General features: G+C 41.0%; 2 protein-coding genes across 3 annotated transcripts; one reads left to right on the top strand and one right to left on the bottom strand.

The window, feature by feature from the left end:
• Positions 1–36,983: 36,983 nt before the first annotated feature.
• Positions 36,984–43,931, top strand: LOC129768896 (protein suppressor of sable-like). Of its 2 annotated transcripts, none has more exons than XM_055770836.1 (6): positions 36,984–37,195; positions 39,432–39,789; positions 39,850–39,998; positions 40,057–40,371; positions 40,431–42,230; positions 42,298–43,931. In XM_055770836.1, the coding sequence occupies exons 2-6, from the start codon at positions 39,510–39,512 to the stop codon at positions 43,357–43,359; spliced, it is 3,606 nt and encodes a 1,201-aa protein (XP_055626811.1). In that variant the 5' UTR covers positions 36,984–37,195; positions 39,432–39,509; the 3' UTR covers positions 43,360–43,931. The 2 variants fall into 2 exon arrangements, with proteins under 2 accessions (XP_055626811.1, XP_055626812.1); XM_055770837.1 differs by lacking the exon at positions 36,984–37,195 and adding an exon at positions 37,267–37,410.
• Positions 43,932–48,015: 4,084 nt separating this feature from the next.
• LOC129766288 (uncharacterized) lies at positions 48,016–48,831 on the bottom strand. The gene has a single exon (XM_055766809.1). The coding sequence runs from the start codon at positions 48,829–48,831 to the stop codon at positions 48,016–48,018; it is 816 nt and encodes a 271-aa protein (XP_055622784.1).
• Positions 48,832–72,089: the final 23,258 nt, after the last annotated feature.

Raw genomic sequence — 72,089 nt, 5'->3', positions numbered from 1 at the left:
GATCAGAACGTTGTCTTGTAGAGCACAATAAGGTTGAGCAACCAAAGCATTCGCAGCATCCGAAAAACAGATAGTTTATTTGCTCAGATAATAAAATCATATTGAAATCCCTGCCTATGTACAGAACAGCTCATTTTGGTTCTGATTTATTCCACACATCTCTCGGATCATCTTGCAGGCGAATTTTAGAACCCAAATTCAATGTTCGATACACAGAACTGAGGAATGATGAATACTCTCGAAGATCTCATTTAAATTGAACGCAACTCCAATATTAACGGATAAAAACAAAACCAACATGCAAATGACGAGAACGAATAATAAAACATCATTCGGTAGTAGCGTAATCATTAACTGACAGTTTTTCACACCATGCAGAATTGCGATGATTTAATGTAACCCCTGGAAGCACGTTGTCATCGAAGCATCAGCAACGCTTTGTCAAGTAACGAGTTGATGCTTTTAGTGGAGATTCAAACCACACTGATGGGTAAGAAAAAGCTCTAACATAATGTTAACTTCATAGCCCCGTATGAAAATAACAAATGTATTATATTTACAAATGTAAATAAATATTCTGATGTGCATATCAGAAATGCAAATTGTGATAACATTTCTTCATATTGAAGACATTTGAAAATACAGTAATTTACATTTAATGCGACATGCCGAGGCACCACTCAGTGTCGCATTGGAGGCGATTTTTACCTGTAATTGGATATTTTCGATGAGAGTGAAACAGTGTCGATGACTGCTGATGACCTTAAGGGCCTGATCACGAACATCACTGTCACGTACGCTTTCACGTCACTTACACTTCACTTAATCTTTTTGTGTCTATCATCATTGTCACGGACAGTTGCGTGTGAAAATGAACTCCGTGAAGTGAAAGTGTTCATTCCCGTTTATAAGAGACATGTTGTTTGCATAATGTCGGGTGTTTGAAAGTTGTGTTGGTTGCATAATTTCGGACGTTTGAACGTTATGCAGGTAAAATTAATACAGCGTATGAGAGAATATTCCATTTAATTAATCAGTTATTTTAGAACGACAAGTTTGCGATAATACCTCGATAATTAGTTTGCTGAATCAAATGCTGGCTCAAAGATGAGGAGGAATAGGGTAAATGATCTTGGTTTGTCCAGTCGAAAATATGATCATGGTATGCCCACTTTTTTGAATGCTCTAATTCAACGCTCCTGTGTTAACCTTCAGACCTTTTCTGGATTACAACACATATAAATATTGTAAACATCATGCTTGCTCACCATTTGTATCGGATTTACATAGCTAAACCATTAAATTAACGCATTTTGAACTCATTCTTGATCATGAGTTGTCCAATTCAATAATGTTGTTTTGTCCACATGATTTCTATGGCAACCGCTTGGCGCGCTGCAGTTTGTTTATGTTTGTTTATGGTGTGCTTCGCGCATAGCAGAAGTATGGTTTTTCTGTGTTGATTGTGTTGAGGTGAACACTTCTAAAATGCCCAAGAAAAGGCAATATTCTGATGACAGTAAACTCAAGCAATGATAAATGCAACATCTAATTGTGAATTCGAATGTTTTCATTCAAAAATGGAGATTTCTAAAACCGGACAAACCATGATCATTTTTTTGGGCAAACCATGATCAGAGGTGGTCAAACCATGATCATAATTCTTCTTTAAGGAAAATCGTTAAAAACATAAAAATTTGAATAATTTCAACACCTTATGGTAGTATTAGCAACTAGAGACTTGGGGCTTTTCAACAAATCCAAACTCGTATCGATTATGTGTGATTTCCATGAAGAAAAATCGATTTGCATTTACTAGTTGCGTAAAAACACCCCAAATTGGACAAACCAAGATCATTTACCCTACTTGGTTGCTCGGGAATAATGTAGTTGTTGAACATATGGGAATGTAATTCTACGCTAGAGATAAAACATGACCATAATGTTCAATAATCGAAATCTCGCATACTCTTGTACTTAGCTCTGTCTTACTCGTTTTAATAGTGAGAAATATTTAGAATCATTTTTTATGAACCTTTTCTACAATTTAGATAAATAATAGTATTTTCTATATCACATAACAAACCCGAATTTATCCGCCTCACGATCAGTATAATCTGAGCTACTCCCATTTGGGATTCTGAAGTTTATTCATCTTATACTTCCCATTCTCGTGTAATTTGATATAAGGGACATGAGGTTTGATTTAATTATTTAAACAGAAACTGGTCAGCAGCGTCATTCAGAAGCATAAAGCGTGTGTCACATCAAATTGCATCACGGAAAAAACGCTGTAGAAATTTAATTTTTAGGAATTATATCTTCAGCTTTCGCTTATAATCAGATAAGAGTGGATAGATCACGTTGGCCATGCTTCACTGTCAATTTTTCGTAAATTTGGAAAAATTTCGTCGAACGAAAAAGAGCGTCGTGAAATGATCCTGTGCACTAATTTCGACAATCCGGAGTTGTCACATCGGGACATCGGTAAGATGCTGGGAATCGTCCAATCCACCGTCAGCAGAGTACTAAAACGATACTTCGAGAACCTAACCATCGACCGGAAGGTGAAGAACGGCAAAAATGGATGCTCCGTCAGTGAAAAAGATCACAAGCGCGTAGTTAAGCAGTTTAGACGTGATCCGATAAGTTCGGTCCGGGATGTCGCCAATAAGCTGAATATGTCAAGTTCATTCGTCCAGCGAACCAAGCAGCGGGTGGGCCTGCGTACATACAAGGTTCAGAAGGCTCCTAACCGCGACGAAAGGCAAAACATGGTGGGGAAGACGCGAGCCCGGAAACTGTACACCGAAATGCTGACGAAGCCGCATTGCCTGGTAATGGACGACGAAACCTACGTCAAAGCGGACTTTCGTCAGCTGCCGGACCTGTTGTTCTTCTCCGCAGAGGACAAATTCAGCGTTCCGGAGGTGATTCGCAAGCAGAAACTATCCAAGTCTGCCAAAAAGTACATGGTGTGGCAAGCGATCTGCTCTTGCGGAAAGCGGAGCGCCCCCTTCGTGATGACCGGCACGCTAAACAGGCAGGTTTACCTTAAGGAGTGCCTACAGAAGCGCTTACTACCACTATTGAAGCAGCACGAGGGCCCGACCATCTTCTGGCCGGATCTCGCTTCGTGCCACTATTCAAAGGACGTGTTGGAGTGGTACGAAGCCAACAAGGTCACCTTCGTGCTTCGGAGCTTCGCCCAATAGAGAAATATTGGGCGATTATGAAGCAGGCCCTCCGGAAGAGCCCAAAAGTTGTCAAATCGGAGGCGGACTTCAAGAGAAAATGGATTTCTGTTAAAAAAAAACTACAACCTGACGTTGTACAGAACCTTATGGACGGGGTAAAGAGGAAGGTGCGAGCATACGGGCTTGGGCTCGAAGTATGAATAAAAAGAAAATGCCAAAAGTTGTTTAATAGTTTTTATTTTACTGTCTAAAATTTTCAAAATGATCGGTCTACTGGGCGAATTTCTACAGCGTTTTTTCCGTGATGCAATTTGATGTGACACACCCTTTAATCCTTATAGAAAACATCTGATGGGTTTCAAGAAATTTGAAAAAAGCGGAAAGTGATTCAGACGGACGGAGACGGATTAGACGGATATCAAAATTATAGAAAAAGAACTAGAGAAGAATTTAAAAACAGTATCTTGTGAATGCTTTGACTCACTTTTCCTTGTTTGAAACTTATTATCACTTTTTTAATATTCTTTCATTCAAAGTATGTTATCAAAACAATACCGTTGAAAATTTCTATAACGTAAAAAGTTATAACTATCGTCCTGATTCTGGTCTGGGCCGCCAATTGTGAATGTTCGAATTACAAAAAACTAGCTCTTCAATGTTGGAAAAACTTTACAGTTTTTATTTTATATTTTTATTTTTATTTTTAAAATATCAACAAATCAACATTATACATAATCAATCATGATCGTATTTGGACCAGTGGCCTCCATTGCCATTTTATGGTGTTGCAACTCTCTCTTAGTCTAATCCTAAAAATAGAAACAAAAAATTTCTGTTCATTCAAGACAATCGGAAGTAGACCTCTGCCATGTTTCAATGGGCCTACGGGAACTACATTTTTAATCCTTAATTACATCCCATAGCGCATTTCTTCTTCTTCTTCTTCTTCTTCTTCAATGGCACTAACGTTCCTAGAGGAACTTCGCCGTCTCAACGTAGTATTACTTGCGTCATTTTTATTAGTACTTAGTTGAGATTTCTATGCCGAATAACACGCCTTGAATGCATTCTGATTGGCAAGCTCTAGAATACGCGTGATCACAGTGCAAGTCGGAGGAAATTTCTTTGACGAAAAATTCCCCCGACCAGAACGGGAATCGAACCCGAACACCCGGCATGTTAGTTATGACGCTAACCACTCGGCCACGGGAGCACACCATAGCGCATTTACCGAATCCAAATAAACAAATTTACGTCCTCTGGATACGTCAGAATTTCGTTTGCTGTTTGTTTATCTTTTGTTTCTTAAACAAGACAAGACAAGACCCAAAATGTTAGCAAAAAAAGCTAAATAAATACGAAATTAAACTTAGTCCATTCCTCGTGACTAGCTTTCACCATCTAAAACACAAGTGACAAATATACCTGTTTTCTCCGTGACATGACAGTATCGTGATATTCATAATAACACCGAGTTCATCAAAGTTGTCACGACGGATGAACTCTTCTGGATTCTACACACACGGTAACAGCCGTAATAAGGTTGTATACAATTCACTTCGTTTTCACCGTGAAGTGACATTCGTGATCAGGCCCTAAATGTGGGGCCCCGAACGCGATGTTTACAAAAATGTCCAATTAAACGTGTCGCATTACAGGTCTGTCCTATTAGGCGATGGTGACACTGGATGCAGAAAAGTGGTCGTACGAATTGTATGCAATAGTGAAAGTAAACAACCATATTTAGTTGTATTGGTGTGGTTACATTGCTTCCCCCTTGCTTCGTTCGAATTCGTCAGCTTCTATCGAACAAAATTGTTTGTTTCTATTCGTACAATCAAATTTTCGTGCGTACTCCTAGCCAATGTCACCTTACCCTTAGCTAAATGTCGCATTAAATGCTGTATGTGAAGACATATGGGGGATGTGAGGGCAAAGTGGTCACCCTAAGGAATATATCCATTTCCTGCGTCCACATACCGCGACAATCACCGTTTTTCGAAGAATATTTAGCTCAACTTATTGTTGTTCAAGGTAGCAAACGATTTTTATTCAAAAAATTGAAAATAGTACAAAAAAAATTTCTAAATTTCTATTTTCTAAAAATAGAAAAAACTTGAAAAATTGAATATTTTTTTTAGTGTGGAGTGATGAAATTAGGAATACAATCTGTCCTGATTTGGTAGGACATGTCCTGATTTTGAGATGCCTTTGGAGCATCCTGATTTATTATTCTAATTCTAGCATTTATCCTGATTTATATAAGAAATTATGTTTTGTTGGTGAATCATAATTCTTTTATTTTTTTTTGTATTATGTTTTTTAGTAAAAGCAATCTGTGCTCTCCCTGTTGCTCATTCAATATAAATACGGGATTGTGCAACGAATTATGCACTCATTTCATTCCCCTTCGACATCTTTTACCGTGCACCATCCATCGACTAATCACCAATCACTCGATTGTACCACTGATGGAGTGAACAACCCAACAATCAAACTAAACGCTCCTTTTCATGCCTTTAATAACTCTCTTTTAACTCTCTTTAACTATCCTATACTCGCGCATACGGTCTCACAAACCAAGAATCAAGAATTTTGTTTGGAGGAGGCTTATATATATATTTTTTTTTTTTTTTTTTTGGCAGACTTATCTCACTTCTTAACTAGGCGAACCTAGCCAGAATTTTCACCTGCCCCCGGGCTTCTGAATGCCAAAGGGGGACTAGGCTCTGCGGAATGCACGTATCTGCATGCTCGTGCTGTTTTAGTCCTGACCGAGGAATTGTCGGACAATCGCGCAGGTGCTAAGGATGACCGACTTTTGGATGCCGGCCAATTCCTTCTCGATGTTCAACACCTTTAGCGCTTCCAGAAGTGTCTTCGGGATAATTCCAGTTCCAGAGAGAACGACTGGAACAATTCTTGGGACCTCCCTTAGCCCCCACAGTTCCTTGAGCTCCACGGCCAATGGTCGGTACTTGCAGATTTTGCGACCGTGGGTCTCCTCCAGATTCTGGTTCAGTGGAATAGCGACATCGATGATGGTGACTTTGCGGTCGCTCTTGTCGTAAACCATTATATCTGGGCGGTTGTGGTGGATCGAGAGGTCGGTCAGAACAGTGCGATCCCAGTACAGCTTGAAACGGTCATTTTCCAGGACAGGTGCAGGCAGGTACCGGTAGTTTGGTACGTTGTCTTCCAGTAGAGCACATTGGAGCGCCAGTTGTCGATGAACAATACGGGCCACGTTGTTGTGGCGCTCGGTGTAGGCTGCGTTGGCCAAAACGGGACAGCCTCCCATAATGTGCTCTATGTTTTCACCTGGTTGATGGCACATCCGGCAAATGTCATCAACGTCTTGATGCCAGACGTACCGCCTGCAGTTTCTCGTCGGCATTATCCTGTCCTGGATGGCTATCATGTCGGCTTCTACTACTGAAGAGAGTTCACCACGCGTTAGCCACAGATTAGATGCGGCCTTGTCGACGTGTGGCCGGTCCAGTTGATGGGGGTGGGCACCATGCACTGCCTTCTGCTTCCAAGCTGCAATCTTCTCCTCCACTGTCTGCAGATTGCAGTTGAGTTGGTACTCCGCTTGCGCCAAGTGCAGAGCGCTGTATCCTCTGTCGGCGGCGCAGACAGCCCGGTATAGCGCGTTTTGGTTGGCGCGTTCTGCGAAGTACTCGCGCAGTTGTCGTACCTGGGCAACACACAGTGCAGAAATGTCGACGATTCCAAGTCCCCCTTCTTTGCGTGGTAGTGAAACTCTCTCCAGTGCCGATTGAGGATGGTGCATTCCGGCCTCTTTGAATGCTTTCCTCATCCTCCTCTCAAGGTCCTCTAGGTTAGTTTTGCTCCATTTGACTACACCAAAACTGAAGGTCAGCAGGGGAACCGCGAATGTGTTGATCGCGCGTACCTTGTTCCCCGCGTTGAGGAAAGTCCTCAGGACACAGTTCACTCGACTCAAGAACTTGTCTCGCAGCTCCGTCTTGATGTCGGAGTGGCGAATCCCGGTGAGCTGTCGGAATCCAAGATATTTATAGGATTCGCCACGAACCATGTCTCTTATAAACTCGCCGTCATAGACCTCGTAGCCTCCGGATTCGGTAAGTTGTCCTTTCAGCAGGTGGACACAGCGACACTTGTCGAGGCCGAACTCCATACAGATGTCCCTGCTTATGTCTTCGACAACCCGGATAGCTACACCTAGACGCTGACGTGAATCAGCGTAGACCTTGAGATCGTCCATGTAAAAGGTATGGGTCACTTCTTCGTGGGCGCCGTCGCCATACCTTATTTTATAGCCATGACCGTTTCTATTGAGCGTCCTACTGAGGGGGTTCAGTGCCAGACAAAACCAAAGCGGGCTGAAAGAGTCGCCTTGGAATATCCCCCTCTTTATCTGCAGCGTTCTAGACTGCAACACATTTTCCCCATCACTGAGGTGCAGAGACGTACTCCACTGCCTCATCGCATGCTGCAGGAACCTAACGACGACGGGATCAATTTTGTAGAGCTCCAATACCCGGACGAGAAACGAGTGAGGTATGGAGTCATAAGCCTTCCTGTAATCGATGTAGGCCATACTTAGGTTCCGCTGGTTATATACCGCCTGGCCGACTATGGCTGCGTCGATGATGGCCTGGTCTTTGCAGCCATGCGTATTTTTCCTGCATCCTTTCTGCTCTTCTGCGATGATGTGATGCTGTTCGCATTGAGCAGAAACTTTGGCGGTAATTATGCTGCTCAGTATTTTGTACAGACTCGATAGGCACGTTATCGGTCTGTACTTTGATGGGTTCAATGTGTTGCTGTCTTTCGGGAGGAGGAAGGTGACGCCACGGGTGGCGAATTCAGGAAGGTTGTGTGGGTCACGTAGCACCTTGTTGAAGCACTCAGCTATCTTTGGATGTGCGACGGTCAGCTTCTTGTGCCAAAAGTTCTGGACACCATCGGGGCCCGGTGCTGCCCTGTTCCTCAGGTACCGCGAGGCTTCGCGGACATCGTTCTCTCCGACGATGATAGCTGGCATCTCTCCAATTTCACCACAACTCTCCTCCTCCCGTCTTAACCACATTTGCCCGTCGCGATGTTCTACTGGGGTCTCCCAAATACCAGCCCAGAAGTTCGTCACATCGCTAATATCTGGCAAACCTTCGCGGTAGTCGGGCTTCTCGTCGCTAATGTGGTCGTAGAACGCTTTTTCGTTATCTCTGAACATCCGATTTTGTTCCTGGCGCTTTGCAGAGTCAGAGTAACGTTTCAGCCGTTTAGTTAGGACGCTCAATTGCTGTACCAGTGTGTCGAGTTTTTCCGTCAGCTGGTGAGCTCCCAGCTGGCGAAGTTCAGTAGGCCGCACGATCACAGCAACTTGGCGACATAATTTCGCCGATCTGCTGCCTCTTTTGTACGCCATCAGTCTTCCAATTGCGGCGCGCTTGTTTAGGATCCGTTGCTCCAATCTCCTTCGCCATGGAGGCTCACGCCTTTCACGGAGATGTTGGAGCAGTCCGCCTCTTGGCCTAATACGGTATCCTAAACTTTTGGCGGTCGCCACAGCAGCACAGTAAACTTTCAGTTGCAGCTCCTCCATGTTCTCAGCATCAACCAAGTGCAGCGGAAGAACGTGCTCGTTCATGAGCTTTACTGCACTTGTCAGCCTGCGAGAATGCTGCAACTTCGGGATCCTGGGGCGCGACAAAGGGTCCGTGTCGCGGAACTGTGAGATCGCCTCGTCGTAATGGAAGACCAGATCGCGTAGTAGTTGTTGATCTGGCTGTGGATCTTCCGGCTCAGGGGGTTGTTGTACTGTGGCCTCCACTGGTGCTGATTCGCGTGCCCCACTCGCGAATGAATTGCTCAGCCGTACTGAACTTCGTCTCGACACATCGCTTGCTCTGCTTGTTCTGGAGCTTAGTTCTCTCTGCACCTGCTGCTTGATCTCGTCGACTTGCGTTTGGGAGAGCATATTGTTGCGTACAATCGCTCTACGCCTCGCGTTCATCGCGTTTTGGTCAAGCCTCCCGACGAACTCTGGATACGCTTCCTCGAACATTGCGAGTATTTGAGGGCGACCGCTCATGTCCGTCTCCAAAGCAGTGCAGATGTAATAGGCGCGGATCACGAATTCATTCATTTCATGTGTCCACATGATCCGTCGCCTAGTAGTACCCACAAGTGTGGACGACTGTCGTCTGACAGTCGCAACACGCCTCGTAGGCGCAGCGTTTCGTTGGTGATGTCGATGGCTGCTGTTTCCGTGTGGCGGTAGCTCTTCGGGTTGAACCCGGCTGGTGGCCCGCTCTTGCACATCGCCCTCCAGCCGCTGGCCGCTCGCTCTTACGCCCGTTCCAGGACCAGCTCCAGTTCGGGGACCCTCCTCGGGCGATCGCATTCTGAGTATTCTTCGTGAACGTAGCTCCATTTTCTGGGTGTATCTCCTTTGCCCGGGAGACAGCGGGTTGGCAAGGCCTCCATGACCCGGGAGGCCTTCCCCGGGAGAGATATAGCGCTCTGACTCGCTCGCACCCCCTCACTTAGCCACTTTCGACACCCGATCTCGGAGCCAAGACCAGGTGTGTGTTTCCAGTTCACGCCCGATCTAAAAATGTCGTCATATGATCTTCGTGGAGGCGTGAGATAGGAACATTTGAGACCAACGGGCAGGCTCCTACCCTAGTGTTGATCCCCATTTGAGAACCAAATGTCAAATGTTTTTCCTTTTAGCAGACTTATCTCACTTCTTAACTAGGCGAACCTAGCCAGAATTTTCACCTGCCCCCGGGCTTCTGAATGCCAAAGGGGGACTAGGCTCTGCGGAATGCACGTATCTGCATGCTCGTGCTGTTTTAGTCCTGACCGAGGAATTGTCGGACAATCGCGCAGGTGCTAAGGATGACCGACTTTTGGATGCCGGCCAATTCCTTCTCGATGTTCAACACCTTTAGCGCTTCCAGAAGTGTCTTCGGGATAATTCCAGTTCCAGAGAGAACGACTGGAACAATTCTTGGGACCTCATTCCTCGCTAACAACTTGATGGAGCTGGATGTGCTATTCATCACTCCTCAAGCATTGTTCTCGAAGTTTTTTTTTCTCTTCTCCCCAACGAGTTGGTTTTTTTTTCTCGTGTGTTCTGTGGTGAATTAGTGCCCAAAGTGCCCAAAGCAGCCAGAACCGAGGAAGCAGCGCCTCTGCAGTGGTCTGGATCGGCGTCTGTAGTGGATCAATAACCATAACGGCATCGTCAACACGTGGTTGACAACAATAACAACAATCAGTTGAGTACAACAATAACTTCTGCTATTGTGTTGTCTCCGTAGCGCGTGACTTTTGTGTCTCCCTTAATAGGGTAACAGAGCGCATATCGGAACAACAAATTTATGTGATTATTTTTATTTTATTTAAGTTTTTTTTTTTTTACAAGTGAGATAAAAAAATTGTAAAGATAATAATCGTTCGTTCTAAGAATGGAGGAGGGTGGGGGTCTAGACATGGACATTTCAGACTCCCCCTCGCTTGCTCAAGCAGGGTGTAGTAAGTCCCTTAAACGGACTCCTATGCCCGAAGATTCTTCTTCTGGGGACGAGTCAACTCACACTACCAAGCCCCCCTCCAAAAAAAAGATTGCAAACCTTTCCCCTGATTCCTCCAATACTTCCACCCAATCATCGACATCCCTTCCCCCCTCTGATGTTACTGTCCCCACTCAAACCTTGTCCTCGAATTCCTCTCCTATTGTTTCCGCTCCCCGTGTCAGGGTTTATCCGGACGATGCGCCTGACGCTGGTCCTTGGGTTGTTTTTTTCCGGCCCAAACCTAATGGTAAAGCCTTGAGGGTCGTACAGATTATGACAGATCTGAAAAGATACACCTCTGTTTCGGAAATTTGCAAAGTAAGACCGAACAAACTGCGAGTTGTCGTGACTAACCGAAAGGACGCGAACGATATTGTTGCTGATAAGCATTTCATCCTCGAATATCGAGTTTTTATTCCCTCCCATAACGTAGAAATTGGGGGCGTTATATCTGAAACGGGTCTGACGTGCAAAACTATAGAAAGTATGGGAGTTGGCAGGTTCAAGAGGCTTCCTTCGATGGAAGTCAAAATCTTGGAATGTCGCCAACTTGGAAAAGTTACCCAGGAAGGAGTAGAAAAGAAATTTACGCCGTACGACTCGTTTCGAGTCACTTTTGCTGGTGCCGCCCTCCCTGACTACGTTATGGTGGACAAATTGAGGCTGCCGGTGCGACTCTTCGTGCCAAAGCCCATGACTTGCAACAAATGCAAGTCAGTTGGTCATACAGCAGCTTATTGCGCCAACAAGGAGCGCTGTGCCACATGCGGAGAGCAACATGAGGGGAAATCCTGCAGTGCGACTGAGCATAAGTGTCCATATTGCGGGGGATCCCCACACGTGCTCTCAGCTTGTGAAACTTACAAGAGTCGCTGGGATAAACAAAAGCGCTCTTTGAAGGAACGCTCGAAACGCACTTTCGCGGATATCTTAAAGGGCGCTTCCCCACTGGCTCAACAACAACCATTACCAACAAACAATGTCTTTGCTTCACTGCCAGTTGACGAATTGGAAGCGGATACAGCTAACGAGGGCACACCGTTTATTTTCAAAGGGAATTCCCGGCGCAAAAATGTGTCCACTCCCAAAGTTCAACGACAAGTCCCATCGGTGGTACCCCATGTTAGCTTGCCTAAAATATCGAGTGCAGCGGACAAGCAAAATCAGGTTCCTCCTGGCTTCCGTGGGAATAGTTCACCTTCGAACGACCCAGCACTCGAGGGGACATCAAAAACCCCAACTGTCCCTTTTTTTGCGTCCAGCTCAACTTCCCAATCGGGATTTATAAAGTTGACTGACCTTGTGGATCAAATCTTCACGTGTTTTAATGTTTCCGATTCCATCAGAACCATTGTCATCTCAATGCTTCCAGTACTAAAGACAATTTTGCAACAATTGATGCAAACATGGCCCCTCCTTGCAATGATTATCTCTCTTGATGTCTAATTTGAATAGAGAGGTCGGAGATATCACTGTTTTACAGTGGAATTGTCGTAGTCTTATCCCTAAATTGGATGCATTCAAATTTTTAATTCATAAGTTCAATTGTGATGTTTTTGCTCTGTCCGAAACTTGGCTTTCTTCGCGAGATGATCTCTCTTTCCACGATTTTAATATTATACGCTTGGACCGTGATGACAGATACGGAGGGGTGCTATTGGGGATCAATAAGTGCCACTCATTTTTCCGAATTGACCTTCCACCTATTGGAGGGATCGAAGCTGTTGCTTGTCATGCAAACATTAAAGGCAAAGACCTCTGTATTGTCAGCTTGTATTGGCCTCCGAGAGCTGCGGTTAGCCGCAAACAACTTGTTGACATGTGCTCACTCCTTCCTGAGCCACGATTGATCTTGGGAGACTTCAACTCTCACGGAACTGCCTGGGGGGAACAGTACGACGACAATCGTTCATTGTTGATATATGACCTTTGTAACAGCTTCAATATGACCGTTTTGAACACTGGGGAAACAACACGTGTGCCTAAACCTCCTGCTAACCCAAGTGCTCTTGACCTCTCGCTTTGCTCGAATTCACTATCGTTAGATTGCAAGTGGAATGTAATCCAGGATCCCAACGGTAGTGATCACTTGCCAATCAAAATTTCCATCACCATTGGGTCGAATTCTTCTGAATCTATAAACATGGCATATGACCTCACAAGACACATTGACTGGAAAAAATATGCGGACGCGATTACTCTAGCCATCAATTCCAGAGATGGTTTACCTCCATTGGAGGAGTATAACTTCCTTTCTCGTTTGATCCATGACAGCGCGGTTCGCGCTCAAACGAAACCCATCCCAGGTTCCACCATTCACCGAAGGCCTCCCAATCCATGGTGGGATAGCCAATGTTCAAAGCTTTATGTAGAAAAATCGAATGCATTTAAAGCTTTTCGGAAACGAGGAACCATTGACAATTTTCAAACGTATTTAGACCTTGAAAATCAATTTAAAAACTTGATCAAAGGTAAAAAACGTGCTTATTGGCGAAATTTCGTGGGAGGTTTGTCACGAGAAACGTCAATGAAAAAATTATGGAAAGTGGCTCGAAACATGAGAAATCGCTCTTCATCGAATGAAAGCGAGGAACATTCACATCGATGGATTTTTAATTTTGCGCGAAAGGTTTGTCCCGATTTCGCTCCCGTGCAAAGAATTGTTCGAGATATACCACAAGATAGGTGCGATCTTGATTCCGAGTTTTCGATGGTAGAATTCTCTCTTGCTCTCCTTTCAAGTAACAATTCGGCTCCAGGATCGGATAGAATTAAGTTCAACTTGTTAAAAAACCTCCCCGATGTGGCCAAACATCGCTTGTTGAATTTATTCAATAAGTTTCTGGAGCATAATGTTGTTCCGGATGATTGGAGACAAGTACGAGTTATAGCTATTCAAAAACCCGGAAAACCCGCGTCCGACTTCAATTCGTACCGCCCAATAGCAATGCTGTCTTGTATACGGAAATTGTTGGAGAAAATGATCTTGTTTCGCCTTGATCGTTGGGTTGAAACGAATGCCTTACTCTCAGATACACAATATGGGTTCCGCAGGGGCAAGGGGACGAATGATTGTCTTGCGTTGCTTTCTTCAGAAATTCAAATGGCTTACGCCGAAAAAAAACAAATGGCTTCAGTATTCTTGGACATAAAGGGGGCCTTTGATTCTGTTTCAATAGAGGTTTTGTCAGACAAATTACACTCTCGGGGTCTGCCGCCTCTATTGAATAATATGTTATATAACTTGCTTTGTGAGAAACATTTGAACTTTTCTCACGGAGATTCGGCAGTAAGTCGGTTCTCTTACATGGGCCTCCCCCAGGGCTCATGTTTAAGCCCCCTTTTGTACAACTTCTATGTAAGCGACATCGACAATTGCCTTACACAAAATTGCAGCCTAAGACAACTTGCAGATGATGGAGTGGTGTCTGTCGTAGGATCAAACGAATCCGACCTGCAAGGACCCTTACAAGATACTTTGAACAATTTTTCAACCTGGGCCATTGGGCTAGGGATCGAATTCTCCACGGAGAAAACAGAGATGGTGGTTTTTTCTAGGAAGCATAGACCAGCAAAACCAAAGCTTCAACTTTTGGGTAAACCGATCACTCATGCTATGTCATTCAAGTATCTTGGGGTCTGGTTCGACTCCAAATGTACTTGGGGGGTCCATATTAGGTATCTGAGTAAAAAATGTCAACAAAGAATAAACTTTCTCCGTACAATTACCGGCACCTGGTGGGGAGCCCATCCCGAAGATCTTATAATGTTGTATCGAACAACTATTCTCTCAGTGATGGAGTATGGCAGTTTCTGTTTTCAATCAGCTGCCAAAACACACCTCATTAAACTCGAGCGAATTCAGTATCTTTGTCTCCGTATTGCGTTGGGATGTATGCCCTCAACGCATACCATGAGTCTCGAGGTTTTGGCAGGCCTACTCCCACTAAAAGATCGCTTCAATTTATTATCTCTTCGGTTCCTCATCCGGTGTAAGGTTATGAACCCATTGGTGATCGGGAATTTTGAGCAGCTGATCGAGCTAAATTTTCACTCCGGATTCATGAGTTCATATCATGAATTCATCTCCATGCAGGTTGATCCTTCTTCGTATATTCCCAACCGTGTTTGTTTTCCTGACTACATCAATTCCTCTGTGCATTTTGATCTGTCCATGAAACAGGATATCCATGGATATTCAGATTATCAACGATCGAGGATCGCTCCAACGATCTTCGATTCAAAGTATGGGGGTATCAATTGTGATAATATGTACTTTACTGATGGGTCCTCTATGAATGAGTCCACAGGATTTGGAGTGTTCAACGAAATTTTTAGCACCTCCCACAGTCTTCAGAATCCTTGCTCAGTGTATATTGCTGAATTGGCAGCGATATACTGGGCGCTGGACAGCGTCGCCTCACGACCTGTTGAACACTATTACATTGTAACGGATAGTCTTAGCTCTGTCGAAGCTATCCGTTCAGTGAGGCCGGAAAAGCACTCGCCGTACTTCCTTGAGAGAATACGAGAAATTTTGAGTGCTTTATCCAGACGCTGTTATGTCATTACCTTTGTCTGGGTCCCTTCACATTGCTCAATTCCGGGTAATGAGAGGGCTGACTCATTAGCAAAGGTAGGTGCGATTGAAGGCGACATTTACCAGCGTCAAATCGCCTTCAATGAATTTTTTTCGTTAGTCCGTAAAAATACCATCGCTAACTGGCAACGCAAATGGAACGAAGATGAATTGGGCCGGTGGTTTCACTCGATTATCCCTAAGGTTAGCCTCAAACCGTGGTTCAAAAGTCTGGACTTGAGTCGGGACTTTATTCGCACCTTCTCCCGACTCATGTCCAATCACTGTTCGTTAGATGCGCTTCTCTTTCGTTTCAATCTTTCCAGCAACAATCTCTGCGTCTGTGGTCAAGGTTATCACGACATCGAGCATGTTGTTTGGTCGTGCGAGATGTATCTTGTCGCCAGATCGAATTTAGAAAACTCCCTTCGGGCCCGAGGAAGACAGCCCAATGTGCCGGTGAGAGATGTGTTGGCTCGGTTAGACCTTGATTACATGACCCAAATATATGTTTTCCTTAAAGCTATCGATCTTCGTGTGTGATTGTACCTATGTCCTTATACCCTCCTTTTCATCCATTGCGAGCGATTGGCCCCCATGGTATAAACAGTAAAATAAGTTGAAATGTAAATATACAATAGATTTAAGAATCGAGTGTGATCATCAACATTGTAACAATTCCCTTATATCCCATCCCTTTCCTGAAAGATGTCACCCTCTAAACTCGAGTAAACCGCGAGTAATCGGTTTTCCACCTTACTAACCATAGTGTTAGGAAAATTATTTATGTATAGTTTTAAAACATATACTTAAGAATTCGGCTCCTTTAAACTAATGTAACTGAGCCTGTAAAAATAAACGATTTATATAAAAAAAAAAAATTCTTGGGACCTCCCTTAGCCCCCACAGTTCCTTGAGCTCCACGGCCAATGGTCGGTACTTGCAGATTTTGCGACCGTGGGTCTCCTCCAGATTCTGGTTCAGTGGAATAGCGACATCGATGATGGTGACTTTGCGGTCGCTCTTGTCGTAAACCATTATATCTGGGCGGTTGTGGTGGATCGAGAGGTCGGTCAGAACAGTGCGATCCCAGTACAGCTTGAAACGGTCATTTTCCAGGACAGGTGCAGGCAGGTACCGGTAGTTTGGTACGTTGTCTTCCAGTAGAGCACATTGGAGCGCCAGTTGTCGATGAACAATACGGGCCACGTTGTTGTGGCGCTCGGTGTAGGCTGCGTTGGCCAAAACGGGACAGCCTCCCATAATGTGCTCTATGTTTTCACCTGGTTGATGGCACATCCGGCAAATGTCATCAACGTCTTGATGCCAGACGTACCGCCTGCAGTTTCTCGTCGGCATTATCCTGTCCTGGATGGCTATCATGTCGGCTTCTACTACTGAAGAGAGTTCACCACGCGTTAGCCACAGATTAGATGCGGCCTTGTCGACGTGTGGCCGGTCCAGTTGATGGGGGTGGGCACCATGCACTGCCTTCTGCTTCCAAGCTGCAATCTTCTCCTCCACTGTCTGCAGATTGCAGTTGAGTTGGTACTCCGCTTGCGCCAAGTGCAGAGCGCTGTATCCTCTGTCGGCGGCGCAGACAGCCCGGTATAGCGCGTTTTGGTTGGCGCGTTCTGCGAAGTACTCGCGCAGTTGTCGTACCTGGGCAACACACAGTGCAGAAATGTCGACGATTCCAAGTCCCCCTTCTTTGCGTGGTAGTGAAACTCTCTCCAGTGCCGATTGAGGATGGTGCATTCCGGCCTCTTTGAATGCTTTCCTCATCCTCCTCTCAAGGTCCTCTAGGTTAGTTTTGCTCCATTTGACTACACCAAAACTGAAGGTCAGCAGGGGAACCGCGAATGTGTTGATCGCGCGTACCTTGTTCCCCGCGTTGAGGAAAGTCCTCAGGACACAGTTCACTCGACTCAAGAACTTGTCTCGCAGCTCCGTCTTGATGTCGGAGTGGCGAATCCCGGTGAGCTGTCGGAATCCAAGATATTTATAGGATTCGCCACGAACCATGTCTCTTATAAACTCGCCGTCATAGACCTCGTAGCCTCCGGATTCGGTAAGTTGTCCTTTCAGCAGGTGGACACAGCGACACTTGTCGAGGCCGAACTCCATACAGATGTCCCTGCTTATGTCTTCGACAACCCGGATAGCTACACCTAGACGCTGACGTGAATCAGCGTAGACCTTGAGATCGTCCATGTAAAAGGTATGGGTCACTTCTTCGTGGGCGCCGTCGCCATACCTTATTTTATAGCCATGACCGTTTCTATTGAGCGTCCTACTGAGGGGGTTCAGTGCCAGACAAAACCAAAGCGGGCTGAAAGAGTCGCCTTGGAATATCCCCCTCTTTATCTGCAGCGTTCTAGACTGCAACACATTTTCCCCATCACTAAGGTGCAGAGACGTGCTCCACTGCCTCATCGCATGCTGCAGGAACCTAACGACGACGGGATCAATTTTGTAGAGCTCCAATACCCGGACGAGAAACGAGTGAGGTATGGAGTCATAAGCCTTCCTGTAATCGATATAGGCCATGCTTAGGTTCCGCTGATTATAAACCGCCTGGCCAACTATGGTTGCGTCGATGATGGCCTGGTCTTTGCAGCCATGCGTATTTTTTCTGCATCCTTTCTGCTCTTCTGCGATGATATGGTGTTGTTCGCAGTGGGCAGAAACTTTGGCGGTTATGATGCTGCTTAATATCTTGTACAGACTCGATAGGCACGTTATCGGCCTGTACTTTGATGGGTTCAATGTGTTGCTGTCTTTCGGGAGGAGGAATGTGACGCCACGGGTGGCGAATTCAGGGAGGTTGTGTGGGTCACGTAGCACCTTGTTGAAGCACTCAGCTATCTTTTGATGTGCGACGGTCAGCTTCTTGTGCCAGAAGTTCTGAACACCATCGGGGCCCGGTGCTGCCCAGTTCCTCAGGTACCGCGAGGCTTCGCGGACATCGTTCTCTTCGACGATGATAGCTGGCATCTCTCCAATTTCACCACAACTCTCCTCCTCCCGTCTTAACCACATTTGCCCGTCGCGATGTTGTACTGGGGTCTCCCAAATACCAGCCCAGAAGTTCGTCACATCGCTAATATCTGGCAAACCTTCGCGGTAGTCGGGCTTCTCGTCGCTAATGTGGTCGTAGAACGCTTTTTCGTTATCTCTGAACATCCGATTTTGTTCCTGGCGCTTTGCAGAGTCAGAGTAACGTTTCAGCCGTTTAGTTAGGACGCTCAATTGCTGTACCAGTGTGTCGAGTTTTTCCGTCAGCTGGTGAGCTCCCAGCTGGCGAAGTTCAGTAGGCCGCACGATCACAGCAACTTGGCGACATAATTTCGCCGATCTGCTGCCTCTTTTGTACGCCATCAGTCTTCCAATTGCGGCGCGCTTGTTTAGGATCCGTTGCTCCAATCTCCTTCGCCATGGAGGCTCACGCCTTTCACGGAGATGTTGGAGCAGTCCGCCTCTTGGCCTAATACGGTATCCTAAACTTTTGGCGGTCGCCACAGCAGCACAGTAAACTTTCAGTTGCAGCTCCTCCATGTTCTCAGCATCAACCAAGTGCAGCGGAAGAACGTGCTCGTTCATGAGCTTTACTGCACTTGTCAGCCTGCGGGAATGCTGCAACTTCGGGATCCTGGGGCGCGACAAAGGGTCCGTGTCGCGGAACTGTGAGATCGCCTCGTCGTAATGGAAGACCAGATCGCGTAGTAGTTGTTGATCTGGCTGTGGATCTTCCGGCTCAGGGGGTTGTTGTACTGTGGCCTCCACTGGTGCTGATTCGCGTGCCCCACTCGCGAATGAATTGCTCAGCCGTACTGAACTTCGTCTCGACACATCGCTTGCTCTGCTTGTTCTGGAGCTTAGTTCTCTCTGCACCTGCTGCTTGATCTCGTCGACTTGCGTTTGGGAGAGCATATTGTTGCGTACAATCGCTCTACGCCTCGCGTTCATCGCGTTTTGGTCAAGCCTCCCGACGAACTCTGGATACGCTTCCTCGAACATTGCGAGTATTCGAGGGCGACCGCTCATGTCCGTCTCCAAAGCAGTGCAGATGTAATAGGCGCGGATCACGAATTCATTCATTTCATGTGTCCACATGATCCGTCGCCTAGTAGTACCCACAAGTGTGGACGACTGTCGTCTGACAGTCGCAACACGCCTCGTAGGCGCAGCGTTTCGTTGGTGATGTCGATGGCTGCTGTTTCCGTGTGGCGGTAGCTCTTCGGGTTGAACCCGGCTGGTGGCCCGCTCTTGCACATCGCCCTCCAGCCGCTGGCCGCTCGCTCTTACGCCCGTTCCAGGACCAGCTCCAGTTCGGGGACCCTCCTCGGGCGATCGCATTCTGAGTATTCTTCGTGAACGTAGCTCCATTTTCTGGGTGTATCTCCTTTGCCCGGGAGACAGCGGGTTGGCAAGGCCTCCATGACCCGGGAGGCCTTCCCCGGGAGAGATATAGCGCTCTGACTCGCTCGCACCCCCTCACTTAGCCACTTTCGACACCCGTTCTCGGAGCCAAGACCAGGTGTGTGTTTCCAGTTCACGCCCGATCTAAAAATGTCGTCATATGATCTTCGTGGAGGCGTGAGATAGGAACATTTGAGACCAACAGGTAGGCTCCTACCCTAGTGTTGATCCCCATTTGAGATTTTTTTTTTTTTTTTTTTTTTTTTTTTTTTTTTTTTTTTATAGAGGTGAGGAACGCTCTACCAGCCTTATCTGGGAAGGGTTAACCCAGACGTCGAGTGGGGATCGCACCCACAAAAACCAAGCCCTCTACTCGTTGCCTTATTCCCCCTGGGACCACATCTAGGCGACTACTTCAGGGGGCGGCTGTGATCATGCACTCTTCGAGTTTTCAACGCTGACTAGCGTTGTCCTTCCCTTTTTCTCAACATTTTTTCTCTTTATTCGCTTTTCATTCCACTGCGCTTATGTCCTCTTCGCAGGCATCCATTTACCCGTCGAGACGTGTACCGATTCGGAATTGCCCTCCAACTTGACGCGCAACCCGTCACAGTCACCCTCGCGGGATTTCTCACCTGTCAAGACGTGCACCGATTAGGAAGCGCCCTCCAACTTGACGCGCGCCCCGTCACAATCACCCTCGCAGGATTTCTCTTCCCAGCGGAGTGCCGATTAGGTAGTGCCCTCCTACATGACGCGCACTCCGTCACAGCTACTCTCGTGGGGTATACACCATTTTGATCACGGCTTCATCCTTCGCGGTGTTTCTCCATCCAGGCCACGATCAGGCGTTGCCAGGCAGGCATTTTTGCTGTTCTCCGCGGCAGTATCCGGTTACCTGTCGAGACGTGCACCGATTAGGAAGCGCCCTCCAACTTGACGCGCGCCCCGTCACAGTCACCCTCGCAGGATTTCTCTCCCAGCGGAGCGCCGATTAGGTAGTGCCCTCCAACATGACGCGCACTCCGTCACAGCTACTCTCGTGGGGTATGCACCATTTTGATCATGGTTTCATCCTTGATGCTCGCTCCTTCGAAACGTTCGCAGTGTTTCTCCATCCAGGCCACGATCAGGCGTTGCCAGGCAGGCATTTTTGCTCTTCTCCGTGGCAGTATCCGGTTACCTGTCGAGACGTGCACCGATTAGGAAGCGCCCTCCAACTTGACGCGCGCCCCGTCACAGTCACCCTCGCAGGATTTCTCTTCCCAGCGGAGCGCCGATTAGGTAGTGCCCTCCAACATGACGCGCACTCCGTCACGGCGGCTCTCGGGGGGGGGGGGACTATCCGGTACTACAGCCGTCTCGATTATTCATCTCTTATGGTCAGGCGTTATCCGCATGCTGGTCGGTCCTCCACTTCCGCTGTAGCTCGGACATGATATGTACGATTGCACTGTTTACTGCGTTCCAGGTGCCCTCGTCACGACACATTTCCTCCACGATGTTCCCAGCATGAAGGGTAGGCAGCCCCTCGCGCACTGTGGTGAATCTGGGACATTCGAATACGATGTGTTCCGGTGTTTCCTCCACATTTCCACACTCCGGACAAAGAGGCGATCTTGCGTGTCCGAACCGGTGCAGATACTGCCTGAAGCAGCCATGACCAAACAAAAACTGCGTTAGATGGAAATTTACCTCTCCGTGTTTCCTGTTCACCCAGCCCATTAGTGTCGGTATGAGCCTGTGCGTCCACCTGCCGTTTTGCGCGGCACTCCACTCTTGCTGCCACCTAGCCATCGACTCCGCCCTCATTAGATTCCGGATTCCTCTGGTTCCCCTCCTCCTATAGCACTCGCTGTCCTCCGCCAAGATGATGTCTATGGGGACCAACCTGGCTATGACGTAGACCGCTTCTGTTGACACGGTTCTGTACGCACTCGCGACTCGCATCGCCATGAGCCGGTACGTACTATTCAGCCTCTTCGTGTTCCGCTGAGTTTCTAACGCCGCGATCCAGGCTGGACCACCGTAACGTAGTGTCGATGAGGAGACACTAGCCAAGAGGTGCCTCTTGCTGCTGCTTGGGCCAAAGTTGTTGGGCATGATTCGTGTCAGTGCATTGTTTGCCTTCGTTGCTTTTTTACAAGCGTAGTCGACGTGACTGTTGAAGTTCAGTCGATCGTCGATCTGCACCCCCAGGTATTTTAGGTCTCGCTTCGAGGTTATCGAGTGCTCTCCAATTGTGATTTCTGCACGTTGCACCGCCCTGCGGTTGCTGACAATCAGCATTTCCGTCTTGTGGTGGGCTATCTGCAGTTTCACACTTTGCATCCACCTTCCGATCATGTCTATCGACTCGGTCGCGAGCATTTCGACCCGTTCCAAAGATTCCCCTGTCGCGAGAATAACGATGTCATCCGCGAAGCCAATGATCTCCACACCTCTGGGCAGATTCAGTTTTAGTACACCATCGTACATACTGTTCCAGAGCGATGGGCCCAGGATAGAGCCCTGCGGAACTCCCGCCGTAGTTTTAATCTGCGCCTGGCCCGTGTTTGTCTCGTACACCAGCACACGGTTCTCGAAGTAGCTTCTCAGTATTCTACACAGGTAGTCTGGGACTTTCATCGTGTGGAGCGCAGTCGCGATGGCCTCCCAGCTGGCACTATTGAACGCGTTCTTAACGTCGATCGTTATCACTGCGCAGTATCGATTTCCTCTGAGCTTCTGTTTGGATGCTCTGTTGGCTCTTTCGACCACTATGCGAATGGCATCTACCGTGGATCTCCCTTTCCGAAATCCGAATTGATTATCGGACAGTCCACGAACTCCCTCCGTGCATTCCGTCAGCCTATTAAGGATGATTCTCTCCAAAAGTTTCCCAAGAGTGTCCAACAGGCATATGGGTCTATACGATGCTGGACCACCCGGCGTCTTTCCTGGCTTGGGCAGTAGTACTAGCTGTTGTACCTTCCATCGATCCGGAAAGTAGCATTCGTCTAGACACTTCTGCATGGCTGTCCTGAACAAGGCTTATATATATATATATATATATATATATATATATATATATATATATATATATATATATATATATATATATATATATATATATAATATTCTTTTAGTTTGTATACGCGTCAAAAACTCCAAAGTAATAAAAAATTGAAAAATTCACTCAACCATGCAACCACAATGTGCCACAGCAAAGCGTGGCAGGTACAGCTAGTTGATTATAAAATTTGACTGAAATTGAAAAAATAATATGATTTCGGTCATTCAATTATATATTTTTTTCTTTAAATAAATACCAATAACAGAATCAATATGCAATAATAGCTCAACGTAATCCTACGTCATATGCGGTCGTTTCTCGGACACAACCCTCCTATAACTTTTTGTTAAAATTTTCCAAGCGTATAGTGAGTGACAGTTGCCACTTTCACGAGATCTTTCATCTGTTTTCATTTGGAGTTTACGTTTCACCGAATTGTTTTTTTGTTTTGTCTCAATATTCCAAGTTGATTTTAAAATTTCTAAACGTCAGTGTCATTTCACCGACGAATTGCGTCAGAGTTACCTTTGTCTCACAGAAAGAATTAATGATTGTGGGACTATGTGCTGCAAATGTGATTTATAAATGTTGGTTGCCAATAGCGGTATAAGCATTTTGTCATTTTGTTGTAACAGAACTTTGGAAAATCCAAATTAAACCATTACAGGCAGGGATGCCAGGTGATTATTTCAGATGTCTTCACATGGTGCGAAAAAATATCTTCAAATGTATTTACAATCATATTGAAGGGAACTAATATTCATAACATACTTTTGAAGAAAGTTTGATAGCTTATTCAATGTTTATGCTGGTTAATATTGTTATATACTGCATTTCATTCAATTCACCTTAAGGTTGTGAAGTTTATTATATGAACAAAGAATATATTACGCAACTGCGACTTGAATTTCATGAATTAGAAATAATTAGCTTGATAAACCGATGATTGAACCGGAACCGGAACTATGATAACTCATTTTTTTCAGTTCTACTTTTGTTGCAACTCAAACCATATCCGTAAAACTTAATATTGAAACGGTATGTAACCAGAGAACCTTCGATTTCTCCAGTGGTTGTTTAAAAGAACTAGGTTAATGTCTTCAAAAATGAAGACATGTCTTCAAATCTGGCGAATCTGATTACAGGTAAATCTGATGCATATCCAAACACCGAAATATTGCAAGAATATTCAATCGAAATTCTCTTCCGAATCCATGATGTATTATGTAGTGTAAAATCACATCGCTCAGAAGATTTGAACTGCCGAAGGAACTGTCGCGTTTCATATATCACGAAAATTTAAAATTCATGATTTGTCTCCGGTACTATTGCGCATGATGTTTGATGACTCGGAAACCGCCCAAAAAAAGGATTGATTTGTGCGTTGTTTATGGCCCAAATTTGCTTAAATCATTTTTGAAATAGTAGATACATGTATGAAATAAACTTGACCAATCAACTAAAGTCCTAATAGAATTTTTTTCATACGTACAAAAACGATGGAAGAAACACATGCATTTCGAATAATGAGGCTTGGTTCTTGTTGGGGTGGCATATTTTTCCAGAGTCAAAGCCACAAAAGGTACCCCTTCAAGAGCAAAAGGTGATATAGTATATCAGCTTTAGTTAATAAAACTGGAGGTGATCTGGCGTAGTGGCCATACCTCTCACGTTAAAGGTCACGAGTTCAATTCTCACTCCCGACATTCTTCCAAAAATGGAAGGAAAAGTGACGAACCAGTCGAAAGTCACTATAATACAGGAAAAAAAGTAAACAAAACTGTTATCAGAGCATACATACAAAATTTGCGAAGAAATCATATCTCGACCGAAATGTTACACACAGTCCAAATGGTCAGTGGAGTAGTGGTCAATAGATATGGATGGGAATGATGAAAAGGAAAAAGGAGAAGAAATTGAAAAATGGGAAAATAGAAGAAGAACAACGGTCACAGTTGAAGTTTTTGAAATTAAAAGTGAAATAGAAAAAAAAGAAAGGAAGTCTGAGAGAGTTTATTTGAGCCTAAAGTTTATTCTTACATCTATTGAAATTTACACGAAGCTTTTTTTTATGATGATGATGGTCCCACCTCTTTCCCCTACAAAGGCTTGAGCGGGACGAGTTATCTTATTGATAATAATTGAGTTACTGAGTTTATTAAATCATACTAACCAGTGAGCACATTAAATTGAAAAGAAAACGGACTGGTTATCCCGCAGACATAGATTACTAATCGATAGAACAATTTAAGCCTTTGTCTAAAGTATTCATTCCATGGCATGTCGAGAGAATTTCCAACCCGGGAAGACCCTAGACCGATCGGGAATTGAACCCAATGCCTATGTCAGTATTAGCCATGAATTTTCAAGGGAAATCCCGCTTTATCAGATCCCCGGCCACGGCCTGCGATTGCGATCGTTTCCGAGTTCTAGTAGCTGAGTAAACCCAAGCCTAATTCTAGCCGACACTTCAGGCCCATCACTTCACATATCCCAAGGCATGTCAAGAAAATTTCCAACCCGAAAAAATTCTTGACCGATCAGGAATTGAACCCAATACCTATGTCAGCATTAGCCTAGAATTTACAAAGGAATTCCCGCTTCACTGGATACCCGACAACGGTCTGTTAATCGTTTTCGAGACCAGACAGCTGAGCAAACCTAAGCCTAATTCCAGCCGATACTTCAGGCCCTACATTCAACCTGAGGTATAAACGTGTCAACCTGAATCTGCAATGAGATCCGCCACAACACAGAAAAATCTTGATATAATTATCTGTTGAGAAGATGAATTTACAAGTATTCCGATTGAGCTATCCCTAGCTTACCTCAGGTTTCCACATTAAACCCCTTGGAATGACTTTGTTTTATTCGATCAAAAATTCTTTTGCTTTTGTTCAATCTCACGTTTCTCTATGTTTGCCAACGCGCGCGGGCTCAAACAATTGCAGACTTCACAATTATTTTTTAAATTTAATTGAATAACTAAGATATATATAAAAGCAAAAAAAAAAAAATACCATCATCACCATAGTATTGACAAGAAAAATACACGGACACACATACACTCAAAAGACAATAATTTCCTCGTTTTATGAAATAATGAAATAATGATGATGATCACCTCAAAAAGTTTGAGCTGTACGAGTTCTCTTGTTGATCTTTATGTAACAATTATTAAAATAACCAGTAAGCACATTGAAGTAAAAAACAAAACAAACGGACTGGTTATATTACAAACATAGATTCCTAATTGAAGAACAATTTATGTTATCAACTTGACGTATTTAACCCATGGCATGTCGAGAGAATTTCCAACCCGGGAAGATCCTGGGCCGATCGGGAATTGAACCCCATGCCTATGTCAATATTAGCCATGAACTTACAAGGGAAATCCCACTTTATCAGATCCCCGGCCACGGCCTGCATTTGCGATCGTTTCCGAGTTCTGGTAGCTGAGCAAACCCAAGCCTAATTCTAGCCAATACTTCAGGCCCATTACTTTACATATCCCAAGGCATGTCAAGAAAATTTCCAACCCGAAAAAATCCTTGACCGATCAGGAATTGAACCCAATACCTATGTCAGCATTAGCCTAAAATTTACAAAGGAATTCCCGCTTCACTGGATACTCGACAACGGTCTGTTAATCGTTTTCGAAACCAGACAGCTGAGCAAACCTAAGCCTAATTCCAGCCGATACTTCAGGCCCTACATTCAATATGGGGTATAAACGTGTCAACCTAAAACTGCAATAAGATCTGCCACAACACAGAAAAATCTTGTTATAATTATCTATTGAGAAGATGAATTTACAAGTATTCCGATTGAGCTATCCCTAGCTTACCTCTGGTTTCCACATTAAACCCATTTGAATGCTTTCATTAAAAAGAATTGTTTTTGCATATGTTCTATCTCAAGTTGTCTATGTGTGCTAACGCGCGCGGGCTCAAGCTATTGAAGATTTCACAAATATTGTTTAAGTTAACCATCATCATTATCGTCTAAAGATAAGAAAATACAAATATCCGTTAAACTTCGTCATCTTACACACTAACATTAATTATATGCAGGATCAAAAATCTAAATCATGCTTCAAAAACTCTTTACAAATACTACGGAATATTCGAAGGCTTGTTGCTGTCTTTGCTTCATTTGGTAATGTGTTATACAGGCGATATCCTTTATAAAAAAGTGAGTTTTGGGTACATGACATTCGAAAGTTCATGGTTCTGAGGTCACTTGCTTGCCTTGTGTTATATCGGTGCATATCTCTTCCATACGTTATCGTGTTTTGTAAATAGTTCGGTGTCATGCCACTAACCATCTTATATATAAACGTAAGAGTGCAATATTTGATACGCTGTCCCACTGACATCCATTGTAGGCATTCAAGCATAAATCTTCGTGGAGTAAGTCGATCGCATCTCAATATCAAGCGCATGGCCTTGTTTTGAACAATTTGCATTCTATTCATTTGCCTCTTATTTGCGAGAAATAGCACAGATGCACAATAATCGAAATGTGGAGCGATCAATGCTTTGTAGATGGTAATTTTACTTTCAAAGGTCAAGAATCGATTAATTCTACAAAGCACTCCATATTTTTGAGCTGCCTTCTTTATAGTATAGTTTATATGTTCGTCGAAGCGCAGCGTTTCGTCAAGAATAACGCCAAGATATTTGATTGAAGTCGTTCTTTCCACAGTTTGCCCATCGATAGTTATACTAAGACTATCACTGTCAAGATTGCGTGTCGATACTACCATATACTTTGTTTTGCTAATGTTTAACTTAAGTTTTTTCCATCTCAACCATTCGTCTAAGTTTTGCAGTTCACGGTTCATCTTGACGAAGCAATCTTGCAATGTCTCAGCAACAATGAATATCACTGTGTCGTCAGCAAACAAGTTTACGTCACTGTCATTTAACACCTGTTTAATGTCATTAATATAAAGCAAGAAAAGCAGCGGCCCCAGAACACTTCCTTGAGGTACACCCAGATTCACTGGTCCCGCCGATGATTCACTGTCCCTGTAAATAGTGATTTGTGTTCGCCCGTTCAGGTAACTTTCAAACCAGTTCAATACAGGTCCAGTTACATTATAATTGGAAAGCAAATCAAGTAATTTCATTCGATCTACTGTTTCAAAAGCCCTCTTCAAGTCAATAAATACAGCCAATACTATTTTTTTCGTTTCGATAGCCTGTTTCCATTTCAGGAGTAATTCTTAAAGCTTATAGTTTATCTGAAACGGTAAAAGTACGCTTAAATTAGCAAATTATTGTCTAATTAAAATTATTCAAACTACGCCTCAATTTACAGCCGGCTTCAAAGCGACAATCCTCATGCTACTTAATCATATATATTAAAACACTTAGCCTATGAGCTAGAATTTGGCACGGTTCGTAAATGACAATCTATATTATTATATATACGTAGATGGTACCCGAGAAAACATTCGTCAGTTTTACCTGATCGAGTGAATATAGTAAACGTGAGTTTATTACAAATTATGTTCATCAAGAAGATAATTAATTATATTATTATCATAGGAATTTTATAATTTCTTCGTCCATTTGAATAAAAAGAATTTATAAAAACGGAAAATATATTTGTATCGGTGCGCCAACCAAAACATTGTAAGTCGTTATGCACTACTGACCTCTTTGCTCCCAAACAACAAAGTAATTTCTATGCGAATTAATCGCTAACGTTAGACTATCTCTTCACTTCTCCTCGAATATGTAGAAGGTAGAATAAAATAAATTTCACGTATGGCTACAGATAGAGCAATTTCTGTTTTTATATACTTTTTGACATTCGACAGTAGATCTACTGAAGTACATGATGACTCAAATACATAAAACTCTTCAAACATAAGTCATCAATACTATCAATACGGCATATAGTTATAGTACTAAACAAACAGGTGACCACTTTGCTCCCACTACCCCAACAGACAAAATTGTGTGGAAAACAACTGAAAGCATATTTCTTTCTTTTTTTGTGGTATTTCGATTATTGGTCTGTGTTGACCCATTAACCTACAACGTCGAACCACACTCGTGGTGATTGGGCTGTGTCAAAACCTACAACATCCAACCTCAAACGTAAATCGATGTGAAATGTTTACATAACTTCAGACACATGATGTTCGTGGGAATGCCTCGAACGTTATCATACAACTGAAGGTTATCAATTTTCTATTATTTTTTTCGAAAATCTTGAATGAACTTTGAAAAAATGAATTGTTATTGATTCAATAAATTGGGACGTAGCAATGAATCGTTTTGTTTTTATGTTTAAAGTGGATAACAAAACTAGTAAACAACGTGTATTTACACATCATCCATGTCAGGTACACACGTTCAGCAGATCCGTGGAACGACTCGGTTTGCTTGTGTTTGGTCCATGATGTTGGAAATTTGATCGTACGGCAAGGGGCTAACTACCGTACCATCCGTAGGTAAAAACATATGAAGACATTTGCAAAAAAATACCTGAAAAAGGGGATTCAAACAGGTTTATTGCCCCTATTTCTCCAAAATGTGACTTTCTTTGGCTATGTATCATCATATCTCTTTATAATAAAGGGTGTGTCACATCAAATTGCATCACGGAAAAAACGCTGTAGAAATTTAATTTTTAGGAATTATATCTTCAGCTTTCGCTTATAATCAGGTAAGAGTGTATAGATCACGTTGGCCATGCTTCACTGTCAATTTTTCGTAAATTTGGAAAAATGTCGTCGAACGAAAAAGAGCGTCGTGAATTAATCCTGTGCACTCATTTCGAGAATCCGGAGTTGTCACATCGGGACATCGGTAAGATGCTGGGAATCGTCCAATCCACCGTCAGCAGAGTACTAAAACGATACTTCGAGAACCTAACCATCGACCGGAAGGTGAAGAACGGCAAAAATGGATGCTCCGTCAGTGAATAGGATCACAAGCGCGTAGTTAAGCAGTTTAGACGTGATCCGAGAAGTTCGGTCCGGGATGTCGCCAATAAGCTGAATTTGTCAAATTCATTCGTCCAGCGGACCAAGCAGCGGGAGGGCCTGCGTATATACAAGGTTCAGAAGGCTCCTAACCGCGACGAAAGGCAAAACATGGTGGGGAAGACGCGAGCCCGGAAACTGTACACCGAAATGCTGACGAAGCCGCATTGCCTGGTAATGGACGACGAAACCTAGGTCAAAGCGGACTTTCGTCAGCTGCCGGGCCTGTTGTTCTTCTCCGCAGAGGACAAATTCAGCGTTCCGGAGGAGATTCGCAAGCAGAAACTATTCAAGTTTGCCAAAAAGTGCATGGTGTGGCAAGCGATCTGCTCTTGCGGAAAGCGGAGGGCCCCCTTCATGATGACCGGCACGGTAAACGGGCAGGTTTACCTTAAGGAGTGCCTACAGAAGCGCTTACTACCACTATTGAAGCAGCACGAGGGCCCGACCATCTTCTGGCCGGATCTCGCTTCGTGCCACTATTCGAAGGACGTGTTGGAGTGGTACGAAGCCAACGGGGTCACCTTCGTGCCAAAGGAAATGAACCCGCCCAACGCGAGCTTCGCCCAATAGAGAAATATTGGGCGATTATGAAGCAGGCCCTCCGGAAGAACCCAAAAGTTGTCAAATCGGAGGCGGACTTCAAGAGAAAATGGATTTCTGTTCAAAAAAAACTACAACCTGACGTTGTACAGAACCTTATGGGCGGGGTAAAGAGGAAGGTGCGAGCATACGGGCTTGGGCTCGAAGTATGAATAAAAAGAAAATGCCAAAAGTTGTTTAATAGTTTTTATTTTACTGTCTAAAATTTTCAAAAGGATCGGTCTACTGGGCGAATTTCTACAGCGTTTTTTCCGTGATGCAATTTGATGTGACACACCTATTATTTACAACACTAAATTGTTGTATAAGAACTACATAGATAACAAATGGGCATTTAAATCAGCATGTGATCAGCTCTTTCAATTATGTATCTTTTGGAGGGAGGTGTATAAGTTTGTATAGATGAGTTTTCGATTACGGCACACATAAGCTTTCAGTGTTGCTCCACCTCATCTCAATGTCACAAAATTATTTCAAATATTTTCTTTATCAATGCAAAGTGGAATGAATAAAAAGTTTGCAAATTATTTAGCATCGATCTGAAAGCTTGAGATTTGTGGCAATAAAGGAAAACCTGTTTTTTGGGCGTTTTTTTGTGCAATTTTTTGTACGGTATATGAAAAGAAGTGGAACGAAGAGTTGCTAGATGATTTTTGAAAAAAATCTGTAAAAATATGTAAAAGTCTGTTAAAAATGTGGAAATGTCTGTAAAAGTGTGCGGTTCTGTAGAAATGTCTTTTAACGTTAATTTTCATAAATTCATTAATATTTTGTACATCGCGATGTGCGTAAGATTGTCTTTTGTATATTATTGTATATTTTGTATATATACAGCCGTTCAATTATAAACCGATATAGTAATTCTCAGATTTCGATGAAAAGTGGTAGATTGTCTTTTATCGCAAAACATTAGACCCGTATTTTTTATTTTTTCGTTAGGGTGATCATTTCTATTTTAGGGTGGTCCGAAAAATAATGTTTTTCCCAAAACTGACTTTTTTCAAAAAATCATAATTTCAGAACCACTGAACCGGTTTAGATTATCGACATATCTAAATGAAGCCTATGCTTTTATTAATAAATATTTAACTTGCAAAAAAGAATGGAATTTATTTTCGTAATTATCGATTGTATTTGTTTTTTATTGTATTGCTTTGAACTAGAGGGCGCTATAGTTTTTTTCTCGGTCATAACTTCACGAATGTTGTCTTTCAAATGTTCAAGAGTTTGCGGAGAGTTGGCATAGACACGGTCTTTCGCATAACCCCACAAAAAAAAGTCTAGCGGGTTAAAATCGCATGATCTGGACGGCCAATTGACATCACCAAAACGCGAAATTATGCGTTCCTCAAATTTCGTTCGCAATATGGCAATGTTCGGTCGTGTTGTGTAGCACGTGGCGCCGTACTGCTGAAACCACATGTCATCCGTATCCATATCTTCAATTTGTGGCAAAAAAAAATCGGTTAACATGCGGCCATAGCGCTCACCATTTACAGTTACCGTCTCGCCGTCCTCATTTTCAAAGAAATACGGCCCGATGACTCCACCAGACCATAATGCGCACCAAACAGTGACTTTTGGCGGATGCAATGGCCTCTCAACAATCACGTGTGGATTTTCTGAGCCCCATATACGGAAATTTTGGGTGTTCACATAGCCACCGAGCTCGAAATGTGCCTCATCGCTGAAGAAAATTTGATGCGAAAATTCAGCATTTTGCTGCTGTTGTTCGTTCACCCAATCGACGTATGCCCGACGCATTCCATGGTCACCACGCTCTAATTTTTGTACCAGTTGGACTTTATATGGATGTAGGTGCAAGTCCAAATGCAAAATTCGCCACAATGATGTGTTTGACAAGCCCAATTGCTGAGCACGCCATGGAATCGAAACATTCGGGTCATCCTTCATACTGGCACACAGCAGCAATATTTTCGGCCGAACGCACATTACGATAATGCACAGGTTTCACAATATCCGCTACGGATCCAGTTTGTTCGAATTTACGCATTAGCGATTGTGTGCTCTGTAGGCCGTCCATGACGACCAAAATCCGTCCGTAATGCTCGAAAAACATTTGCCGGTTTTTCATCATTTTACAAACAAACAGCAAATTACAAATTACCCGCCTGGTGTCACTTTTAGAACGAAATTCTGACGTATCCAGAGGACGTATATTTGTTTATTTGGATTCGGTTAATGCGCTATGGGGTGTAATTAAGGATTAAAAATAAAGTTCCCGTAGGCCCATTGAAACATGACGAAAGTCTACTTCCGATTGTTCTTAATGAACAGATTTTTTTTGTTTTTTGTAGGATTAGACTAAGAGAGGGTTGCAACACCATAAAATGGCAATGGAGACCACAGGCCCAAATACGATCATTATGGTTGATTATGTATAATTTTTATTTGTTGATATTTTGAATATAAAATAATAACGGTTAAGTTTTTCCAACATTGCAGAGCTAGTTTTTTGTAATTCAAACATTCGCAATTGGCGGACCAGACCAGAATTAGGACGATAGTTATAATATTTTACGTTATAGATATTTTCAACGGTATTGTTTTGAAGACACACTTTGAACGAAAGAATATTAAAAAAGTGATATTTAGTTTCAAACAAGGAAAGAATGAGTCAATCATTGCAAAGCATTCACAAGATACTGTTTTAAAATTCTTCTCTAATTCTTTTTCCATAATTTTGATATGCGTCTTAAGAAAATCTGAATCACTTTTCGCTTTTGTCAAATTCCTTGAAACCCATCAGATGTTTTCTATGAGGATTATGCTTCTGATGGTGCTGACCAGTTTCTGTTTAAATAATTAAATCAAATCTCATGTCCCGTATATCAAATTACACGAGAATGGGAAGTTTAAGAGGATTAAACTTCAGAATCCCAAATGGGAGTAGCTCAGATTATACTGATCGTGAGGTGGATGAATTTGGGTTTGTACTGAGATATAGAAGATATTATTATTCATCAAAATAGTAGAAACGGTTCATAAAAAATGGCTCTAAATATTTCTCACTATTCAAACGATTAAGACAGAGCTAAGTACAAGAGTATGCGATATTCCAATTATTGAACATAATAGTCATGTTTTATCTCTAGCGTAAAATTACATTCCCATATGTTCAACAACTACATTATTCCCGAGCAATTCCTCCTCATCTTCAGCAAACTAATCGCCGAGGTGTAATCGCAAACTTGTCATTCTAAAATATACGATTAATTAAATGGAATATTCTCTCATACGCTGTATTAATTTTACCTACATAACGTTCAAACGACCAAAATTATGCAACCGACTCAAACACCCGACATTATGCAACCAACATGTCTCTTATAAACGGGAATGAACACTTTCACTTCACGGAGTTCATTTTTATACGCAACTGTCCGTGACAACGATGATAGACACAAAAAGTCACAGAAGGGGTCTGAGACACGACCGCATAGTTGACGTAGGATTCCGTTAGGCTATCTGTTGATTTTGGATATGTTTTAAGAATTTAACTCTTTGATAATGATTTGGTGGCCCCGAAAAGGGCCGTTTTGTTTGGTTGTTGGGTATTGTTTGTTCACTCCACCAGTGTTTACAACCGAGTGATGACAGAAGGTTGGTAATTAGTATTAGATAGTGCGTATCAGTATCAGCAGGGGCCGGAATGGAATTGAATAAGATTTGATGAAAACCGCCCTCTGTGACCCTAGACGAGATGTCTCCAGTGTTATGTATGGATGAAAATAGAAAAAAAAACTCATCAATGTTATATAAGATAATTATGAATACCGAATAAAATTATCAATTTTTATCATCAGTAAAAACATGTTACTTTAATATAGAGAAAACATATTTGAAATGGAAAAGGTAATTTTATTTTATAACTTTTAGTTCCTGAGTGTTTATTCAACCCAATGCGAATTTTAATTGGACTAACAACACCTAATACTATATGTAGAGCATATGGGAAATCACTTTTTCGAATATTTCTTAATTTTTCCAACTTTTCTCGCCGTATGAACTTTCCTTGGGTGAAAATGAACAAAACAAACAGACAGCTTGAACCGAACGACCAGTTCTCAAGCGGAAACACACCTTGGTTTTTATTTATGAAAATTTAAATAAACCGTTTCATATATTAAGTCATTTTTAACACAACTGCTACCATATACGATTTTACACTTACACTTGTGCTAAATTTTTCACAATACACGATCAGTCATTGATATGAAATTTCACGAAGCAACCAACATTAAAGTTCCAAATTTAAATTTAATTTGCTAGAATTAATCGTATCACTCACCTTACTTGCAATATAAAAATGCCCCTGACTTGCATATATTTGTAATGCCGATTTCCCCTGACCACCTTGGTTTTGATGTCTTTGTTAGGGAACACACTTCGGTGGGAACAAAAGATCCCCCTAATTTCATGTATTTGCAATGTCGATTTCCCCCAGGCAGCTTGGTTTTGATGTCTCTGTTAGGGAGCACATTTCGGTAGGAACAAAAGCTCCCCCTACTTTAATGTATTTGCAATATCGGTTTCCCCCAGGCAGCTTGGTTTTGATGTCTCTGTTAGGAAACCGCCGCATGTGTCGTCAATTTTGACCACTCAGAAGTTGGTATTTCCGTTAGGATAGGGGTTAAGATTTTTTAATTGTTCGATGGTTAGTTTTATAACATATATAATTTTATTCAATATAAAAAATTGTTATGGAGTTCCGAAATCGATTGACGCAAAAATTTCATCAATCCATCATGAAATGACTAAGCAATAAGTGTTTGAAATTGGACAATTTTCACGATGTGCTCGATTTGCGATTTTAAATTTGTACCCCAATATGTTCCCGAAAGACGTAATCCTACGATTAAGTGAAGTGTAAGTGACGTGAAATCGTACGTGGCAGTGATGTTCGTAATCAGGCCCAATATTTATGATCATAAAGAGCAGCGGCGGCTTACAAACAATATGGGAGTGTTTAGAACCTTAGACGGGTAGTGGAGCGAGTTTCGAATTCATTGAAAACTAAGAGCTCCCGCAGACTGCAGACTTTTGTCGACCAATAGATTGGTTGGACGACTTAATCAGTATGAAGCGATATGCATATGCGCATACTACACCGATTCAGTACCGACCGATAAAAAAGTTTGATAGGCATCCCGATCGCATTCAAACTATTCAGTCGGTCAACTATCGGCTGTCCGTTTAATCAGTATTGACTAGCATCGATCTACGCACAAACGACGATTGTTTATCTGATGATAGTTCAATTTGCTCTCAATTTTGGCATCCGACATACGTGCCGTGTGAATCACTGAGAAACAATTTCCCAATTCAATTAAATGTGAAAACATTTTGCCTAATCATCAAATGGTGTACGTAGAAATTCTGTGAGCAGAACATATGAAGGCATATCCTTCAATGCAATCTTGAATAACCCGCTATGCAAAACAAAAATGTGGGTGCCCCCGGCTTGCATGAATCAACAACTTCAACTTCTATAGAACAAAAATATCCCCGACCTGCATGAATTTGCCATGCCAATTTCCCCAGGCACATTAGTTTTGAAATCTCTGTTAGGGAACAAAAGCTTTCATGTATTTTCAATGCCGATTTCCACAAGTCTGCTTGGTTTTGATGGTCGTGTTGGGGAAACCGTAAATCGGGCCAATCAAAACAAGGCAGTTAGGGCGTTCAGATAAAGCTCAACATTTCACAGTTATTTAATTGTTTATCTAATGAAACATAACATTCTATTCATTGCGATAGATGCGTAGAAATATTCCCTATCAATTGATGCAAACATCTCTTCGATCCAGTAAGAAATGTTCGAGTTATAAGCATTCGAAATCTTCTATATATATGGGACGAAATATTCCGGTTAGACGTAGTCCCACGTCAAAAAAAAATATGAGTTAAGGTGGCCGTACACTGTTTGCCCGGAGGTCATATATTTGATATTTTTTGACAGATAAGGTTTGATTTGATATTTGTACAAACACTATTTTGTTTGCCACTCTTCAATTTTCAACAGTAGTAAACAATATCAAACACCGAACATGGAAAAAATCAACTGAAATATTCAAGGTAACCTAACCATGTACTGACAGGTTCGAAGAACAGACTGAAAAAATATTTTAGGCATCCAATAATTGAATATTTGCTTGTCGTGTTTTGTGTAGAATATATTTGATCAGTACACGTTGACCAAATTTTATCTGTCAAAAAGAGTCAAATATTTGGCTTCGGTCAAACAGTGTATGAGCACCCTTAGTCTAACGTCCCGAAACATAGCGTATAAAAAAGATTGCATTACTTCTACGCTATATTATGAACACGATATAATCAATTGATCAAACATCACGGGTGTGAAATGAATAAAAACAACGTTACATTTGAATCCGGTTGCGGTAAAAACTAGTCGGTAAAATTTCCTATGCCGCCTGCTATTTATGAAAGTCTTGCTTGTGTGTGTGCGTGTGCAAATATTCTCCGTTGGCCAACACTTTATGTACAAAGTGCGGCAGTGAATCACTTTAGTTCTGTACGCGGAAGAATGCAGTCGTATTTTATAAATTCTCTGTCCAAAAACTAATCCAATTTTGATCTTGATAAATGACATGAGAGAAATGTTAATGATCATCGAATCAAACCATATTCAGTGTTTATTAATAGAAACGGAGCGCACCCTGTTTATGAGATCATCAGTAAGCAGAAAATTAACGGAAAGAAACAAAACTCAACATCGTTAGTATGCCCGATATTTTGCCATTTTTATCAATTTTCAAAAAATATTCACTCTTGGAGAGTTACGTCGAAATATGCAGTAAACAAATCGGAGGGGCTTAAGACGGCCTTCGTTAAGACAAAAACGCGTTTAAGTGAAAGTAAAAAATGGACTCGAGTTACGTTGCTAAAATCCTGTTATTGCAAGCGAATGTCGCGAATTTTCGGTGAACTTGGTAGGTTTTTCTTTGAACGAAAGGCAGCCATCTTTAAATTTTTGTAGTCCAAGAGAAAATCGATAACGAGGACGGACGCTGCTGTAAAAGGCTGCTGCCAGCAATTACATATAAGTGCGACCAGTTCGCAGTAGAACTGTGTCTGTGTGAATCATATATACATGCTTCTTCGGATTTGGTACAGCGTGAATACCTGGTGTATTTTGTGAACATAAATTCAATTTGGATAACCCCGCATGGAATTCCATTAGCTGGCTGGCTGGCTGGCAAAAGTCAAAAACATGCATAACCTGAAATCTTGGCATTTTTTTCAGAATGGCGCTACATTTTTCTTTTAAATACCCTTTGCCTATTTAGTTCATTATGAATGACGACGAGTGATGAAACACACACACGTAAAACACGCATACATTTGCAACGGTGGCTGCATTCGTATATGTTTTTCCATTGATGCGTAGTATCTCATTCGGATGCTCGTTATTTCATGCGCTTATGTGCGGTGCGTTTAGTACCGAGACTAAAGTAAATTCACGAATTTCGTTGAAACTTAAATGAAAATAAGTGCAACCAATGAATTTTCTTGTAACTATATTTTTTACAATGAAATAATGCTGATTTATATTTCTTGAGAAACCAGTGCAATGGAAATAGATAAGCATTTTTTTGTTGCGCATATCATATGTAAATACATTAAAAAATTTCAATTCTCGTAACTCTGTAAAAATTCTCACCTTGCAATATTTTTCAAAATTTGGATGCCATTTGAAAAAAATCTTTGGGTCATGTTTGAAACTCAGGGTAATATCTGTTGTTGTTTTCTGGGATATGAAGCTTCTCCATACACTTTCTTTCTGGAAGGAAGTAAAATTGTTTCTGCTCATGTAATAGATCTTCCTGGCGGATTGGAAGTTCAGTACATTGAGGCTAATAGTTCACGAAAAATATGCTTACACCTAGCGTAATATTTCACTAAGAGCAGATTTCCTTAATTGAAAATGATCATTTTTCTTAAAGACGATACTAGTAATTAAAAATTCTAGGATCTAAAAAAACTTATTCTGAATTTTATGAAACATGTAACCTTTCATCACATTCATTCTCATCGCAAATTTTGATTTGCAGGCGATAAAGTAAAGAACTAATGCTTTCTCTTTTCCTCGAACTTGAGAAAGGTACTTCTCTCGAACAAAAAAATTCATAACACCCTAATATTTGCTGACAGGTTAAATACAACGCTTCAAGAAAAAAACAATTCAATATATTTGTTATTCATTTGCCCTTCAACAAAAGAACGATTCGTTGAATGCAAATTCCATGCATTCATTCCGGATCCAAATTCGTTACGATTGCTAAACGCACCTCCCCTAAAAGTTTTGGTCCACGTTCGTGTTATATACTTTCAAGTTCATATATGTTCCTCGTAGGAGAAGTGGTATTTTCAACGGGTGTACGTAACAGTGCCTGTTAAAATAATTTGAAAGTTTTCCTTCAATTACAATGCATTTCCCTAATATGATGTGACAACATTTGATAGTAATCGTCGTATAAAATTGAACAAATTTATAGATTACAGCATTTCTGTTGTAATATTAATTTTCGTTCCACCCGGAATTCTTCGAAGGGAACGGTCGTCATTAAAATACCAAAATAAAAATCTAATATTTATCGAACTCTAATACGCTGAAGCATTTCAAAACTGGATACAGCCTGATAGCACTCTAAAAATACTTTTTTTTAATATTTCTTTTTGGTTGAAAAATATCTTATTTCAAACGAATTTTGAAACACATTGTTCAATGAATATTAACACATTCATGTTAATTGTTCAACAGTTTACCACATAATATCGATTTGTTCCGGAAAATTAAACAAACATTGAAAATTGAATCTAGATTCGTTTGTTTCGAGCGCGTAAAGCATGTCCATCACTCCCTTCAACACTTTATGTTTTGCCGAAAACTTTTTCCAAGAGTGATGTTGTAGTCTACGTATTTTAAATATGTTTCCTAAACCCTTTCCAGTAACATAAAGCAATCTGTTTGGATAAACAATAAGTTTTTTGAGCACTAAGTGAGGAAGTTAGTGCGATTCATAGCAAAATGAGTGAACACGAAGATTTGGAAGACGGAGAGATCGAAGACGGCGAAATCGAGGATGACGAGGATGACTTTCCGGTTGTAGCGACTTGTGAACCAGTTACTCAAAATGCACATCCTATCCAAATAGTAGAAGACGAATGGGATGACGATACCAATACTCTTGAAACTCGTGAAAAGACACAAAATGTGAAAAATATAAATGACTCAAAACCCCGTCTAATCGATGAACCTGCTTCTGTAACCAAATCTTCCAAAAGAAGTAAGCCATCACCTGTAGTTGGTAAGTTGCAAAAAATCTACAAAAGTTAGAACTATGTTAGAGTTTTCATTCACACTATAGACGATTGGGCCACAAGCGTTGAAAATGCTATTGCTAACGCTTTGAAGAAAGATGGTGTCCAGCCACCAATGCCAACAATCAGTAATCATAACGACGAAAATGAAAGTAGTGAAGTGCCTACGAAGCGAAAGAAAAGGGAGAAGCATAAGGTTTGTCAATGTTCACATTATTCTTGGCACATTTTATATTCCGTCTATTTCATAACAGAAGAAACTATCTCCGAACAAGTTGGACGAGATGGACGAAATGGATCTCGAGTACGAGATGTTACATGTGCGAGGTGGCAGCCCAAGACCCACCTTGAACGTTGGGGCTAAAAATACAGATCGAAGCGATTCTGAAGACAGTTACAGTTCAGACGAGTCTCGTGATCACGAGCGAGATCGTGACAGAGATAGGGATCGAGAGCGACGGGATCGCGACCGGGAACGAGACAGAGAGTACAATCGCCGAAAACGTAAAAACCGCCAGCGCAACAGGGCGAACCGCGATGGCCGCAAGCGGAAGAGGGACGATTCGGATGTAAGTTTCCCGGGGCAGGGTGTCAATTTCACTAGGATATAATTGATTTCACTTTTTAGGATGATAAACACCATAGTCGTAGCAATGGTCCTCGTAAAATGGAATTATGTAAATTTTACTTAATGGATTGCTGTGCAAAACGAGAAAAATGCTTATATATGCACTCGGATTTTCCATGCAAGTACTACTACTTAGGTTTAAAATGCAAAGAAAAGGAAAAATGCCTTTTCAGTCATGGTGAGCCCTTAACAGACGAGTTAAGGGCAATTTTAATGAAGCATTTAGAGACAGCTCCCCAGGAAATTCTCGGGGATTTTCCTCGAATCAGTCGAGAGAGCGCGGCGACAATGGTTAACGCCACACACCGAAAGCTCATGGAAAAATTCGGTATGACTGATAAGACTGTAACAGATAATCCGGCAGCGAGTGGAAAGATTCCTTCACTCCTAGAACTGATGGAAGCTGGTGATCGAGGGAACAAAAATCGTAGGTCAAGATGGTGTGAAAAATCTGGTGGCACAAGCCACGGGCGCAGTAAGGCAAATGATGGATCTGGTGACGATTTCTTGAGTTTGAAGTATCTAACTGGAGTTATATCGCAAGACCAAATCGTGAAACTGGAAGAAATGGGCATCCACAATTTGGATCAAATCAGTCAGCTAACAGTAGCTCAACTGAATGAACTGGGTTTAAGCATAGGTCAAATAAATGAGCTGCAACTGAATACATTAAACATGAAAACCTTGAGAGATAACATCTCGAAGCAAGATCCAAAGTCGGATGATCCTGACTTCGTGGAAACGGCACCTCATAAAGATTTGGATATGCGTATAACACCTACTCATAGAACGTTACAGAAAGACGAAGAGATTCCATCACTCGGTGGCAAAGACGTCGATATGAGATTCCTTCCGTTGGTTAACAATGTACAGGAAACACCTGGTGGAGAGAATTCTAACAGCCAGGAAGGTCAATTAGAGTTAGTTTCAACTTCGCTCAACAGTTTAATCAAAACACCAACTGTTGATTATTCCCAGTATCTCAAAGATTCGAACTTGAATGACGATGAAGAAATTTATAACACCGAGAATGCAGACAAACTTTTAATCGCTCACGATGATGAGGATGACGATGACGATGAAAACAATCTCAAAATCAGTATCGACGATGAAGAACAGGACGAAAGTGGAAAGGATAGTTCAAGCAAACCCGAGAATGAAGAGCGCAAAGCAGAAAATAAACTGTTCAATCTCCAACCGGCAGTATTTGATACTAAATTAGTTAGCCATTCGTTAGCAACTCACAAAATCGACTACTCAAAGCCTTTCGGAATGTATAGATCGGCAGAGGAAGAATATGGAAAACCAGAGGAATCCTGTATTCTTGATCGATATGAAAATGACTCCGATTCAGCAAAAGGCCGAACGGATATATACAGTCGTAAATCGATGTACAGCAATAGTACTGTCTCTGAAATACCATCGACCTACAAGGGAAATAATTCTCCAAACTCTCTGACGGTGGGGTGGACACCAACATCAGGAAGTGTGACTTCTTCCAATCCTACCACTAAAGTCAATCTTCAAGCACCGAAACCGTCACGGGCGTCTATTTACGATGATCCTTATGCCAGCGACAACAGCGACGACAGTGATTCTAAGTCAAAAACATTAATGTATGGTGAAAAAGATAAGGATATGAGACTGAACTTTCTCCAAATGGATGGAAAGTTAGGCGACGATAGTAATGCTCCCAATGACATAGATTTAAGACTGCCATTTAAACCTATAATGACCAATTACATACCAGCAACAGAGATCGATGGATCCATCTCTTCAAACCCGTCAATCGAATATAAGGTATTAGAAACATGTTCAAAAACTATATAGCATTCTTTGAAACGTAATATTTTTCCACTTTTAACAGGTCTACGAGATAGATATACCTAAGCCAAACTACAAAGATATACGACGGAATACACCACGACCGGAGCGAACCAAAGATCCAAGGTTGAAGCGGATTTTTGGAATGTACAATGACGACGACAATGTCAAGCAAGACTCATTGATACAGAGTATAAGATCTCCAACGCACCCCTCGTCGAATAATGTAACTGCTGGACCTATCGCACCCCGTATAGACCCACGAACAAAGCGGAACCTAGAAAGCAAACCTCAAACACAAGGAACTGCTGTTGATAATAGCATCATCGCTGGCACCAGTGGTAATAAGGCGAACTCTTCACAGTTCGATGTCCAAAGCATACTCCAGCGTTCGAACTGGTACACTGATCTAAGTTCCAAGCACAAGATCATGGTCAACCAGCAATTGGCGATACTTTCAACCGAAATGAAAAAGTATCACAATTCGGATAAATCGACCGAAAAGTTGGCAGACTTTATGCAACTTCTCGCCAACAATCAAATGTTGCAATTTATACTGACCAATCTGAATGTATATGTTGACGATTCGGTATCATTCTGCGAGGTTCCTCTAGTACCCTCCCAGCCACCACCACTGCTTTCTGTTCCCCCGCCAAATATCAACCTTCATTCGATGAGTTTCCTTCCCCCGGTAAATATCCCTCCTCCCGTTTCAAAACCACCGTCACTGTTTGATTTGCCTCGATTCAACTGTCCCCCGGAGGTTCGACCAGGTTTATTGGGCGTTGCACCAAATATGCCTTTCGAGCAGTTTCTTGCGATGGGCCAGATCAACAAAAGCAATCCGCCACCACTTTTGGACGAGTGGGACGATAATATCGAGGACGGACTGGGTGGAGGTGGCGGCCCACCTGGTAATGGCGGATTCCAGCCCAACTTTGAACGCAATTTCAGCAACGTTCGTAATAATGTCATGAGAGGTAACAACAGGATGGGTAATAATTTCAGAAATAATGATCGTTGGAATAACTCGCGTGGAGGAGGAGGAGGTGGCAACCCTAATCGTCGTAATAATAATCCCCGACGAATGGATAAAAAAAAGTAAAAATATCCAAGTGGTCGGATCCGTTAGTGCCGAATGCAAATGGGAGTATAACATTGGTACGTGAGCGATGATATATGACTATCATCCTTGATAGTTCCGCGTTTAATCTCGAACATAAAACATGAAAGCCGATGTCGACGAGCTTCCATTCCCCGCTTTTTAAAAAAAAGAATGTTAGCTTCAATCTAGTTTTTCTTTGCAAAGCCTCTTTGTACATAATTATACCATGTGAATAGACCTTTCAACAGTGGACAGAAAAATATTGTTTGTTTCACTACAATGCATTAAATCTCGCCCTGGAGTTTTAATATATAATATAAGAAGCCCAATGAATGGTTGGTTCTCACGCATACTCTAATTCATCCACATCCACTAACCTGAATTGAACCAGGTTCGAGAAGTATTTATTAAAAATGAGAGAAAGTATGAATAATTGCTTTGGGCAACTCTAATAATCTGTCAAATATTTTGGTTTATGTTAATAATTAGTACTATTACATGTATGGCTATAAATATAAGACTTATTGTAATTAGTAGAGAGATAAACCAGAGAGATTATTCTTAGAATCAAAGATTATGTTAAAATGTTTATACAAAACAAGCGTTTTGTCTATTTCATTCTGCGCCCATCGATGAGGATTACCATATATGTCACATGTTCCTTTTTCAGCAATTTGTACGAAGCGCTCCTATAGATGACATGCAACATATGATGCCGAAAACATGAATGAAATATGTATGCCTATGATATAGTAAAGTATGCATTTTTTACAGGTTCGAAAAATGTAAATCCGGTAAGTAGCCGTGTGATGAATGACGATCGATTAGGTTCATTGCACCCAGAAATATATGCCCACCGGAAATTGAAATAAAAAAGTAATTTTCTTGAAATATTATTTTGACAACGTTATGGTCTACATAAAAACGCTTCCATGATGAACAAAAACAGCATTTAATTAAGTTTTCTCTATACAATCCGTTTAATTAAGTTTTCTCTATACAATCCGCATATCGATTTTATTTGATTTTCTAGTTTATTCAACATTCTTCAAAAACTCAACATAATAATGTTATTAGTGTTCTAAAGTGTCAAAGTGTTTGTTCATAATAAAAATTGTTTCAAAGGAATATCCCTACATTTAACAGTACTGGCATAACTGTCGCAAAACAAACAACAACTTTTTTGGTCTAGTAGGAAGGTCTTCTGAGTCCAAGACCAAAATGACGCACAACTGGATAGTGGATGTTTTGATGTCGGATCATTTTTGTTTATGTATCAATACTGACGGTTTTACTTGCACAGGAAGTTCAAGTCTCTTGAGCATTTTTATATTTTGTTTTGCTCATTTATTTATTTATCTGACGGTCTGTCAGAGATTCTCAAGGCGGTTAATACCGACCTCTTGGGGTCGATAGGCGTTTCCCGTAGGTCGACTAAAACGAAAACTGATTTTGGGGGTCGCCTTGAGATCAAACCTATTAACTAACACATATGTTTCTTCTTCTTCTTTTTGGCTTTAAGAGGGTTTAAACTTTTCAGTTCATTCGCCTCTAGAACACATATGTTTTATTTCGAACTTTGAAGATACTGTATAAGTTGTGTTACGTGCAGCAGCGTTGTGTGCGAGTGACGAACCCGGAATTAGCCGGGGACACCAACATACAAGAATTTTCAATAGCTTTTTTTCCCTTCACATCCATCATGAGTAGTTGCTTCTGTTTCTTCAATTCTTTACACAGGTAATCCGTATCTTAGATTTGACAGAATGCAAGTGTCAGGTCAGGGAATGTTTTATAGATTTTATTAACACGACAGAGAAAACTGGAAATAAAAATTTCTCCTACAAGGTTAAAGTTCTTTGGAACTGTACAAGACATGTTGATATATTTCAGCAGTTCAACTACACGTTGGAATGTTATTGAGTCTTCGAGAGTACCGTTGAAAGAGAATTCGGCAACGGCAGGCGGTATTAGCGTTGAAAATTTCCATTAATTCCGCCTTTTTTGTTCTAACTAATTTAACAGATTCGACCAAACACAGTGACAGTACGGTACGGGACTGAAGTTTTACTGAATCAAATAGATTTTAAACATTATTATCTTATGGAACACCCTAAATATTATGGACAAAGTTAATGAATCGTTACAATCAAAAGGCATGACCATAGACGTAGCAAGTAAACTCAAGTAAAGCGTACATCATTCGAGTAGATGAAGAAGGCATCTAATCATGCCATTCAGAAAAGTGTATTCAACTAGGTATTCCTGGAAATTTAAAAGCTACTCGACCACGGAAAACGAAAAAAACTGGAAACTCCACAGCCCCTCTGACGAGTGAAAATAGTTTCCGTCTGGAGGTTATATCTGTATTCGAGAAAATAAGATTGCAGTTAGAACAGCATGGAGAAGCTAAAACGGATATAGCATCGGATTTTTCATTTATAAGGGAAGACAGAGTAACATCTTCGAGTAACATCAGAGGTGAAAGTGTTCAAGATCTGCGAAGGACCTATTCCCTGACCTGAGCTCTCCGACGCCATTAGGCATCTTGAGCAATATTCTGAGATATTCTCTCGAAGCAATTCATCCTAACATCGATACGGCGCTAAAGCGTGTTTCAGTTATAATTTGGTCGCATAAAGTAGGACATTTCAGCATTGAAATGTGGTACAAAATAGGGAAGGATGTCATTTTGTAGGTTTTGAATGAACTTTAAGGGAAAAGTACATGAAAATTATTCGTCAGCTGTTCGGATGAATTTTCGAAATTTACGTGTGATACCACCCATCATTTTCTGCACAGTACTGCTGGTAACCATATTTGCTATCTTGTTCCATGTCAGGGTAAAACCGACATCTGGTTTGTGTTTCACTAACAGGAAAAATGCGTCCTTACTTTTTATAGATGCCTTGTGTTTATATTTGGAAGACAAAACAAAACTGAAAAAAATCCAAAACCAACATTGAACCGGTCATAGTATCCCTTCGTTCAACGCCATCTCACGTGGATGCTCACCTAAGTTGGGATCAAAACTCTCATGTATTTATCCATCGCCTGCTTTATCTTGAGATCCGTCTGGCTTTTGAATTGCCAAGAAAAAAACAGCGTGAAGCATCCTTCCAATACAAAAAACATAAGTGCTGGCTGAGATTTCTAGACCGGAATCCAAACCATTCGTTCCTTGCTACTTTCATCGTAAACCTAAGTCTGCACCCGCAGTAAGAGCTGTGGAGTTCAATAAACCATCAGTAAACAACTTTTTCTTGCAGTTGAAACACATGACATGAGATACATGTTTGCTTTTTTGTCATCCAAAATCTGGGTGTGGTGTCATGCTCCTCGTCGAAAGCGATGAGATCGCACAGCTCTATTAAAGGGTTAACGTCGGACGGTATGGCAACACTGGGAAGGGGGAAAGAAAGAATAAGTACTTGAAGCGTGGAGGTGAAAAATATTGAGTGTGGGCAAACGCAGAATCAATTAGTTAAATCGTGTTTATTTTAAACTACTCCGAACCCTACAAATTGGCGACGAGGATGGGATCACGGTAAGAATCGAATTGATGTTGATGTCGAGAATATGGAAAAAAAAGTGCTAAATATTTGGGGATGATAATCTGGAAAATGGCGGATTTTCCATAAATAGAAATGTCCACGGGTGCATATCGCATGCAGCCCATGCATTTCTGCAGGTGTAATGCTAGTTGACATTGGCTATGCTGGAGACAGTGTAACAGATAAAATTTGCGATGGGTGGCACCGGGATAAGGAAAGACCAGCGATTCTGATTGATTGTCCTGGTTATTATATCTTGGTAACATGAATCGGAGCATAAGTATTGAGTAGTTGGGATTGTTATAAAGAAACATGAAGGACATAATGCTGACGTATGTGTCTGTTTTAAAAAAATCAGGAGGGAAACAAGTGAATTTGTTTCCGGGCTCAAGAGTATTTACGGTTGTACCTGCTTCGCTAGCAGGAGGTGATTAATTCACGGGTACATGAGTAACGAGCGTGCCTGTTTTATGAACAGGAGGAGAACAATCGACGATCTCGGGATGGTCTATTGAATAATAGAATGTATGTACCTGTATGTACGTGTTATAGTTCACGGGGACGGAAACTGTTGTTTCATGTAGAATTGTCTATTAGAGATGATACAGAGCAAGGCTAACGGGAGGTTAGATCAGATTTGTGGAAAAGAGAATTGATCATTTTGTTTACATTTTCTCGCATCGGGTGTCACCTGCAAAATCGTAAAATTTTTGAGAATATTGGTACAAATTTCATTGAATTCTGAGAATCTCATTTATTTGAAAATCCTTTCATTGACTAATGATCTAATTTCCGACAATGCAGTTAAAAAAAATCCTAGTAAAATATATTCGAAAAGAAAATGAATGTGTAGTATCGCGTCCTCTTCCCTCGCTGGTCGTCACACCAATCCCTTGCTGATACTGCTCCCCGATTCATCTTCGCTATGTTCTCACTACTACACTCTCAGTAAACCAAAGTATGTTAATCGGAAAGGTAACTCTATTTTTACCGAGACAAAGATTCTTGATGACTAATATACTACAATCCCCCCCTTGGAATAAAAATGAATAAAACTATTACCTTTTGAGTTATTTATTTTAATATAAACACTTTTTACATTTTAATGAGCAATATAATCATCATATTTACTGGGAGCTTTTCGTATTCTTTTCATGTGTACTCCTGCAGAAGAAGGATCGATAGGATCATCATCTCGGACTTGTGGTTCGGAAACGGAGCCATCTTGCGGATCCTCTAAATCTTTATTTTCAACGCTCTCTAATACTTTTTTCAAATGAGCTGAGTTTCGCCTGTACTCTTTACCAGAGCTTGTAGATTTTATAATTGTATCAGATCCAACTTTGCTCTGCACGATGTACTCCTCGTTACTGAAGTTAGTATCCAGCTTATTACTCTTCCGCATACGTTTCGCCAGTACCGTATCACCCTCCTTAATTTTGGAGCTTTTGGCCTTTCGCTTACCATCTCCATAGTCCTTTCCTTTTTGTTTTACCACTGCATCACGCTCACGTACTGCGCCATCCTCGTTGAAGATCATGATCGATGGTACCTTGCTTTTGATGCGCCTTCCAAACATAAGTTCTTCCGGTGGTTTCCCTGTAGATGAATGCTTCGTCGAATGATACGTCAATATGTAATCACGCTTTTCCTTTCTCCAATCCAAACACAACTCCTGTGCGATACGGAGTCGTTTCAGAATTGATCTATTCTGCCGCTCTACCTCGCTGTTCGACTGGGGCCAGTAAGGGATTGTATTCACAATTTTGAATCCAGTTGACTCACAAAACTCTTTTAACTCTGTGCACTCAGCACTAAACTGAGGAGCATTATCTGCCCTAATAAACGATGGGATGCCGAACCTTCCGAACATAATAGCCAGTTCTCTAATCACATCGTTTGCTGTGGTGGACTCCATCTCGCAAACCTCGATAAATCTAGAATAATAGTCAATCACTACGAACAGACTTTGTCCATCCGGCAATGGACCAAGAAAATCTACCGCCAGTGTGTGTCAAGGATATGACGGAAGTTGACTGCGCGACATAGTTTCCGGTGGATCTGGTGCTGCCACAAGAGTGCATCCTCTACAGCCTTTTACGTAGTTCTCAACATCTGCATCCATTTTCGGCCACCAAACATTTGACCTTAAATGATTCCTCATCATCGTTATTCCCGGGTGACCATCATGGGCGGCCGACAACACTCTATTCCTTAGAGATCTCGGAACAACAATCCGATCCCCTCTGAGCAAAACATCTTCAAACTGGCACAGCTCATTTGTCACCACCCGGTATTCAATAGGCAAGTTATCTGGGTCCTTGAGTAGAGAATCCAAGACGCTTTTGATTTCAGGGTCCGATATTGATGCATCTTGGATTTCTTTCCACGTAAGGGCTGTAGAAGAAAGAGCTGACATAGTTACTTCTTGACTCTCTCTTCGTTAACGTCGAATGGTCTGGGAGTTTGTACCGCCAGGCGGGAAAAGGAATCAGCGACGTTTTCTTTGCCCGCGATATGTATCACCCTGTAGTCAAATGTTTGTAGCCTTAATACCCAGCGTTCGATTCGTGCGCACGGCTTGGAACGGATTGCAAACAAAAACGCCAATGCTTTGCAATCAGTCATAATATCGAACGATCTCCCTAGCAAATAAAACTGAAAACGCTCTACTGCCCAGACAATAGCCAGCGCCTCTTTTTCAGTCTGGCAGTATATACACTCAGTTTCTATCAACGATTTGGAAGCGAAACTTACTACGCGATGCTCATTATGTCGATTGAACTGAACTAGCAGTGCACCTAACCCATACGGACTTGCATCAACAATGACGGCCGTTCTATCTTCTAATCTGTAGATTCCCAGATTTTGGACATTACTTAAAGCCGATTTTATCTCGTTGAAAGAATCACCATGTTCTTTTGACCATTCAAATTTGACATCCTTTGCTAACAACTTTCGTAGAGGCTGATCTATAGTTGCCAAATTCGGTATGAACTTATTCATGTAGTTGGCTAAGCCAAGGAAACTGCGGAGCTCTTGTTCATTTTGAGGTTCACGAAAAGATAGCAAAGCTCGCATCTTCGTGGCAGATGGCCGGATCCCTTTACTAGAAATTCTGTGTCCCAGGAAGTCTAGCTCGGTAACACGAAACTGGCATTTTTCCCAGTTGAGTGCCACATTTCGACTTTTCAAACGAAACATCACCTGAAATAATTCATACTTTGTAAGGAATCGCCGTTTACTGAATAAAACAAGCTCTAGTCGAAATCCATCAAATCTACTTTATTGTTAATCAAAAACATGTTAAATTACCTCACTGAGCCGTGCGTCATGCTCCTCCATATCTTTCCCTTCGATGATGACGTCATCGAGGTACCAGGCTACACCCTCACACCCGGCTAGAATCTCATCCATAGCCTTTTGGAAGAGCTCTGGTGCAGTCACCAAACCGAAGGGCATCCGTTTGAAACGGAACAGTCCTCGTCCCGTGATGAAGGTGGTCACGTCCTTAGATTCGTCGTCGAGCTCGATTTGCAAAAAGGCCTCCTTTATGTCCAGTTTACTCCAGATTGTGCCTTTACCTAGGCGCGCAATGTGGTCATCAACCACCGGCATAGGATGATGCTCCCTGAGAACCGCCTCGTTCACACGGCGAAGGTCCAAGCACAACCGCACCTCACCGTTTGCCTTTCCTACAACGACGAGTGGGGATACCCAGGTGGTAGGCCCTATTTTCGGCTCAATAATGTCACGTCGAAGTAGCTCGTCCAACTTCTTGTTGACAGCTGCTTCCAAAGGAAAAGGTAAGCGGCGCATAGGTTGAAACACAGGAACCATGTTCGGATCCATGTGAATGAACGCTTTGACAACCTTAATAGTCAAGAAAGGCAATGGTGCATCGTCGACCTGATTAATATTCAATCCAACTTTAAGGATTCCCAAGCTCTTTGCCGTAGTGTCACTTCGACGACTAGGAATTCAGCCTGCATTGTTTTCTCACCAACCTCTATCTCCGCTACAAACGTCCCCAAAATCTTCAACGGATCGTTATTTCCGTAGGCCTTGAGAATCCTGGTGCTTCCTTTCGTGGATGAAATCAATTTTACGCGTTCCTCTTTCAGTTTCGACCAGGCAACATTGCTGATCAAATTTGCGTCGGCGCCGGAGTCAATCAGCATGTCCACATCAACGCCACCGATGCCGCACGTCAGAACATTGCTCTCATTGCCGGAATAAAAAGCATAGTATACCTTGTCCTGCTCATCTTCCTCCTTGGCGTTGCTTTCAACATTAGGAATCTGCTTTTCATCCTCAACCGCCCGAACTTGGTCACTGCCCTGAACAGGCGCAGTATACTGTTTCTGCTTACGGCACAGACGTTCGAAGTGGCCATAAATTTGACAATTTCTACACTGTTTGCCACGAGCTGGGCACAACTTCGAAGCGGCCAGATGATCTGCCCTGCCACAGTTGTAGCACGCTTTATTCCGCGCCGGATTGGACTTTGCCGATGTACCTCTGTTGGTCGCAAATCGTTCCTTCGACGGACCCACTCGACAAATCTTTTGCGGTGGCTCGTTCATCTCCTCGATTTGATGGTCCACACCTTCCAATGATATTCCCAGAGCTTCAATCTCGGCGAATGGCAAGTCTTTGAGCAAAATCCTTCTTCTAACCTCGTTCGAATTGCATCCCTCTACCACCGCATCGGTGAGGAAAATATCCGTTAGGATTTCTTCAATTTCGCCTCCGTAACGCTCAAAACCGCATTCCGAAACTTGTTGCTTCAATCGGATTATGAAGTCAGCAAATCTCTCTCCGGATTTTTGTTTGAGCTGGCGTAGCTTGCGACGTTCTGATGTAGTTTGGTGCCGAGGCTCAAAAAACTCATCCAATTTATCGACCGCTGCATCGTACCATTTTGGAACAAGGGAAACAACTGGCATATGGTCACGATCCTTCAGGTTCTTAAACACGGTTTGAAGCGCTGGTCCACCCAGATGCAGTAGCTTCGCCTTCATTACCTGCTGATCCATTACACCGTATGCCGCAAAGTAACATTCCAGAGATTCCTTCCAAGATCTCCATTCCTTGGCCAACTTGCCTGTCTCGATCTGGTTGCACCTGAACGGTGGCACCGGACGTGAATCTTCCATCTGGAATTGGAACAAACACAACCACCATTTAGAAACCTCTTCCAGGTTCCTAGCTTAGGCATCGACTTCATTCCAAACCCTCTCTCGGTTTTTTTTGATTCGTGGAAAATTCTGGAAATTTTCGCATGTTTCATGTTTTGTATCGGAAAATTCTGACAATTTTCACCACTCCAATCAACCAGTACAAAAAAAAATCCCTGAGATTTTCGCCAATTTCTGGAGAGGATCCTGGAAAACCCTTACCGGCTTTCGCAAAAAAAAACTCGGGGAAAACTTTTTTTTTTCCCCGCTAACCTCCAAAAAAAAAATCACTCAACATGAACAATCTCATACTTCAAGCAGAATTCTTGGAATTCATCCAACGCCGCTGCCATGATGTTGCGATAGGATTTAACACACTCGAAATTTCTCCCCAAAAGAGAATATTGTTTGCTAACTAAACGCCCAACATTCCCGTAATGGCACTTTCCAGCGTTTTATATAGATTTTGACAATTTTCCGCTATGCTTACCATGTTCTTTTGACGTGGGACTACGTCTAACCGGAATATATGGAGGGTAAAATGAAAACCTAAACACAGAACATGCAAGAAAAAATGAAAGATTTCGAATGCTATAGCTCGAACATTTCGTACTGGATAGGAGAGATGTTTGCATCACTTGATAGGGAATATTTCTACGCATCTATCGCAACTAACAAAATGTTGTTTTTCATTAGATAAATAATTGAATAACTGTAAAATATTAGGCGTTATCTAAACGCCCTAACTGCATCGTTTTGATTGGCCCGATTTACGGTTTCCCTAACACAGCCATCAAAACCAAGCAGCCTAGGGGAAATCGGCATTGCAAATTCATACAAATCGGGGGTATTTTTGTTCCGATTGACATGTGTTTCCCTAACACAGACTTCAAAACCGAGGTTTCTGGGGAAATCGTCTCTGCAAATAAATGCAAACTGCGAGTACTTTTGTCCTCGCTTGCCTTTGTGCAGAGTGGAATATGTCTGTCCTAACATGATCTTCTAAACTTAGGAACCTGGGAAAATCGTGCAGACACTAGAAGCGAATGAACTTCCCAGTTTCAAGCAAATTCGAGATTCGAGAAGTATGTACACTTTTGGGATGTAAACTTCAGAGGGAAATGTAAAATAAAATAATCGTTTGATAATTTTTTTTTGTCTTTATTGGAAAGATTTTCAGCCTTAGGCTGGTTCATCAAACGTTTGATAATTCTTCCGTACATATATTTTGTTCTAGTCATCATACCAAACGTAAAAGGTCCGTCATTAAATTTACTTGTAACGAAGAACAATCAATCACAATAAATGAATTGACTTTACACGGCATTTGTTCATTTTTTTCACTCACAGAGCAAATATATTGAACTCAATTGAATTTGGAAACTGTTTCATTCAATCAAGAATTTAATCAATACAAACGAATGATTGCTAAGCTAAGGTAGTTCCACGTGAACCTTGCGGTTATATCATAGATATAACCCACTAATTTTTTTTTCGCAATTTAATCCCTCCAAGTCGCCAGGTTGTAGTATAGCGTCCTCTTCCCTCGCTGGTCGTCACACCAATCCCTTGCTGATACTGCTCCCCGATTCATCTTCGCTATGTTCTCACTACTACACTCTCAGTAAACCAAAGTATGTTAATCGGAAAGGTAACTCTATTTTTACCGAGACAAAGATTCTTGATGACTAATATACTACAGAATGTTCAACTATTGTTTTAAAGAATAAAATATTTTGTAATAATTTTATATGAATAAATTGACAGCATATGAAATTAGAAACCGGAAGTGAAGCAACAAATTCTCAGAGTGTGAGACGAGCCTGTTCCGAGTTCCAGAAGATGATGATTTTCAAAATGCAAGTGGAGTCAAGCGTATGTTCGGGGCTAACCCAGCAAACATTTAATCGTATAACTTTGCACATGATAAGTTACATATAATTTCGTATCAAATCACAATCGCATAAAATATCAATCAAAATATCGATCATATATATCTAAAATCGCATAAAATGCAAAAACACGATTTTCCATGTCATCGATGGATTGAGTGGTAACGTTGTCGTATCAAATCGCATATCAGTCCAAAAAGCATCGCATATCGTTATATACGGCTTTATATGCGTACAAAATATGGCATATACGTATATCGCCTCCACTTTTGTGTGTATATGCTAGTTATCTGCATCATATATCATACAAATGTGTCTTGGTTGTATGTATATCGTCTCCAATTATAGCTATTCATACGACTTAATGTTTGCTGGGTAACACAACTGTGGACGACGGGATCACATTTCAACATCTGAACCATTGGCATAAAAGGGACTGTAAATTTGCTGTGACTTGAATTTGATTCCTGACAGCATGTGGGAGCAGCTGAAGTAGTCTGTTTACAATACATCAAAAGAAATTATACCTGAAGGATATGGTAGGGACGAATTCCTAATAATTTTCAATACTGTTGTTTTCGAATATTGAAGTTGGCAAGAAATCAGTTCGCGCTTTGGGAGACAAAACGTTTTGGGAGGAGCTGTATGTTTTGCTGGTGAGATTGTACATCAATCGAATTACTTACGAATGAATTGTTTTCTAAAATAAAAGTGCAGATTCATATAGACCAGAAATTAAATCTGTGTTCCAGTTCATCAGGTCTATTCAGGCTCCTTTAGAAACTGCGCTGGACCATAAACTGAATGATCTACTGATAAAGGACATGGTTGAGGTGAAGGGAGGCCCTGCTTCCTGATTTTCACCACTTGTAGTGGTTAGCAGACGCAACGTTGTATTAGGGATTTGTCTTAACATGCAAGGATTCAACAAAACTACTGCAAGAGCGCCGTCCGATGCCAGTCATTGACGAGTACGTTGCCAGGCTTGACAATGGTAGGCTTTGGGGCGAGTTGGGCATCGAAGACGCTTTCTTGCAGGTTGAATTGGCTCCGGAATCGAGGAATGTAGCAGTGCTTATTAGTAACGAAAGATATTTTCGTTTCAATTTGCTTCTCTTTCGATTGATTACAGACATGAGGTCGGAGAGCAGATGTTAGCTGCATGTGCGGGTACGTACTGATATCCTGACGATAATAGTGTGCTCAGGGGAGATGTTAAGGTGTTTGAAAGACAGATCTTTGAAATACTGGGAGAGGTATGTTTTCCGGATTCATAGGGTCAGGAAAAAGGGGAACATACAATTTCTGCTCTAGGTACCTTTTTGTCTGTCTCCAGGGTTGAGATGATTTTGAGCAATTTCATATCTGGTCAAACCACACCAGAGGAACCGTTGCACAACGTTTACAGATTGGATTAAGCCTTTCTTCGAATCAATCAACAACCAGAATCTTTCGATTGTATTGAGGTTTCAATGGACAATGTCCAAAACATTGCTACTACAAACAGATGTATCAGGGTGCAGTAGAATTGTCTACTGTGCTGGATGCACTTCATGACTGATTCATAGAAGTAATATGCAATCATTTGAGGGGTGTAACGATTCTACACATACATTTACGAAAGTGAATTCACGGTTGGTCACGCAAGAAATCATAATCTTGATAGAATCGAAAAGTTGCAACTTACTTTCTGCATCAGAGTCACCGAGCTTTGTCATTGCGATGACGTTCTTCTGAGAACTGACAGAATTGAGATACCTTTTACGAGATCAGGTACTTCGTGTTCCTCACGAAGGGCATATGGAGATGTGCATGATGAAATCGCATCTGCGGACAGCACTCCGCAGTCGAAAATACATGAAAGAATTTGTTAAATATTGTCGTTCATGTATTTTGATCGCTGCTCCCGAACCGCCTACATCGATGGTTCTTGAGAAAATGCCTCATAAATCATGGGAAGAAATAGTGGCGAGTTTCTTGGGGCCACTAGCGGACGATCAAACGATTTGTCTTCGTTGACTATCACAGTCGCTTCATTGTAGTATTTAAGATGATACAGACTACTGCAAGGGAAACCATCCTGCAACTTTGTGGACTTTTACTAAATACGGTGTACCACTGACATTGCGTCCAATGCTGAATATGACTTGTGAAGAATTTAAAGTTTTATGATATAGGAATACAACTGCTGAACACAATACTTTACTGACCAGAATAAAACGGTGAGTTGGAGCGACAAAGCCGTTCCATATTGAAAAAGTGAGAGCTTGCTCAGGAATTGGCGAGATAGAAAAGGGGTTTTGGACCAGCGCAACTGTTCATCCTACCACTGATCGGTTTCCATTTGACTTGGGAGGAGAGTACACAACAAACTTCCTCAGATTCTTCCCAAAGTTCACTGCGATGAAGGATCTAGTGATTTCGATCGAACTCAAAAAAGGAAAAGAGTGACATCGAGGAGTGAGATCAGTTATTAGTCAAACGGTTCAGAAAGAAAAACAAGATTAGCAATGATTTTAGGAATATTGTAGCACGACGATTTGAGGCTCATGTGACATAGCGATATCTGAAACTGGTAACTGGTTCTGGTTGTACAGAGTTACCAGATCTATAACCAGCGAATGAATTGACCAGCGTTAGTGCACTTACACCAAGGCTTTTGGTAAAGGATGTATTGCCTTAGGTTTCCGAGAACGAGTGATAATTGATCATTTAAGGATATGCAGAGAACAATCAATCATGAGGTAGAAGACAGAAATTGAAACGTAGTAACAAGGAGCCCAGCATTTTCAAGGACCATCTTCCACACTGAAAATTAAGGTAAAAGGAGGATTGTGGTGTCATGCTCCTCGTCGAAAGCGATGAGATCGCACAGCTCTATTAAAGGGATAACGTTGGACGGTATGGCAACACTGGGAAGGGGGAAAGAAAGAATAAGTACTTGAAGCGTGGAGGTGAAAAATATTGAGTGTGGGCAAACGCAGAATCAATTAGTTAAATCGTGTTTATTTTAAACTACTCCGAACCCTACACTGGGCAATCCAATTACATATTACATTTACAGCTATCCTCCTCTCCCTTCTTAAAGTTTCCACATAGTATAGTGATAGCGTCTCAATACTTTGAAAGTTTTTGTAACAAGTTTTCATTCGTATTTTAAAAGTTGTCGGTTTCAGCCAACAGGGTTTCGATCTAACCTGCACTATTCACCGCTATTCTGCATTCCGCCGGATTTACATTTCGTTCGAGTTATAATTTCGCTTTCCCTATTTCAAACGTTTTGCTCATTTAATGTTCGAAGAGAAACAGATCGAACGAAACGCAAAAACAACCCGAACGGAACACAGAATGGAATTTTATCAAGTCGTTCGAAATATTTCGAAGCGATCGAAACACAGAATAAGGCTGATTATTTATTTCACCTAAAACATCAATGTTTTTTTATTCTATGAAAATCCGAGTTCTACTAAAAAAAATATCAACAGATATTGTAGAATGGTTCATAAATAGTTGAAGAGAGGTTCTGTAACGATTTGAAGTCGAAGAAATATGGGAGGACTTGGAAATTTGTAGAAATCCTTAGGATGTCGGTTTTACCCTGATTTCCTCTAGCAAGCTCGCACTTAGGTTGTTACCCAGCAAACATAAAATCGTATAATTTTGCACGTGCCAAGTCTTACAAGAAATCCGAATAAATCATAATCGCATGTAATATCAATCAAAGTATGTATCGTGTATATTTGAAATCGCATAAAATGTAAAAACGCGATTTTATATACCAATATCAAATTAAGTCGCAATTCGGTATAATAAACATCAATTTTATGATGTATATTGTCGTAAAATATATTTAATCCGCATCATATGCGTATATTACGCTGATGCAGTTTATGTGTCGTATAAGCGTATAATTTAAATCGATTCAGTACTGTAGTAAATCGTGTTGCATACTGAAGAAAATCATGAAACAGTAATCATATTAGATCCTAATAGAGAACATCCCAGCAAACATTAAATCGTATAATTTTGCACGTGCCAAGTCTTACAAGAAATCCGAATAAATTATAATCACATATGATATCAATCAAAGTATGTATCGACGACGGCGCCAGTGGTTGTATGGTTAGCGTAACAGCCTCACAATCCGATCGGCCTGGGTTCAATCCCAGCTGGCGTCGTTGGGATTTTCTGAGGCGAAAAATCTCTGGTTACGTCTTCCTTCGGAGCGGAAGTAAAAGAAGTTGGCCCGGCTCATGAGTTGTTGAGTCTGATAGGTAGGAACAGGTGGAGTCGCCTCCCTGATGTCGGTGATTGGCACTAAAGTGGCGGAAATAGGCCGACGAAAAATAAGCGAAGATAAAAAAAAAAAAAAGTATGTATCGTGTATATTTGAAATCGCATAAAATGTAAAAACTCGATTTTATATACCATTATCAAATTAAGTCGCATATCGGTATAATAAACATCAATTTTATGATGTACATTGTCGTAAAATATATTTAATCCGCATCATATGCGTATATTACGCTAATGCAGTTTGTGTGTCGCATAAGCGTATAAATTAAATCGATTCAGTACTGTAGTAAATCGTGTTGCATGCTGAAGAAAATCATGAAACAGTAAATCATATTAGATCCTAATAAAGGACATATTACATCATATTGAAATGTCAATGAAATGCTGATGCACTCGAAAGTTTTAACCGCGGTTGAATTAAATTGCAGATAGCCGCGCGAGATAGCTGGTGGATGATAATTCAGACGACCGGAGTTCGAACCCATATCGGTGCAGTTTTCACCAAACATCAATCTGTGCCATTTTAAACATTCAATTCCACTCCCAACACGAGTCAATCAAACAATTATTATTTCTACAAACATGAATACTCATATATAAAAATGGCGATTTCACATTTCACGAAAATATTTTGCGCCATTTGTTTTTTTTTCTATGTCTGTAATAAATCGTATATGAGTATGGCACAAGTCGCTATTATAGCCGGTCAAAGTTGCATATTCATCCAAACAAATTCGGTAAGCATTTGCCATGTATGTATATGGCCTCCACTTTTGCATGCATATGCCAGTTAGGCGCATTATATGCCAACCAAATGTTAGGGCATATGATGTTATATATACGCTTGTTATGCGATTTAATGTTTGCTGGGTTAAGTCGCAATTCGGTGTAATGAACATCAATTTTATGATGTACATTGTCGTGAAATATATTTAATCCGCATCATATGCGTATATTACTCTGATGCAGTTTGTGTGTCGTATAGGCGTATAATTTAAATCGATTCAGTACTGTAGTAAATCGAGTTGCATGCTGAAGAAAATCATGAAACAGTAAATCATATTAGATCCTAATAAAGAACATATTACATCATATTGAAATGTCAATGAAATGCTGATGCACTCGAAAGTTTTAACTGCTGTTGAATTAAATTTCATATAACCCGCTCAGCTTTTGAGACGTGCAGACGTATTTTTTCGATTGCGCTTATCTCAAGTGAAGTACCCACCGTTGAAAATTTCAATATTATACTGTGCCGCGTCGCGTGATAAGTGTTCCGCGATGAGGCGAGAAAACACATTCAAAATTGATTATTCGCAAATCGCCGTGAAGCCGTCAGTCGAGAAACTTTTTGGTTTCTGCCGTTCGGTTCTCGGGTTGAAGAGGGAAGAAATCAAAAGACTTCAGTGCCATAGAGGTGATGCATGTGCGTTCGTTAAGGTCAGTGACCTGACACTCGCCCAAAAAATCGTTGACGAACGCGACGGGAAACATGAAGTGGAAAATGGGGGAAAAAAACAGAAACTCCGTATCACATTGGTAGACGGTAGTGTTGAAGTGCGTGTTCACGATCTCCCCGAAGATGTGCCGGAAAAAAATGTCGTCAATTTTCTAACCCAATACGGAGAAGTATTCTCGATTCGCGAGGTGTCAAATGTTTTTCTACCCATGCTCAACTCACGGTTGTCATCAACTGTTTTTAGTTCACAAACACGGTCAACATCAAATAACTTCTATACACTTTATTTCTCATTTTTTTTTTATCAAAGACACGATACTCTTTATATTAAATTATCTGAAGAAAACTCAACACGACCTATCGCGTGGCGTGTGTCTCTAGAACTGCCTTAACACTGGTTACTAAAGTCCTAAGCTAGTAGTTACAACAATTTGTGTAGAGTTTCACTGGGAGGAGCCAAGTTGATTTCAAAGGGGAATAGCCAATCAATCGAATGCAGTGTTCGATGTGAATGGGGTCAAGAAATAATAATGCTTACTGCACTCGTAAGCGCGCATATCGATTTCATGGGAAATCGTAAAGTGTCACGACGACTTTGTATATGGTCGCGTATTTCATCAGAATAGAACTAGGTTTGTTTTGGCTACTGGTTTATTGCCTTTAGCTGCGCGCGATATGATGTAAGAGTACATTCATATCGTCAGCGCACGTTGGCTTGTTTCTATGAATGAATGTGGGGAAAAGCAATTAACTAAATAATGCAGTTGTGCTTGAGGAATGTTTCATGGGAATTGTAAATCGAAGTGACTACGCATGAGTCATTTATTAAGAAACAATCAACTGCTTATGAGGATGGGTTTTGGGGATGGATTTAAAAAATGGGTTATGGAATGATATATGGCCTATGAAATATGGGATTTGAAATGAGATTTGGAAATGGGATTTGAAATCATACTACACCATCCCTCTTCGGGAGAATGATGTAATAAAATGAAATCATTCTTAGTATTCTGGTTTTCAAATAATTGTTCCTTGGCTTCTCTCAATGTTACAAAGTTTGATACATATAGTTTTTATTTCATTGATATAAATTTTATTCGAAAGTTCATGTGAATATTTTTAAATATATATATTGGATTTGTAAGATACTTAATAAATAATGTAATTTTAAACAGTTACCAAGATATTAAGGATAATTAAAAGTTTAACTAACTACTATACTCTTGTAATTGAAATATTTTTGAAATTATAGGGAAAAAAAAATTTTTTTTTTTGTGTTAAAAAAAATTCGTTTGGAATGGAATACAAATTGTTTGTCATATTTCTTGTTTATGTTTTTATTAATCTATTTTTGTGTACAACTTTTTCATGGTTTGTTCTAGGGTTTAAAATTTTACAATTAGGATCTAATAGTTCCTGCACTATGTATGGTCCATCGTAGAAAGGATCTAATTTCCTTCTGTTTTCTATTTTCAAATAAACTTTATCGTTTATATTTAAATGAATTGGGTTACAATTGTTTTCAGTATTGGTTGCTCTTTGAACTTTCTGATTTATTAACTTATCTCTTGCAATTTCGTTAGAACGTTGTATTTTAAATTTCAATTCTTTGCTATATTGTTCAAAATTATATATTGGTTCTGTTCCATTTTTGAATAATTCCTGTGGTAGTTTAGCTTTATTTCCAAAAACGAGTTCATGTGGTGTAAAACCATGGTCTGAATGTGGGGTTGTATTATAGTTGAAAGCATAGAATTTTAACCATTCATCCCAATCAGTTTGATGTTCATTAACGAAAGATCTCAGGTATTCATTTAAACACCTGTGATTTCTCTCTAACGATCCAATCGTCTGAGGGTGATAAGCTGTACTGAATTTTTGTTCGATTTTAAGCATTTTACAGATCTGCTCAAAGACTTCGTTATTATACTCAGTTCCTTGATCAGAACGTAAAGTTAGAAATGTTCCATAAGTCAAAATAAAATTGTCTACTAATGCTTTAGCAATTACATTAGCTTCTTTTGTGGGCACAGGAATCAATACGACATATTTTGTCAAGTCGCATTGGACACTAACTGCATATCTATTGTTGTTGTGACTTCTAGGTAAAGGTCCAACTGTGTCTATGGAAATAATTTCGAATGGATAAGATGAAGTTGTAGTTACTACTTGTTTTTCCTTGGTATGCTTTATGATTTTGTTTCGTTTGCATAATTCACAGGCCTTAATGAATTCTGCAATCGATCTTTTCATATTGCTCCAATTGTACACCTCTCTTATTTGAAGGTATAATCTATGTTGTCCGATATGTCCTTCAGTAGGGGTATTATGATAATTGTATAATACTTTTTGAATATTTTCCCTTTTTGTTAAAAATGTTGGTGGATTGTAAATAATAATTTCTATTAAATACACTCGTGCATTTGCTAACGTTTTAAAGTTTTCAATTGATAGCATTTTAAAAATTTCATCTTTAGTTGAGAGCGCTAATTTATTTTGGTTCATTTTAATCATTGATTCTTCCACTTTTAGAAGTGCAGATTCTAATGTCTGACTCCCATTTAAAATTCTTTGATGCACTTGCGCAATAATTTTATTGTTTTTCTTTAATATAAATTTTATTTCATTTTTGTCAACTTTTGTTTCAAGTTTAATTAATTTGTTGGTTTCTGATGGATTATTTGTCATGTACGTAGAGAAGTGATCAAGTTCTCTTGGTACAGAAATCTCTTTATCTGTTGATGTTACTATTCTGTCATCATTTTTTATGTTACGAGTCATTGCTCTCGTGCTTACTCCTAATATGTTTAAATTTTTTAGTTCGTCAGAAGTTGTTATTATTCTCGACAAAGCATCTGCTCCTACATTCGATTTTCCTGATATATATTCAATTGAAAAATCATATTCTTCTAAATCAAGACGCATTCTGGTTAATTTTGATGTTGGATTTTTCATTCCGAACAGATAAACTAATGGTCTATGGTCTGTTTGTACTAAAAATTTTCTACCGTATAGGTAAGGTTTGAAGTAATTAATAGCCCAATGTATGGCTGTTAATTCCTTCAGAATAACTGGTTTATTTTTCTCGCCAGGTGTAAAAGTTTTACTTGCAAATGCTATTGGTAAATTTCCGTTTAGTGTTTGTTGTGACAATACAGCTCCACAGCCAATGTCTGAAGCATCTGTTGTTAATATAAATTGCTTCGTAAAATCTGGATATTGGAGTAATCTAGGTGACATTAATGAATTTCGTAATATGTTGAATGCGTTTTGGCAATTATCTGTCCATCTGAATTTTGAATCCTTTTTTAGAAGTTGGTTAAGTGGATTTGCAATCAATGCAAAATTTGGTACAAATTTTCGATAATAATTACAAAATGCAACGAATCTTCTGACTTCATCTGCATTTTTTGGGATTGGGTAATTTTGAATTACTGAAAATTTAGAATCATCTGGTAACATGCCATGCTCTGTTATTTTATGACCTAGAAAGGTAACTTCAGTGCTAAAAAATTTGCATTTCTGAGCATTAAGTTTCAAATTATAAAATCTTAATCGTTCAAAAACTTGAGTCAAATTTGAAATATGATGATTAACTGAACATCCCGTGACGATAATATCGTCAATATAAATAAAGGATATTTCTGGAGTTAAACCAGCCATTGCAATGGTCATCATGCGTTGAAAACTGTTTGGGCTTATATTTAATCCAAACGGTAATCTCGTAAACTGATAATGTCCATTTTGTGTTGAAAATGCTGTAAATTTTCTAGACTCATTGTCCAAAGGTATTTGATGAAAACCTGACATGAGATCTAAAGTTGAAAAATATTTTGCTCTTCCAAGTTGGTCTAAAATATCATCAATTCTTGGTAGAGGAAATTTGTCTGCTAAAATTTTCTTGTTCAGTTGTCTGAAATCGACAACTAAACGCCATTTCTTGTCATTGTCACAAGATTTTTTTGGTACAAGAAGAATTGGTGAATTATATGGTGAAACCGAGGGTTCGATTATATTACTCTCTAACATTTTATTCACTTGTCTATTTATTTCATTATGTTGAGCATGAATCGTCTTGTAATTAGGAATATATACAGGTACTTTGTCGTTAAGAACAATATTCTGTGAATAGAAATTGTTTCTAGTCACATCCTCCTCTGGGAGACAAAATATATCTTGATATCTAGCAATTAAATTTTTAAACTTGTCTTTAGCATATATGGGGATTTTTTCTGTATCTATGATTTTAAAAATTTCATCGAATCTCTTATTATTTTTGTTATTACTATTAAGTATTGTATAATTATTTAAAATACTTAATGTAGGTTTAAATTCTGAATAGTGTATATACAAAGGTTTGTTTGTGGTATTTACAAATTTTACATAGGGTTTTGCTGGTGAAATTATAGTATTTCCACAGAAAACTCCTGGATAAATTTCTTCCGAATGAACTACCATATCTTCTATAATATTTAAATATGGTATCCTTCTAACTACTTCACTACGGCTTGGTAACATGAAGCCTTCTTTTAAATTATCTTCTATTGGTATTGAAATCTGTACATTAGCTATATTAAAGGTAAGTAGCCAATATTCATAGTCTATTAAACACTTATAATTTATTAAAAAATCCCTTCCTAGTATACCGTCTGCTTGTATTGGTAGGTCTGCGGTAACTAGATGAAAATCATGATTTAAAGTTAAAGTATTATTAAAACACATAGCTGTATTTGTTATACCTAAAGTTTCTACACTGTTTTCCGTAATTCCGGTTAATTTAATTTTATTGTTACTATTTACAGGTTGAGTTGGGAGAATATTTCGTGCTTTAAACAACGAAATATCTGCACCGGTGTCAATGATTAGGTTGCATACTTTATTTCCAGTCATGTGCACTTTGACCTGAATAAAGTTTGATGCATTTAAATTTATTGTCAAAATCGGTGAGTCTGACCGTAACAATTGTCCAGTTAGTCGACATCTGCGTTCAATTGTTACTGGTTGACTAAAAAATAATCAGAATTGTAATTTCCTGATTGCGTCGTTTGATTGTTGGGGTTAGGTACTGTATTGTTGTTATTGAATGGTACCAAAGCTTGGCAATTATTATCCGATTCAATTTGTGGATAAAATTGATTATTGTTAGTATGTGCGTTCCGTCGAGGAATATTTTGATGATTTACAGCGTACATCCTAGCTGGAATGTTATTTCTATTGTAAGTTCCGTTAGGATTTCTATTGTTATTCTGGTAGAAATTTCTTTGAGTAGGATATTGTTGTGACCCTTGGTTGAAATTTCTGTTAATGGGATATTGTTGCCAATTCCGATTGAAATTTCTGTTGTTATTTGGGTATCTATTCTGATATCCGCATTGAGAATAATTTCTCTGGTTGAATCGATCGGTCATCATTGAATTTCTATGGTTAATATTGTGGTTTAAGTACTTGTTATTATTCTGTCCAGAATTGTTTGGTTGCCTGTTTTTTATCGAATGCAGTACTACTGCATTTGTGTCTCTATTTCCCGTCTTCTCGTTCTCCACCATGACATTGATGGCTTCTTGGAGATTATCAAATTTTCCAATTCTTAACATCATTTTCGTTTCTTTATTTGATGTCTCGTCGATAAGTGTTTGGATTGCTGCCTTTTGAGACATTTTCCTCGCTACATTGTCAGGAATTTGTTCTCTAATATAAGTGTCTTTCAATTTGTCTGCTAAAACATCGAGTTGTTTAATAAAATTCTCGATTTCATTGGCGTTTTTCAATTTTAAATTTTTCAAATTAGCTAATGCTAAATCTGAATTTCCTTTTTCTTCACAATTTGACTTTATCTTGGTTGTGATCTCGTCGTATTCGATGGGAGTTGTGGAAAATAAGTTTCTTGCTTTTCCACTCAACTTTGTCAATATTACTTGAATCGCTGCAGCTTTATTTACATCTGGTACTATTGTACTAGTCAGATTAACTGCATCAATAAAGGATTTTACTCCACCTGGACTTCCATCATAGGTGGGTATAAGTGTTGCTAGTTCAGCAGCTGTCTTAATACTTAACGCCATTATCTTTTTGTTGTTTGCTCTTAGATACCAAACTACAATTTTTGCTAGTATTTTGAGCTTAAATTTTCTCTTGACCAGATTTATTTCACTGCGCACTCTTAACAATGAGTCTTCAGTGTCTGGTTTCAAATATTGGAGTAAGCCAGGAGGTTTTTCGCTTGTTTCCGGCTCACTGTCATATTCTCGTTGTATAACTTGAGAATTGTCAAGTAATTTTATACACTTTTGGTATATTACCTTCAATGCTCCGTAGGTTTCTACTTCTTCATTCCACTTAGATGCATTGATTCTGAATTCGAATGTTTTTAAAACTATTCTATATTCCTCCAAGTTTTCTTGTATTTGCTGTCTTTTTATTTCAATATTTTGTAAGGTCCTAGGTCGAAGTTTATTTTTGGTTAGGTTTTGAAATTCTTTCTTTAAATGGAATTCGATTTCTCTAAGTCGATCCATTGAAGAGAACTTGTTCGTTTAATTTGTACACCCTACTTCTCATTTTGTTGGTGTAATCTCTTGCCAGTTTCATAATCTATCCAGGTAATTGGATCATCTCCAGGCAATTCACGTATTCGAGTTAACAATTCTTCCCAAGAATTGAATACTTCGCTCGTTTGTAATGGAGCAAATGGTCCCGTTCCTTTACCTTTTCCTACTTCATCTAGGAATTCTAGAAATTCTTTGAGCTCGACTTCCGAAATCATTTTGTATGTTATTTGTATTTAATTATTGATGATAAAAAGATTAAATTTATTTTTAAATAGGAGGAGAGAGGAAGAGAGAAAAAAAAAAAAAAAAAATGTATATACGCATATGTGTTTTTATGCTATCTCCTGTAGACCAGCGATAGTTCGAGCGGCTCTCAAAGCTTCTGTCCGCGTACAATTTTTATACAGTTTGTAAACTTTGTTTAATGCAAGCAATAGTGTGATGATTAAAATCACACACAATATAACTTCATTAGTTTCATGGAATCGAGAATGCTGCTCAAGGTAATTTAGAACTGTGACCTGTGGATCTCCAGTATTCGTTACCTTTTTAGAGCTAAACAATCCCATGTTAGTTCATATTCGAATTCCTTAAAGTTTCATTATTATTCGTGTTACATTCGTGATTCATTAATTTATTTCATTAATTTATTTCATTAATTCTTTGATGATATTTGAATGATAAAAATTATTTAATTGTATAATATCTACTTGCATTTCATTTATTTAGTCTTCTTTTTTTTTTCAAATAACTCACTCTTGTTTCATCATATCATTTTGATTAAAAAAAAATTTCTGAAGTGAACTTTCATCGTATATAATCTACAGACGTAATCGATAAAAAAAAACAGATTTAATCATTTACTTGAAAACTTCCTTTGGACCACCGTCTAGGTTGATTTGCTGCTCATCTGTTTGCTGCTCACGCTGCTGCTGCTAGTTGATGGCCTTCGCCGGGAATTTTCTTCTGCGCCTCTTTTGGTTTTCTATCTACCCGCCTGCCAGTTCCTTACTGCTGGCAGTGGTCTCGCCTTCCAAGGAGCACTTGCGAGCCAACTCTTAGGCAGCTTTTTTCCATGTTCATTGCACAGGTCGTTGTTCACTGGACACTTCGGTAATTGTTGTTACAGTCCGTTATCTGACTTTTTTTTTTTTTTTTTTTTACATGGCCCTTTCGCACTGCGATACAGTTAGTCTTTCTTCTGGCACTGTTTCTCTCACTACTCAGTTAGCTGCTTTTTTTTTCTCTGGCACCGTTTCGCACTGCGATAAAAAAGTTCTGAAGTGATAATCAGTAATGTCCATGCTTTGTTCACTCCAATTTTTGGGTTCACATTTACTATCACAGTTTAGTACATTGTTGAGATACGGCTGGTTGGTTTTGCACACACTTTTTCTTGCTTTGTTTCACTCAGCCACACCAAGAATTTCGATTACTAATTCTTATCAGCGAACTTCATTTCACTCTTGCACCGCAGTACTCTTGCTCACTTTCATCCTCAATAATATTGCACTGGATCTCCTGGAATTCCGCCGATTTTCCGATGAATTCAAATACCGTCGCACATCTAGAGCTGTTACATCGGATCGCTTTTCCTGTGGCTCGTTTTACGTGTCGAGCACTATCATATCGCACTCGCATCCGAAGATTGCATGAATTCTTTTTAAAACACGGTCGCCATCATATGTTTTTCTACCCATGCTCAACTCACGGTTGTCATCAACTGTTTTTAGTTCACAAACACGGTCAACATCAAATAACTTCTATACACTTTATTTCTCATTTTTTTTTTATCAAAGACACGATACTCTTTATATTAAATTATCTGAAGAAAACTCAACACGACCTATCGCGTGGCGTGTGTCTCTAGAACTGCCTTAACACTGGTTACTAAAGTCCTAAGCTAGTAGTTACAACAATTTGTGTAGAGTTTCACTGGGAGGAGCCAAGTTGATTTCAAAGGGGAATAGCCAATCAATCGAATGCAGTGTTCGATGTGAATGGGGTCAAGAAATAATAATGCTTACTGCACTCGTAAGCGCGCATATCGATTTCATGGGAAATCGTAAAGTGTCACGACGACTTTGTATATGGTCGCGTATTTCATCAGAATAGAACTAGGTTTGTTTTGGCTACTGGTTTATTGCCTTTAGCTGCGCGCGATATGATGTAAGAGTACATTCATATCGTCAGCGCACGTTGGCTTGTTTCTATGAATGAATGTGGGGAAAAGCAATTAACTAAATAATGCAGTTGTGCTTGAGGAATGTTTCATGGGAATTGTAAATCGAAGTGACTACGCATGAGTCATTTATTAAGAAACAATCAACTGCTTATGAGGATGGGTTTTGGGGATGGATTTAAAAAATGGGTTATGGAATGATATATGGCCTATGAAATATGGGATTTGAAATGAGATTTGGAAATGGGATTTGAAATCATACTACAGGTGTCGTGGGGCGAGAACACCGAAGTCGAAGGCATACCACTCGGAATCTGGTCTGCCCGTATGCTAGTGAAACGTAACATTGACTCTTGGGTCACCATCGACGGAGAGAAAGCGTTCGTGATATACAAGGGACAGCTTCAATCTTGCCGCCACTGCAAGAAACAAGCGCACACTGGCATATCATGTGCCCAGAACAAAAAGCTACTGTTTCAAAAGAGCTACGCGAACGTGACGAAGCAGACTACTAGGTCCACCACCGGTCAACAACCCAGAAAATCAGCTGGTGCGAGACCACCAAATACAAAGGTAGTCGGTCATAAGTCCACCGTGCCCCCACTGTCATCACAGACAGTTTTTCCAGAACTGCCGAGTGTTGCGAGCCAGCCTGAACCCTCAGGTTCGAAATCAAATCAAAACAGTCAATCCGAGATCGCTCCTGGCACGAAAACGAACCCAAGCAGTCAGCCGGTAGCTCAAATACAACGCACTAAGTCCTCAACGTCTTTACTAGCACCACCACAAGCCGTCGTGGCCGTAGACGATTTCTTCAGAAAACCAGCGCTGCGTTCGCAGAGCAAGAGCAGCAATGGTAACGAAACTGACGACTCTACCACATCTATGAGTAGCAGACAAAACCGAGGACGACCAGCTGGAAAGAAATTCCGCCGAGATGACACCGACGACGATAGGAGTGAGGTAACAATAATTTAAATGGCCCTCACATCGTACAACATCTCGTCCATCAACATCGCTACCATCACAAACCCCACGAAACTTCGTCAATAGTCAAAGCCTCGACATCGTGTGTCTGCAAGAAGTAGAGAACGAACAGCTCTCCTTACCCGGCTACATCGTTGTCTTCAATGTAGACCACTCGAGAAGGGGAACAGCTATCGCTCTGAAGGAGCACATACAAGTCACTCACGTCGAGAGAAGCCTGGACAGCCGGCTGATTGCGTTGCGAGTGCAAGACACCACGATCTGTAATATATACGCTCCCTCCGGATCTTCGCAACGCGCCGCTCGGGAGAATTTCTTCCACGAAACGCTTCCCTACTATCTTCGTCATCAGACCACGAATATAATCTTGGCAGGCGACTTTAATTGTGTGCTTCGAACATGTGATTCAAGCAGCCCGAATACGAGTACCGCTCTCAAAGCTGCTGTCCAACAACTACAGCTGCTTGATGTATGGGAGAAACTGTGTCCGCGTGATAATGGTTTCACGTACGTACGAGCAGCGGTCTGCGCGATCATTTGCGAGTAGCACTACCCATGTATGTTCATTCACTGATCACAAAGCGCTGACACTTCGAATATGCCTTCCCCATCTTGGACCAGAGCATGGCCGTGGTTTTTGGTCCTTAAGACCATATCTTCTGACCGACGAGAACGTTGCAGAATTCCAGCACCAGTGGCAGTTCTGGACCCGGCAACGCAGGAATTATGGCTCTTGGATTGAATGGTGGATCGCGTTCGCCAAACCAAAAATCAAACAATTTTTCAAATGGAAGTCTCGAGCCGTCTTCGATGATTTCCTCTACAGTGAGCTGCGGCAAGCGTACGATGGGTACTACCAGCACCCAGAAATGTTGACCACTATCAACCGACTTAAAGGCGAAATGCTAGCGCTTCAACGGAGATTCTCTCACACCTTCATGAGGATAAACGAAACGCACGTGGCGGGAGAACCTATATCGATATTTCAGTTGGGGGAAAGACGGAGAAAGAAAACCATCATCACGCAACTGCAGACAGAGCAGGATGAAACGATAACAAATCCACGAACGATTGAGGCGCACATGGTCACCTACTTCTCGACACTATTCTGAGGCGGCGAGGGGGGAAAATGAGAACAGCTTCGTCTGCGAAAATATTGTTCCGTCGAACGACGAAGTCATAATGAGAAATATTACGACAGAGGAAATCTGGTCTACAATAAAAACGAGCGCACCCCGAAAGTCCCCTGGCTGCGACGGTATTCCCAAAGAATTTTACCACCGCATGTTCGATGTCATCCACCGCGAGTTGAACTTGCTGTTAAATGAGGCGCTCAGCGGCAATGTTCCTCCAGCCTTCGTGGAGGGCATCATAGTGTTGGTAAAGAAAAGAGGCGGCAATAACACAGCCCGATCATACCGTCCGATCTCTCTGCTCAACAGCGATTACAAGCTGTTCTCCCGTATCCTCAAAACCAGACTGGAGCGGGTGATGAGAGAACACCACGTTATAAGCGATGGGCATAAATGCTCGAACTCGGAGCACAACGTCTTCCAAGCTACTCTCGCTCTGAAAGATCGGATAGCGAGTCTTCGATATCACCGACGTGCAGGAAAGCTAATCAGCTTCGACCTCGACCATGCGTTCGATCGGGTCCAACATTCTTTCCTCTTCGAGACCATGCGATCGCTCGGCTTCAACCCCGACTTCATTGCTCTGCTATCCTGCATTATCAGTCGATCCACTTCTCGACTTTTAATTAATGGACATCTCTCTCGTCCGTTTGAGATCCAGCGATCGGTGCGACAGGGGGACCCGTTGTCAATGCACCTCTTCGTACTATACCTACATCCTCTGGTATGCAGGCTTGAACATGTGTGCGAAAACGATCTGCTGGTGGCGTATGCAGATGACATCAGTGTGATCGTCACATCGGCAAGTCAAATCGAAGTTATGAATGGGCTGTTTACTCGCTTCGAGAGGGCTGCCGGGGCAAAACTGAACCTAAGTAAAACTGTGGCTGTTGACGTCGGTTTTTGTGAAGGTGAAACTATCAACTCCCAATGGCTGCAAACAGCCCATGTTGTCAAAATCTTAGGTGTTATTTTCACAAATTCCATACAACAGATGACAACTTTGAATTGGAGCGCGCTGGTGGGGAAATTTTCGCAGCAAATGTAGCTACATTCTCTGCGCACGCTAACGCTGCATCAGAAAATCATCATGCTGAATACGTTCGGCACTTCCAAGATATGGTACATTGCGTCCATATTACCACCGTTGGGTATACATACAGCGAAGTTAACATCAACGATGGGAACATTTCTGTGGAGAGGAATAGTTGCCCGCGTCCCGATGATGCAGCTGGCGCGTAGCATAGAAGAAGGAGGCCTGAAGCTGCAACTACCAGCGCTAAAATGCAAATCACTTGCAATAAACCGACATCTGCGAGAAATCGAATCCCTTCCTTTCTACAAATCCCTTCTATTCCACGCAAATCCCCGTCCAAGAATCCCAATAGATCTTCCCGACCTTAAAACAATTCTAGCAAACCTATCCCAAATTCCCCACCAAATCCTACAAAACCCTTCCGTCGGTGCAATCCACCAGCTCTTCATCAAGCGAACTGAAT

Source organism: Toxorhynchites rutilus, chromosome 2 (assembly GCF_029784135.1).
Source record: "Toxorhynchites rutilus septentrionalis strain SRP chromosome 2, ASM2978413v1, whole genome shotgun sequence".
Lineage (NCBI taxonomy): Eukaryota > Metazoa > Arthropoda > Insecta > Diptera > Culicidae > Toxorhynchites > Toxorhynchites rutilus.
This window is presented reverse-complemented; position numbering and strand designations above follow the sequence as displayed.

Excerpts from the sequence above, each read along its gene's own strand:
- LOC129766288 (XM_055766809.1), bottom strand. The coding sequence starts at position 48,831 with ATGGAGTCCACCACAGCAAACGATGTGATTAGAGAACTGGCTATTATG.
- LOC129768896 (XM_055770836.1), top strand. The coding sequence starts at position 39,510 with ATGAGTGAACACGAAGATTTGGAAGACGGAGAGATCGAAGACGGCGAA. Across the intron at positions 39,999-40,056 it reads AGAAAAGGGAGAAGCATAAG|AAGAAACTATCTCCGAACAA; the intron begins GTTTGTCAATGT and ends ATTTCATAACAG. Across the intron at positions 40,372-40,430 it reads GGAAGAGGGACGATTCGGAT|GATGATAAACACCATAGTCG; the intron begins GTAAGTTTCCCG and ends TTCACTTTTTAG.